This window comes from Pseudopodoces humilis, chromosome 2 (assembly GCF_049639895.1).
Source record: "Pseudopodoces humilis isolate 2021_Gansu_Grassland_sample_001 chromosome 2, ASM4963989v1, whole genome shotgun sequence".
NCBI classification, from domain to species: Eukaryota; Metazoa; Chordata; class Aves; order Passeriformes; family Paridae; genus Pseudopodoces; species Pseudopodoces humilis.
In genome coordinates, this window is record NC_142201.1 from 67609974 (window position 1) to 67672886 (window position 62913).

Here is a 62913-nt window from a genome sequence, read left to right on the forward strand (position 1 = left end):
CTACCTGCTGTCACGGCAGCCTGCCTCAGCAGCGCATCCTTGCTGGACCCTGACAAAACACCAGCGGAGCTCATGAACAGAGCTGGAAATAGTGAAGTGCAGCACGAAGGAAAGGGCAATGCTGCAATTTTTAAAATGCTGCCTTCGTTCTGCAGAGCCAAGAGAATGAGCTGACAGAGCCCTGCCTCAAAAACCCCTCCTTCTCCACATTTCACAGCCTTCTTCCTTTCACTTACTGTCTTTGTATTCCAGTGGTACAAACTCAGCTCAAAACAGAGATGGAAGACAGAAGGTGCAGCCCTTCCAGGTCCCCTGGCACAGCCTCCTCCTCCTCACCCTCTGTGTCCCATTGTCATGGTTCAACCCCAGCAGGCAACTCAGCCCCACGCAGCCACTTGTTCACAGCCCCACCAGTGAGATGGGAGAGAGAATCAGAAGGATAAAAGTGAGAAAAGGGTTAGGAAAATCCACACATGCAAGCAAATATAAACAATAAATGTATTCACTGCTTCCCACAGAGAAGCAGGTGTTCAGCCATTTCCAGGAAAGCCAGGCTCCATCACACATAATGGTTACTGTGGAAGACACCATCACTCCAAATGTTCTCTCCTTTCTCCTTCTTCCTCCAGCTTTATATGCTGAGCACAATGCCATATGGTATGGGGTAATCCTTGGATTTGTTGGGGTCACTTGTCCTCGCTCTGTCCCCCCTCAACTCTTGTGCACCCCCAGTCCACTCACTGGTGGGGTGATGTGAGAGGCAGAAAGGCCTAGATGGGTGCCCCCAGCATGTCCTGGTGCATGATGTTCTTTTTGTCCACAGCTGCAGGACTTTGCACTTCTTGCTGAACTTTATGAGGTACCTGTCAAGCCCATTTCTCCAAACTGTCAAGGTTCCCCCTGGATAGTAGCATCACCCTCTGCTCTGTCTGCCACTCCTGCTGTCTGCAAACTTGCTGACAGTAAATTCTGGCCCATCATCCAGATCATTAATGGAATGCTGTGCCATACTGGTCCCTGGGGTACACTGTTAGTTACAGGCATCCAACTACATTGTGCCACTCACTGATCACCACACTCTGGACATAAAGGTTTGGCCACTTTTTTCAATCCACCTCACATCAACACTTCTCTGCAAGGATCTCATGGGAGACAGTGTCAAAGGCCTCACTGAAGTCCAGGCAGAAAGTACCCACTGACTTCATCTCTTCTACCAGGCCAGTCGCTTCACCATGGGAGTCTACCAAATTCCCAAACATGACTTCGCCTTGTTTGAGCCATACCTACCAACTGCTGGCAATTTCACTGTCTTCTATGTGCCTGAAGATGGTTTCCAGGATTAGCTCATCCATCACCTTCCCAGGGACTGAGGTGAAGCTGAAAAGCCTGTAGTTCCCCCAGTAATCTTGGAAGATTGGGGGTTATGTTGCTTTATTCCCATCCTTGGGCACTTCCCCTCATTGCCGTGACTGATCAAAGCTGATGGAGATTGCAATGGATCTGCCATCTCTCCCAGCACCTGTGGGTATATCCCACCAGGGCCAATGGATTTACGTACATGCAGGATCCTTAAGTATTCCCAGACTTGGCCCTCATCCATCTAGGGTATATCTTCCTTGCTGATTTGGTTTTTTTAACTCCTGTTTGCTGCCATTCTCCCCTTATTACCTTTTAGGTGGCTGCAATTTGATTAATAATTCATTATATAGACTGTTGAGAGCTGAGGTGAGGCTGCCTGGGCAGCAGATTCACAGGTCCTTCTCTCCACTCTGCTTTGAGAAGTCTCTTTCACCTTGTCTCATTTCTGTCAGTGTTGCTGCTTTCCATTAGGTCTTGCAAATAATTATCAGAGGTCTTCGAGTCAAAAGTCACCATGAGGTGAATTTTGTCTTCTGTTCTTCAAGCCTCTGGTCACACCTCCTCCTTTTGGTACTGTAATTATCAGAAGGAAAGATGCTGGATCCCCCTGACCACCTTAATAACAGGGCAATGCTAATTTTTGCCTTCTTCATCCTTGGCACAGCTGTCAGAGCTTCCTCTTGCCAGCTGAGCTGTCTCGGAGAGCACCTTTCAGGCTCCCATCTGCAACCGTCCCACCAACAGGCAGAACTTCAACCACTACATTTATCTTCTTTCCCAATCCCTCAGGAAGACAAACAGAAAAGGCCACAGGGAAAACAAAACAACAAACAAAAAGGAAAGCGAAGGAAGGGCCGTTTATCAGATTAAAGAAGCAGTCAGGTCCCAAGGCTGGTGATTAAACACCCCAGCCCACGCAGCCCCCAGAAGGAGCGAGGAGCGGCGGGGGCACAAAGGAGGGAACGCCCACCCCCGCCGCCGCGGGAACCAGCCGCGGCTCGGCGAGGCAGCCTTGCAGCGCGTCTCTGTGGCGCAATCGGTTAGCGCGTTCGGCTGTTAACCGAAAGGTTGGTGGTTCGAGCCCACCCAGGGACGGAGCGCGACTCTTTTTTGTGCTGCGCCATCTGTTTTTTCCTTCCCTCCTGCAAGAGGCGGTGGCTCTAACCGGGCCGCGCCGCCATTGTAGCGGTGGGAACTACCCGAGACCCGCTTTTGCCTCCGGGACCTCGCTCCTCCTGCCCCGGCGAGAGGCGTTTGACCCGTCGCGTGCGCTCACAGCGGGGCTCCGGGCCCTCCGTTAGGTTGCTCAAGGGGGAGCGCAGGAAGAGCGGACTCCAACGGGAGTTTCCGTAGTGTAGTGGTTATCACGTTCGCCTAACACGCGAAAGGTCCCCGGTTCGAAACCGGGCGGAAACACCATGTTTTTCTTCCCTTCCCGTGTCACGGCGGACGTGTTTCCTGCCTCCTTCTTTAGAACGCGGCAGTGGCGGCGTGGGGCACATCCCCCGCCCGGGAGTGGGAGGGGGCGAGCGGCCTCCTGGGCTGCAGCGGGGCCGGGAGGAAGAAACAGGGACAACAGGGCTGGGGCCTGTGCTGAAGCTCGGTTTCATTCGCATGCACGAACCCCGCGGCAAACGCATGTTTCCCTGGAAAAGATCGTCTAGAGGAGGGGAAACGAGCCTCAGCTGAAACGGTCTGGACATCATCAGAAAACTTGGGACAAAAACTACAACCACATGCCGTGGGCATTACAGAAGCCGCTTTGGATACTATCCTATGTAAAAAGAGTAATACAGACCCAGGTCGGGGAAGAGGCATCTCCTGAGGGTTTCTTCAGCCTCTTCCTCGAAAACATACGCAGGAGACACCCGGTCCTTATTTCCTTATACTCCTTTCCCAGCATTTCCTCTCTTTTGCGAGCCCTGTGGCTCCACCGTGTTCTCCTGGGCTGTGCAGCTTCAGCATCTCCCTCGCAAACAACCACACCGTGTTTGTGCGCAGCAGTGTAAAACTAAAAATGCCTTAAAATCCATCAGCCGTGTTATTCCACTAACCTCTTCTCTCTTGCTCTGTCTGCATGCCGTCTTAGATCCATACTTAGACTGGAAGTTCTTCCACTCCGAGACCGAATCCTGGCGGACTTCAAAGCACAGCATACACTTCTGAGCACAAGCTGCTTGAAAGGTAATGTGCTTTGCTCTGAGCACCAAGGGGCTCACATCAAGAGCAGCTGTTTAGCTTTGCAAAATGAGCAAAGACACAATGGCCCTCGCTGATATATTGTCAGGAAGGGAATAAATTGTTTAAAGCAAAAAACAGTGATGGAAGAATAAATGGCAATAGCCAGCCATGAAAAACATCAAGATCAAAATCAGATTTGTAATCGGCACCACAACTGATTTCTTGAACAGTGCTCTAGCAGGTATACAGTTTGAAATCCATCAGGCAGCTCCTTTGCAGATGTGTTAGTTTATTGTAGGCAGGATGCGAGAAGGTAGCCCTTTTTCACCCTTTACTGTGTTACAAGAAGAATTTCTATCATCAAGTAGTAAGATCTGAATCACAGCAGACATCTCTGCCGAGCCGATTCCAAACTCTGAGTGCCACAATTATGCCTTTCCCAAATCAGAAGACACAGACTAACAAGACTCTGCAGAGGGATCTGGACAGGCTGGATTGAAGGGCTGGGGCCAGTTTTGTGGGGTTCAACAAGGCTGGGTGCCAGGTCCTGCCCTTGCGTCACAGGAGCTGCAGTGCTATAGATGGAGGGCAGTGCCTGGGAGGCTGTTCAGAGGAAAAGGACCTGGGGGTGCTGGTGACAGCAGCTGAACATGAGCCAGGCTGTGCCCAGGTGGCCAAGAAGGCCAATGCCATCCTGAGCTGGATCAGGAGTGGTGTGGCCAGCAGGAGCAGGGCAGGGATTGTCCCCCTGTACTTGGCACTGCTGAGGCCACACCTCCAGTTCTGTGTCCAGTTCTGGACTACAAGGACATTGAGGGGCTGCAGAGTGTCCAGAGAAGGGCAACAGAGCTGGGGAAGGGTCTGGAGTGCAGGGCCTGGGAGGAGCAGCTGAGGGTGTTTAGCCAGGAGAAAAGGAGTCTCAGGGGGACCTTACTGCTCTCCACAGCCACTTGTAAAGAGAGTGTAGCCAGGTGGGGGCAGGCCTTTTCTCCTAGGTAACAGGAGACAGGATGAGAGGAAATGGTTTCAAGTTGTGCCATGGGAGGTTAGATTGGATGTTAGGAAAAAAATCTCCTCTCTGAAAGGATGGTTAGGAATTTGAAGAGACTGCCCAGGGAAGTGGTGAAGAAACCATCCCTGGAAGTATTCAAAAAATGTAGATGTGGCATTTGGGGACATGGTTTAGTGGTGAAGATGGCAGTGCTCAAAGTCATTAGACTTTGGGAAATTTACCCTAGAACACTGATAAAACCTCCACAATACAGTGGCCAGCTTCTGATCACTACCTGTACTTGCTATCTGCCCACCTCGTGTATTTCCAGTTGAAAGAAAACTACTACAACACTTTACATTGTCGTCATGGCAAATTAAGGGCTGCATTTAAAAACTAGTCTTAATATAAAACATCCAGTAACATTTCAAATTCCAACCAGTTTTTTTGGTCATGGGGTTTTCATTCAACCTCAGCTGAATTCTCACTTACACAGGATTGGAGGCAGTAAAACATTTATGGAAACAAATCTGCACTGCATCATCTTTAGTTTTCTGTTTCAGAAAAAAAAGGCAGCCAGGAACATGCTGCACGAACAGATTTATTTTCACACCTACTTTAATCTCAAGTGTTATTTGTTTGTTCTTGGAGCTTCTATATATACCTGTACCCACACTGAATCCCACGCAGCTGCAGACCAAACATGTCTAACTTCAGTTTGTGGAGGGGGTGCCAGTGGTGAGCAGAGGTCCTTGCTTCTGTCTAGGTGTATCTGCACAGCAGGAATGCCCCCACACCCTCCATCCTCTGCCGTAAACCTCATTATAAACCTCTCCACCAGGACCTTCTCATCTTCTAGCAGGGTTTCTTCCTCCTGTTGCTCTGGGCATTCTGCACCACCAACCCTGGGCTCGCTGCTTTACTCACCCCTTGGTCTGTGTTGTGTCCCAAGCCAGTGGTGAAGGAGCTCCCATGTCACAGCTGCAGGTCATTGCAGCCCCTTCACAGATAAATCAAACTCTCATTTTGGTCAGCTTTTTTTTTTATTTTTTTAATTAGGGAATTAGGGAATTCACAAAAGGGTAAACATTTCACAAGCAGTACACCAGCCCTTAACATTCAGAATTAATTTGTTTTCTATTGTAACATTACCAATTACAGTATTTAAAACAAGGAAGCTCAAGTTCTTCACAATAACTTAAATTTCAAAAATTAAAACATTCACTGCCTGAAGTACCAGTTTGATAACAATGTACCAAACTGCAGCAGAAATAAGTTATTACAGCGAGTTCAGGGCCACTGATAGTTTTTCAAACACTTTTTAAACCTAGTTCAAACAATCCAAAAACATTAGAATCTGTAGCCATGCCATGTAATAGTATTATTTTCAACTGCACCTACTGGAAAAGTAAGACTGAACATTTAATGTTTTGAACTTGGGTTCTAAAACAACGAAAAAAATGCAGAACACCTCTAAAAATGCCTGATCTAAAGATTTGCTGATAAAATCCTTCTTATTTTCAAGAAGAAAAATGTACATCTAATCTATCTATCTAATACCCTCAGCTTTGTGTCTATGCATTTAAAAAAGACTCCAAATCAGCAACATGAAAGCTATACAAATCCAGAAACACCAAGGTGTGAATCCTCTGCTTACTCACTGCTGTCTTGCCACATTTTTCCATTACTTGCTTCCTACTGACCTTGCCTCTCCTTGGCATCTCACATACAGTCGGGGGTGCAGTGCCTGAGTCATGAAAAACTCCAAGTGACAACAGTAATAGGCATTAACTTACACTCAAATTAATTCTGAGAAACCTTTCTTTTATTACATGTTTTTTGCAGCTATGAAAAACTAATGGGTACATCTGATAGTCTTAGTGATGCAAACTCTGGACCAAATCTTACTAATTCTACTTAAAAAAATAACCTGGCTCAGAAGATATTCTACCAAGTTATATTCACAGTTACCCAGGATGAAAGCTCAGTAGGTGCTGTAACTTTAAATAGGGAAATTTCTACCATGTATCCATCTTTTCTTGGATCCAAGGGGTGTATACATCAGCATGAGCTTGTAGAACTGTAATAGTGTAAGGAGTTGAATGCCAGCCTAGCAGAATGCCAGCCTCAAGTTTATGTTACAAATGATCTTCATATCAGAGGATGCAAAATTCCTTAATTACAGAAGGTACTTTAAATTTCTTTTTTAAATATTGGACAAAGTAACTTCAGGAATTGAGTGGTCCTGTAAAAATCACTACTACAGAAGTAGTATTTCTTACACCATTACATCATCAAGACTACAGAACTTCATTATTTTTCCAACTCACTAGAGTATGGAAGTTTTTTATATTAAAAGCAGCAAAAATTAAGACTTATAGGAGCTTTTAATTAAAAATCACCATCATATCTGACAGCTAAGATAACTGCTTCTTAGAAAAATAAAATTCATCAAACCCTGATTTGCTTGTTACAATAAATATAAAGAAAAAAATACCTCAAATGTAAATCGTTCAAGTACAGCCAGTGTGCAATTATAGTTATAAAATATAATTTAGTAGTGCTTTGTTTCAAAACATACATAATACTGAAAAAATACTTAAACCCAAGAAACTCAGTATTTACCAAGTTTCAAACAGAGTTTCATCAAAATGAGGTAAATCTATGTCACCTGCCATGGAGCTTGGTGCTGAAATTGAGAACAGGTCTTCAAGAATATCTTCTCTCATAGGACTTTCAAAAGAAAGTTTTTTCACACAGTGTTTGTTTATTGCATCAAGCTCCGAATTAGTGTCCTTTACAGGACTGTAGTAATTGTGGTCCTCACTTGTCACTGCTGCCTGTGGCACACTGGTGTCCTCATTGGATGTGGTTGTTGCCACGCTGCTGTGCACCATTTCCATGTACATACACTCGTCTTCGCTCTTTGGAGCCTCCAAGGAAGCGACAGTCAAAGAAGGGGACAGTAATTCTGCCAGTATTTCATCGGTGTTATCATGGCCAGTGCACCCTGGCACAGTGTTTGCATTAAATTCGGATCCATTCCCTGTGACATCAATCTGATATGGCAGCTCCCTTAAAAAGCTCTGCAATAATTCACTCTCATTTTGAGGTTCAGTCTGCGATGGGGCGCTTGCGTCTCCACTCACAGGTTTTTCCCGTTTCATCTGTTCCACTGCTAATTTATCCAGTGAAGCCAACTTCTTCTTTTTAGCATTAAGTTTTTTTAATAATTTTAGGCGAAGTTTTTTTGTTTTGTCACTGTCTGGCTCTTCTGCCTTACGAGAATTATAGCCAGGTGAAGGGAACTGAGTCACTTTAGCTGAGGTACCCAACGTACTTTCTGACTTATTCCAAGTTGGACCTACAACAGTGGTAGGATTTGCTGTTGGAAGACAAGTGCTTTGAGAAAATCCTTTGAAATTTGATAAAGGATGAGTATTATTACTCTGAGGAGCCAGTAACTTTGGGGTCTCCGTTGTTTTCTTTGTATCTCTGCTTTGAAATCCACCAAAGTTACTTGCGCCCTTAACTGGCAGCCGAACTTTACTTATTTTTTGCACTGAGGGAGTTTTGCAACTTCTCTCATTCTTGAGAGCTGAGGCACTTGAAGGCATAAAAGAAGTATTCTTGATTAATAATTTCTTTACCCAGCTTCCTACAAATCCTCCTTTTTGGTCTTTGTGTGAGGGCTGGACTGAACTACTGGCACCAGAAGAACTGCCAACTTGAGAATTAACTACTGTTTTGCTTGTACCTTTCAAGTCAGGTGATTTTTGTATAGTATTTTCCATTGCTAACAACTTCTTGTTTAGCAGTAGTTCTGAATTTAATCCATGTTCTCTGTTAGCTAAATTAGACCTGTCATTTAATTGAGAAGGTGAGGAGTCAGATGAATCAGGGTCGTGTTTTATGGGCACAGGAGGAGTAATATTTACTGGGTTCAACTCACCTAGAGGTAAACAAATACTGGAATTTTCATATAACATGGATTTATTGCTCATAGTTAGACTAGTTCCAGCAAACTCTCCTGTATATGGAGTGCTAAGTGAAAAAGCTGGTTCCTGCTGTTGTGTGCCCCATCCATCAAGAAGGTTATTTCCCACCATCCGTCCGTTAGGCAGTGATTTATCTTCAGAAGCAGCTAGATCTTCTTCAAGCATCAGTTTTACAAGATCACCATCTGCCAGATTTTCTAAACCATGATGAATAATACTTTTGTCCTCAGCTACTTGCTGCTGTTTCTTCTCTGGAGTCCTCACAGAATCCTCTTTGTGGTGTTCTGCAGGTGCTTTGCCGACAGTGTTATCAAAACCACAATGCAATACTCCGGAATTTGAATGTACGTTATTAAGAGGAAAATCTTCACTATTTTTACTTTGGAACTGTGAATTCACTTCTGGCACAGGGGATGCTTTCTTTTCCCAGATAACAATATGAATCTCTGAAGGAGGAACTTCAAATCTTTGACGTCTCTTGCAATATGGACCCTTTAAATCATCACATTCAAGCCAAGTGCCTGAAAAATAACAACCAGTGCAGAGACTCAGACTTTTAAAATTGAAGTCACTATCCTCACACTTGTCAAGTATTTTTATTAACCCATTCCCCTGACAAGTAGAAAATAGAGTTGTTTTTTTTTTTCTTCAGAGAAAACTGGGAGACTTTCACTGTAAAAAGATCAAATACAAGAAGAACTTGCAGCAATATTATAACAGGTCAGAGCAGGTCAACCATAAAACAAAGCTAGCTCAGGGTTTTTTTTTTTTGGCTGAAACATCTTGTCTGAAAATATCCTCACAAGTCTGAGGTAAGAACCACCTCTCAAATTAAGTTTCTCTGTAGACCTTTTCATTGCCTGGGTAGGAAGCACAGGGGCTAAAAAGAAATTGCTCATTTTAATACTCTTGTCTCTTCATCTGCAAACTGTTTTTAGATCATGAAATAATATTTTATAGCTTCAAGAATTTTAACACAGATATATACGACATATAGGAGGTTCTCAACTAGACATTTCCCAGCTGCTTCCTCTTCCCATTTCTTTTTTATCTCTGCCAGTAAGACTTAGACAATTTTCATACTGTCACAACATTTCATAAGACTGCAGCCCACGCTCTCTACAGAGGCATGATTATCAAAATATCACCTTTTCACCTTTTCTGATTATGGATCTTCCACCACTGGTACAACCATCTTACCATTAGTAATGTTTCTAACATGGATTTGTGCCGCCCACCCCTGAGGTGCCATAAAGTTCAGATATAAAAAATAACTTAATTAATTGCTCATAGTACAATAGGTTACCTTGCTTCCAGCCAAGAATGGATGAATCACTGGTTTAAAAATAAACAATACTACTTGCTCCACAGTCATGGTCAGACTGCATTTTTTAACTTTTATGAAGTTACGAAGGGAAAAAAGCTCTATAGCCAAATTACCTTTTTCCAGTAAATGCACTGTAAGACAACACTGTGCAGTTAAACCAACCAAAAACCTTCACTCTGAGAAACAAGTCCCCCCAGTTATTTGCAACATTTTAATATGAAGTTTAGAACGCAGACAAAAGAAATCTTAGTTATTATATATCAACGGTTGAGACTACTGCAGTAACCCATAAAACATTTCATGTAGACTCATGAAATATTATGGTAGGTAAGAACCATAAACTCTATCTTATCTCTTTCTTTTAAAAGGAAAGGCTGAGGGAGCTGGGCCTGTTCAGCCATGAGGAGAGATGACTGAGTGGGGATCTCATCAGTGTCTGTGAGTATCTGGAGGGAGGTGTCAGAGGACAGACCCAGGCTCTGCTCAGCAGTGCTGAGCAATAGGGCAGAAGGCAACAGGCAGGAAGTGAAGCATGGGAACCTTCACCTGAACATGAGGAAGAACTTCTTTACTGGGCAGTGACCGCACACTGGAACAGAACGCCCAGAGAGGCTGTGGAGTCTCCCTCACCGGACACATTCAAGAACTGTCTGGACACAATCCTGTGCCATTTGTCTGGGATGGCCCTGCTTGAGCAGAGAAGTTGGATGACCCCCTATGGTACCTTCCAACCTGACCCACTCATGATTCTTACCATCAGGATTCAAAGACCAGCTTATGAAGTGCTTCTTATCTGTTTGGTACTGAACAACAGATGTTATTTGGTAGGTGTCCTCCTCAAACTGGAATGAATATTTCTCCAGGTTATTATGTGGCAAGCCTTCCATAAAATGTAATGTTAATATTGAGGGTAGTCTGACAAAGAAACAATAAAGAACCAGTTTACTACAATAAAACAGTGGCAAAAGTTCCTAATGAAAAAGTAGAACATCTCTAAGAGTACATGGTTCTGCCCTTACTATTCTACTTCCTCACAGTCTCTTCAGATTGCACAGTAAGCACAAAGGGAAAAGAATATCCCAACTGGATATTCAATTTAATTATAGATTAGGGGAAAAAAAAACAACACCAAATAAGAAATTTGGGGAGTGGGGAAAAGTTGAAAACAAACACCCCTGTGCCATAAACACATTAGTCAGGGACATTGTTACCAAGTCATAAAAGTAAACAAATGACCAAACAACTTTTATCCACAGCAGAGACTGTGAAAAGGCTGACACTGGCTATCAGTTGTCTGTATTTACTACTTGATAGTTAAGAATTTATGACCTAGCTCAAACACATGTGCTGGTCAGCATGTTAAATACTGCTCTGATTCATGTTTAGTAAACACTATTTTCTATTTCAGCTTTTAAGAATGATCTAATGTGGAGGCCCAGGGGCCTGCAATCTCAAATCTTTACAAGTGAGTACTGATCAGAGTTTAGGGTACAGAATCTCTGCAAACCCACAGTAACAGTCTGGTTTCAAAAGTCATATATTCAATAAATGAAGTCTCAGATCTTTATGTATGTTACTTTCAAGTTCACATATTCAAACTTACTTTTCCAAGATCATCTGTTGTCTTTGAGATGTATTACCACAGTTATTACATGGTCCAATATGAACAGCGTTAAGTGGATGCCAGTCAGGGATTACATTTGTAAATGTTGTTAGTGTTTTCTTCAATCTGGACACACACACATTAAAAGAGTAAGCTGAGTTGGTGATCAGAAAACAATAAATATACATACTTCACCAGGAAACAAGTTATAAAAACATTATGGCAAACCCAAATTCTATTCATGTTCATGAGATCTGTGTGGAATTCACTGTGACAGCATCACATCCAAGTCAGCCCTGAATTCAGTTCTGCCAAAAAGCATTAGTCACAATTTTTTTTCAGCAGCTCTGTGGCCCTCAGTTTCACATTATTTGCTTTTTCTTCCTTTTAATGTTATCTCTGTTTCCTTTCCAACATAAGACAGAACTTGTACCAGCATCTGCATAATTTACTAGCTAATACAGAATCTCAAGAAGAGAAGAAAGCAGCAACAAATTACCTGAGAATCTATGTCTTAACATTAAAAACAAGGTCTTGTTTTTAAAAACTAGTACATTCATAGCAGAGATTACACTGTATGTATGAAAATACAATGTATGGGATATTAAAGTGAAGCAACAGTTTATTCACTCACTAGCCACAGAAAGGACTTCCTCTGTATTCAACGAAAACTACAGTTTTCAACTTTATAAAAGCCCAGAATGTAACAAAGGATCTTGAAGACATCCTATTTACCAGGTCTACATATTAACTTTCCAGAATAACAGATCAAATTAATCTCATTTCATTGGGGATCTAGAATTTTATTATACAAACCTAAGGTAGTGGAGAAAAACAGATGTTTTTCAAATAAAATAAGCTGTCTTCCAAAGGTGTCTCTCTTTTCCTGCTGATTCTAAAAGGAGCCTATATTATGAGCTTGTACTTGCGGCTACACAGAGCTAAATCAATTCTCAAGAAGTTCCTCCCCTGTAATACTATTTTAAAATACATAAATTGTGTTATAGAATCCCTGATTCTTTGTAACCCAAGTGAATATTCCAAGTATTTCTCAATAGCAGAAGTGTACTAAGCATATATTTAGAATCACAACAATTTGTATACTCTCAGCAAAATATCAGAGTGAGCAGGTCCAGAGACTCACATGGTTACATATTGTTTCTTTCTTAACTAATTGATGACATGGTTGCTTAAGACATGGAATAGCAGCAAACTATTTGCAAATGAAAAAGCAGATCATGTAAAATTTCAACAACAAGCTTAAACCTGGAAATCTGAATAAAACTGACTATTATATACAGATTTTAAAAGGTAAGGTAGAACAGCTATATAAAAATCTTACCGGTCCTGGTGTTTGTGGCCACAACGTACACATTCAGACTTCCATGAAAACGAATTCAAGAACAGTTTCTCAGCTTGTTGATCTACTTGTAAGAGTAACTGAAGTGCAGACACTGGATTCTCCATATTACCTTCAAAGATGGGACAGGAAAAAAAAGATACTAAATATCTAAAATCACCTTTCAGTACCTCAAAAAGGATGAAGACAATTTTATTACTATGAGTTAAATTTCAGTTATTTGTTCAAGGCTCTATTTGTAATTCTTACAGCAAAGGGATTGATTGATGTTTTTAGGTTGTTATCAGCAACAATTTAATGACTAACAGCATCATAACAAAGATTATCTACTCTCTAAAAAGTCAAAATGGGCAAAGGACAAAACAGCTGATCATAGTGTGAAGCATGTGCAAGTCACCAGTAGAAACAAATGTATTTCCAAACTTTCTTGTATGCATACATTCACACATACTTTTATGTATGACATAAAAGGCTATACATTCAGGGTTACCTGGAAGTAATTACTGAGATGCTGCACTAATTACTTACCCAATTCACACCTCAGCTGAGGCTGAACTTCTGTAAACATGACAGTTCTGATTTCATTGAGCTGAGATTCTGCTTTTGAGAGAACATCTAAAGAAAAAAATACATTATGTCTTCATGCAGTCACATGTGTAACAGTGTAACAGGCCCCACACCTTTTCACACACACAGGTAGCCCTAGCATGCACTCCTCCTCTGCAAACCAATGCCCTTCATATTGACCCATACCTGCCTAAGACTTGCTGGTAGAACAGCCAATTCTTGGTATTAACAGATTTGAAAATTAGAGAAGAATTTACAGAAGTTACTTACCTGTAGTCTGCTGACTAAAACCTACTTGCTCTGACTTAAATTATGACTAAGAGCCTGGGCCAACAGCTTTGTAGTAACAATTTTTAAGGATAGTGTGACAATATGAATTACAATTACACACATTACAAATCCTGAAGATTCAGGGATTAAAAGAAAACTTTGAAACTTAAGCATTAAGACCAAAAGCACAAAAATTTGTCTATATGCTTTCTAATATACAATTCAAATAGTAAAACATTTAAATGTATTGTTTCAGATTAAATACCAATTTCCCAAGTAAGCCTTTAAAATAGTATAAATAATTTTAAAATAACTTTTTACTTTATATGTGTTAGTATTTTAATTTTGTATGTTGTTTAAACACAAATACATTCTTTAAGCACAAGAACATAACTTCTACTACACAATCATGATCATAACCTGCAGAAATGAAAGGAAATATTTAGATTAGCTGTTGAAACTGCTTATTACATATTAACTGTGTATAGAAAAAAAGAAACAAAGTTTCTTGCAGCTATATTGCTCTAGATTGTTTATGAAAACAGCTGTATGCAAAAGATATTGTAAAATTACGCAGAGGAGCAGAATGAATTCTACACCTATTCTCCACAAAAATACTCTTCATCCAATCCTCTCTCCACTGTTACCCAAATAAACTAAGTTGTTTTGCAGCAATTGAAATTAAAAGGCCCAAGTTCTTTCAAACAGCACTGTATTCCAACACTTAACATTCCCATTTAAGGGTTACTGCACACCAGAGCTCCTTTGCAAACACAGCCCAACAAAGAAAAACATCTCAGACAGGTTCTAGGATGGCAGAGGGCTTCCCAGTAACAGCTGAACACCTAAACTCAAGCAGCCTGCCTTTCTGGCAAGCACAGGACATGAACGGGTTCAGAATATTTTGGGGTTTTCTCCCCGCTTTGTAACATGGATGAAACCACTTTTTGATATACATTACTTTTCCTAGGAAAGAACCTTATTCAAATTACCTAGGGCTGTTCTGTGACTATGGTTTTATATAATCAAACTCACATAGCCCAACAGAATGTCCAGAAGAGGTACTGGCTAACCGGAGAGCTTCACTCCTTCTGTAACAGATCATATCTTAGAATTTTAGACTTATGACATCAATGGTCCAGTTCAAGAGAAATAAAAACCCCATGGACTTAGTTTAGGAGTCTTAAACACAATCTCCACAGAACAGAAAATTACTAAAGGCCACACCAGTAGGATACAATGACACATCCTCCTCAGTTAGAGTCCTCCAATATGTTAAGTTGAGCTGACCTTAACTCCTGTTAAGGGTTACTGGTCTGGACTAACCCTTTCCAGACCACAAGATCCAGGTTAATGTGTTTGACTACTTTTGACTGAAGCAGGTTAAGAAACACTGTCAACTACAGCAGCCTGCAGACCTCAGGAGATGCATTCCTTCAATGAACGCAGCTGGAGTCAGAAAGAACTTATGTTCCCAGCTTTACTATTTTCAGCCTGACAAGACAGCTGCCCACTTACACAATGATATAAACCACAACAGAAATTGTTTTGAAGATCAAGATTAAAATAGCATCCTAGTATCATGTTAACCAATAGAGGAAAAGGAAACAAAGTAAGGGTGAATTACATAAATAATTCATAATATCTTTATTTTGGATATGACAAAAAAAAAATTAAGAGATGCTTGGTGTTTGGTGCCTTCAAAGAGTGCATGCTTGCCCCAACAAAAACAATTTCAGATGTTACCAGGATTTTGCTAGATAAAGCACACCAATCTGCAAATTCATGGTAACAGTTGTATTTTTTCTGATCTTGAAATAGAACACAGGCATATATAAGTGTGCTGTCTTAAATTCCACATATTTGTAGCAAATCAGTCTATGAGAAAACAGAAGCTAAATTTACTCACCTTTTACTTTACTCCTTTTACAGGTATTCAGAAGAATAGATGCTTGATTATACTTTGATAAGAGTTTCTGGAGTAAACATTTTCCATCTTTATATTCTTCTGCTACAGCAGATTTTAATGTTTCTAAGTGTACCAGTGCTGACAAAATACAATCTAACCAACAAAGATTACGTATGTTTCTCCACTGAAGACATAAATCTCTGTTATTAGTGGAACATTTATCCTCTTTGAGTGAAATTTCAGATGCTGTTGATAAAAGTTCAGAATTTGGCAAGAGTTGTGTTTTGGGACTATAAGTCTTTGGTGGACTTTCTTGGTAGTTGTTGGTCTTGGTGGTTTTTTCAAAATCCACCTTCGGCATGCAGGACCCCACATGGTTGCCAGGGTTTTGCTGGTCATTTTGTAATACATCATGCAGGCTTGGCTTGGGAATACACAAATTATTCTGGTAGCCTTTCACAACGGAGTCTGCATTAATGGTGTGTCCAACATTGAGTACATTGTTAGTTCTTGCTTTTTTTGGATCTGATTCAACAGCAGAAAAGTCACTGCTATCACCCAATTTCCTTTTCTTGTGAGTAGTTGGAACTTGATGATTTTTTGAACCAGTAGAAGTAATTATGCTGTTTAATGTTTTATAACCAAGTGGGTAGATACACTAAAGGAAAGAAAGAAGGTTACAGTGAAACCTGAAAAGCAATTTCAGGTGAACAAGAGCTAAAGAAAGTACAAAACATACTTTTAAAATGGAATTGAATCACAGAATCATAAAATGGCTTGCTTTGGAAAGGACATTATAGACCATCCAGTTCCAAACCCCCTGCCATGGGCAGGGACACCTTCTACTGGACCAAGTTGCTTAGACCCACATCCAACCCAGTCATAGGGACTTCTGTAAAGTGATATTTTAATTAAATCAATGCATATATTCAACATAGGTATGACAGGAAGGGTGTGTTATCCCACCACTGTCTTATAAGCAACTGTGAAATAAATACATCAGTACTGATACTTCATAACTACTTTTCCAGTAAATTCTTCCAACCTCCACAACCAACCTAGTTTTGACAAGGGGAATCTTCTTGTCTTATTCTGCTAAATCCATTCCTTTAGGATACAGATTTGACATTATTATCTCATGTCTGAGAGACTATTGATGCCCAAACTGGCAGGGTATCTTTCAGGCTAGCTCAATGACCAAATGGCAACTAGAATATAGACAAATCCCTATTACCAACCTTAAGAACTATACTGCAATTAATTAAAAGCAGGAAGGAATGGGAAAAACAACTCTGAGATCCATATCTCATTTAGTTTCTACTGATTTATGGGCACCAGTCTGTTTGGGATTCCTATACCCTCCCCACATACATGGAGCAGTGAAGGGAGAGGTAGCAAAATCACAATTCAAATATTAAGCAGCACAGATAAGGTTAAAATTAAAAAGAGGAAAGAAAAGAAAGAAAAACATTGTAATTACAATTATAAACCTATTTGCATTACCTCAAAGAAAGGAAAACAGGAGACCCAGATCTGCTGGAGTTATGCATTAGTTACATGGATCATCAAATACTCACCTTCTACTCTGACTTGTACAAGAATTTATTTAATATCACTTGTGATCCCTTGTTACATGAGAAGAACTCTCCTTTATTTAATTTTAATTTACTCTTTTTAATCCTTTAGGGTAGCCACCTGTGCCTTAACACTGAATATACACAGGTTACTTCTGTTTTTCCCTATTTGTAAGCAAATATCCTGCAGCATATAGAAGCAGAGGGGTCCTATTTCAACAGTCTGCTTACCCCCAGTAAAATCATGGACTTAGAGAGGTGTAACTGCTGAAGGTAAAGGCCTCTGCAGGCCCAAATAAAACCCTTTATTAGTGTAATACCTGAGGATTTTCACAAAGGAAAATGGACTCTTGAAAATTAAGGCGGTAAGTCCGTAAACCTTGGATCTGACCCTTCTCTTTGCAGACTGGACAACATTCATGTGCAGTTGTTTCCAAAGGATAACAGTTCTAAAAATAATAACAAATCAAGAAAGATATAGCAGCATAAATTAATGTATTTCATGCATTATCCCAAGGTAAGACATACTTAGCAAGATACAAAATCATTGTTCAACTTCTAGATATAATACAATATAAAAAAACTACATTGGTTTCTTTATTATTATTTTTAATATATTTGTATGGTAGAATGATTTAAATAAAATTATATTTTTATTTAAATATTCAAATAAGGTGTCTTTAACAACACAATTATGCACATTTTATTTTACTTAAACTAAACCACAGGACCCTTATTGCCAGGGAACACAAGCTCAGATCTTTGAAAGATAAATCAATTTTCATAGGAATGCAAACAGTTGTAAAAATAGTGCCAGTAAAAAAACATAGGCACATATTTACTTAGAATAATCTTTCGCCATTGTTATAGATTTCCGTGGAAAATAATTTTGAGATTTTTTTTTTTTTTTTGTAAAATTAAGACCAATTAAAAATCTCTCAAAACAGAGAAAAATATGAACTTTGCACATATGTAAAACAAGTTTCAACTGACTTTTCCCAAATACCCCACCATGTGGAGTGTCGATTTCCCTATACCAGTCCCTTCTCCAATCACTTGCAAACCATTTGTAGTCTTCTGGGTATCCATCATTCTGAGCCACTGGCTAATTTATGTCACTTGTAACAATGTCATGACCACTAAGGATTTTTCAAAGACGCCTGAAAAATAAGAAGTGAATAAAACAATTAAAGAAAAATTAGAGTGAAGTTTGTGAAAAAAAAAAAAAATACCAACAATGCAGCATGCGTGACTTCTGGAAATTAATTTAGAAGAGTATTTCCTAAACTGAAAATATTTTTTTTTGTTATAGTGTGGACTGTGAACTCAAAACTTTAAATTAAGAACTATAGGGACCCAATGCTGCTCCTGTTGACTTGAGTCTAACTAGAATAAATATATATCTCTTCAAGATGCATGAGAAAGTTGTTGAATTGCAAAGTCATCAATGTAGTATCTTTCCTTCAGCCATAACTGTTCCCTTTTCATTACTTCAGTGAAAAACACTATCTCCCACACCATGATGTCCTTTAAACCCTTTTATACAGTACAGCAACAACTTCTTCCAAAAAAAAAAAAATTCTCCAGGCATCCTTGAGACTAGTGTAAACATTAGTTCAACCTAAACCTACTTAGAGTATTTGGCAAGGAGAGACCCTACAGAACTGCATGGAATGCTAACAACCAACAGAGCATGAATTAAAAAAGCACAACAGAAAAACACAACCACTCACATTTCAAGTCAGACCCTCACAGCAACTTAAGAGTGGGTCAAAATGAGATAGCATCCTATTGATCCTTTCAGTGTGTCCAGCAGCTCTTTTCAGAATTATCAGCATGTAGAGACAGTAGTCCCTGACTGATGAAACTAATGGTTGTAGCAGAAGGCAAGAATATAAAAGTATCAATCCATGTGCCTTAGAGCACATTTAGCTTTCAAAGTAATGTTCTAGGGTGCACAAGAAACAACACGGTCCAGGGCGCATGCAAGGTGAAAATTAATGGGTTAGCTCAAGGTGTACATGCTTGTTGGAGTATAAAGGAAAGACAAGCATCCTGACTTTCACACAACAGCAACACCACTATCACACTGCAACTAAACTCTGTTATCATGTATTTAGTCTAGCCAGGAAGTTGACTTGTTTTATAAAATTACAAGCAGTACAGATAACAGCCTTTCACATAGGATATATTATACTAAAATATATTATTTTTCAAGGGACTTCAGTCAATTCCTTGGCATGAAGCAGTATCAGCTCTCCAGAATAAATAAAAACCAGATCATATGACAGAAATGCCTGAGAAATTTCTCACCACAAAAATTCAACACACACTCATAATCGTAACACTAAGGCCCTGCAAGTTATTCCATTTTAAGCATGCCCCTTGGTTTTGTAAAACATATTTATTCAGTTGTATTCCATTTCTGTTACTTCTGCTGTTCTTTGTAAAGTTTAAATACTGAGATGTGTAAGATGTTCTGAGATGTACAATACCTCCCCCAGCTATAATCACCCAGCCAACAGTACCACAATACTGAAATACTTTTATTTCTATTACAAATACAATAACACTTTTTAAAAATTAATTATCCTTTTAGTTCAAAGACAAATACAAGGAGCAAATAAAATGGGTCTGCCAGTACTAGATATGCAGAGTGGTACCAAGAGGCCTGCCTGTACTCTTCAAAGTCTCTAACATTACAGGAAAGTATTGGTGAAATTTGCACAATGTACAAACACTGGGCATCAGATCAACACTGCCAAGGAAAACAGCCAAGTAAAAGACTGCTGTATCAAGTACTGCAACAACTCATTGTAGCCACATGCAATAACTGCATTACAGATGGAAAAGTTCACAGGAACGCACATTCAACCTTACTAGGTCATGTTCCAAACAATTAATCCTTCTTTACATCTGAATATTGAAAAAAATGATGCAAAATATGGTATGAATGTGACTTAATTATCATTATGCTGTGGCTACACTTCCTTCAGTAGATGAGTTGATCTAACAGCTTGCTGCTGCAGAACAGGAGCATCACTTTTCTCTTTTATTTCCTTTCCCCCCACTTTCCCTGACAGCTCATGTCCTCATCAGACTTTTCATTAACTAAATGAACTCACAAAACAGCAGAAAACTCAGTAAAGCATGAGTTTTTCTGCTATTCCAGGGAATTAAATTGGTCTGTGAAAACTCCAATGACCTAGGGAGGGCAGAAAATAAGGAAAAGATGAAGGATTAGAGACATATGGGTTTGAAATAGAACAGCCTAAGGAACTGGCTGGATGGCCACATCCAAACAGCTGCAGCTCAATGTACCAAGCACAAACCAGTGACAAATGGTGTCCCTCAAGGGCCCATACTGAGGCCAATACTGTTTATTGTCTTCATGCAAAGAGACACAGACTGTGGGATCTGGATTCTGCCCCTCCAGTCTGCTCTGGTGAAACTCCACCTGAAGTGCTGGGAACTAAGTAATGATGTGGACCTGCTGGAGTGAGTTCAGAGCACCTCTCCTACAAGGAAAGGCTGTGAGAGCTAGGATTGCTCAGCCTGGAGAAAAGCAGGCTCTGGGGACACCTTACTGCAGCCTTTCAATACTTAAAAAAGGCTTACGAGGAGGAGATAGAGACCTTTTACTGGGATCTGGAATGATGGTAAAATGTGCAGTGGTTTTAAATTTAAAGAGGGCAGATTTAGATTGGATTAAAGGAAGAAATTCTCTACAATCAGGATGGTGAGACACTGGGAGAGGTTGCTCAAGGAAGCTGTGGATGTCTCATCATTGGAAATGTTCAAGGTCAGGTGGGACACTTCTTAGAAGAAGCTGGTCTAGGGGAAGGCATCCCTGCCCAGAGCAGGGGGGATTGGAACTAAATGATCTTTAAAGGTTCCTCCCAGCCCAAACCATCACATCAAACAATTCTATGGATAAAGGGACCTGTCCCTTTTTCATAACAACTGTACCTTGTGAAACAGTACCTTATGAATTAGAATCAGTTGCAAACTGCAAAAAGCAGGCAACAACAGTGATTACACTACAGTGAAGAGTATACCTCCTTTTTTAAAGGCTAAACAGACATCTAAAAATAGCCTTTTTTTTAAAAATCACCTTACAAGTCTTGTTTTCTTCATCAAGGGGATATTGAAAAGATTAAAAGAAACAAATGTGAAGGAAAAAAAAAGTGGTTTTAGTTATCTTTCCATTCTTTACACAATAAGAAATCAGAGTATTAAGGTTTTTCTTTATCTGAAGTCATAACTACTTGGGATAGCCATAACTATTCAAATCCCAATCCTTCCCTCAAAAATTGACAGCTTTGGCCACAAAATGTATTTCGTTACATGCAACAGTAACATCATTCCCGTGAGAAAGCTACTCTCTCTCCAGCACAGCCCCTAAGTACTGGGCAGACCCACAAGGCTCCACGATGTGGGAGCAAACATGAATTCCTTTCCTGAAAACAGCCTAACATGGACTAAGCAAATAATGATAAAGCTAATGACACTGCAAAACAAACCAGCGTGCAACATCATTACTCCACTGTTCTAAGTGTTTCTTCTACAGGCAGACTCCTCTGAGACCTCCACATATTAAATGCTTTTATGAGTGCATGACAAGGGATGGGGACTACACTTTGCTGGCAAATCATTCAGTTCTGGAACAAAAGGAATGCAGGAATGCGAGTGCAGGAAAAACACCGCCTAAACTAGTGCAGCTTATGACAGCAGCAGCTAAGAGGCAAGATTTCAGGAAGGCAGGCGATCTGTGTCCCAAGGCAGTGGAAATGAGAGGCACGGGCTGGGGGGGGTGGATGCCATCTAACCAGCCGTCAGGGCAGGCCCGGCCTAGCGCGGGGCTGCTGCCCGCCCTCCCTCATTCCCACACCGAAACGTGCTCGGCTTTTTCAGATAAACCTATGGGTAAACTGCCTCCTGTGTTCTTATTCCACAGCCAGAGTGATCCACACGCTACGGAAAGACTGCAGAAGGAAAAAAGCGTTCAGAGTTAATCGCTGAATACTAGGAAGCCGCGTCAGGGGCGGACACACACGCGGTACCTGCCGGAGCGCATCTCTGAGCGAGTGAGGCGCCGAAGGCCCGCACCCTTCCCCGCGCTGCTACTGACATGAAATACTCAGTCGGCATTTTGGGACCCGCGACACGCCCTCCCCCCGCTCTCCACCTCCAAGGGACCGGGACAGGCCGAGCCCGCCGCTCCCGGCGCCAGCCGGGCCCCGGCCCGCTGCGCTCGGCGGGCTCGCTCTCCCCCGCGGCCTCGCTCTCACCTGCCGCCGCCCCCGCTCCCGGCTCCCGGCGCTGCCCCAGACCCCGCCGCGCCTTGCCGCCGCCGCCCCCCGCCCGGCCGCTGCCGCTGCGCAGCATCCGGCGCGCACCTGCTTCCACGCGGGCCCGGCCCGCCCGCTCCCGGCAGCCAGCGGAGGCGGAGCCAGTGCCGGGCGGGCCCTGGGCTGCGCCGAGCGGGGCCAGCAGCGCCCGAGGTATTTCCCGCTCCCTCCCTCTCTCCTCCGCGCCCTTCTGCCCTCACTCACGCGGCGCGGTGGGAGGGGACGGCGGCGGGGGCCGGTCCTGCGGCAGCTCCCGGGGCCGCCCGGGCAGGGAGGGGGCCGCACCTGCTCCCCCCGCAGCTGAGGGCCGGGAGGCGGCGGCCCCGCAGCGCTCGCCCCGGTGCCGGGAGGGGCCGCGCCGCCGCTCGGCGCGGTGCCCGGGGCAGGGAGGTGATGATTAACCTGCGGGCCATTGAATACCTGCCTAAAGTCGCGCCCAGGGTGGGGTTTAACCTTGTGCGAGGCTCGGTGCCTCCCGTGTGACTCTCTGCCCGAGAGCCTGCAGCGACCAGTTCTACTGCTGCCGCCGAAGCGCTGCGGGGATGCGCAGCTCCCTGTTGAAAATCTCTGCTCTAAATCTCAACCTAGAGCTCGCCTCGCAGTCGTTTTTGGCGGTTTTAGGCTCAAGAGGTCGAAATGATGGTGGGGTCTCGGCGAGCGTCTCTGCACCAGCAGCCTCGGGCTGCAGTTGCTCGAGTATTTGTGGCTGGCACTTGAATCCATGCTGGCCGCTTTTCCTCGAGCTGAGCTGCAAGGAGCCCGGCAGCTGCGGCATTTAGGTCAGTGCTCCACTTCTCTTGCGTCAGGAAAGCTGTCAGTGCGGCCCCAGCCTCCTGCTCCTCGGGGCTGCAGGACAGAGTGAGTCAGGAGATTGTTCCAGTGGGAGCACAGAAAATACTTTCCCTCCTACTGCCTGCCTCTGCTTTCCTGACACGCTGCTCCTGGCTGCGCTTTTAAAAACATACATACATACAGCTTAGCGCTGTATGATTAGCGTTGTGAAATGATGTGCTACTATAACGGGGCCGTCGTAACATCCGTAATCTAATTTTTTTCCTGTTGTTATTCCTTTAAGTTGTGCAGCAATGTTGTGAAGGTTGAATTAATGTTTGAGAGTATTTTATTCTATTGGAGGAAGTTTTATACCTGACTGGGGAAATACTAGAATGAAATTTGCAAAGAAATATGTCACGTGTACTTATTTTTAGATTGATGTTGAGATTTGCTTCATTAGTGCTTTGATTGTGGAGAATGGTTTTTTCTGTGTACGTTCATCAGGAGTGTAAAGCACTTTTGGATATGTTGAGTAGGAGGAGGAACTCGGTTGCTCTACAGTCACTGAGATGGGTGTTCCTACATATATGCAGTGCATTTTATATGTATTTAATCTCTTTTCCAGTGGCTCTGTTTAACTGCTAAAACTGGTCAAATAATGTAATCTACTGAATGATATCGTGTAGTAGTTTCCTTAGGTAGTTGTACTTATGCAGTGATTTTTCTCCTGGCATTTGGGACTCTCAAAACCACAATACTGAATTACGGTTAAAATGCAGTGGATGTATGAAAATCAATATAAGTTCTGTTCAGTAGTATGAAAGGTAATGTAAGTTCTGTTTATTAATTTCAATAACAAATTTTTAGCTTCTCATTGTAGTGTAAGTTTCACCTTTTTCCAGGGGTGACTAGAGTCTGCTGTTTTGTTTTGGACTTCCACAAACTTTTGTCTCAAGTGTTGACAGCTTAAGAGATAATGTGGTTAAAAGGTGTTTACTTGTGTGTGTTTGTGCTCTGGAAGGATTAAATAGATGTTTTTCCTGCTTGTTAGCATAGGCTGATTTTGAAAAAGTTCTAGTACTAGATCCCAGCTCTTTGGTAAGTTAGAATGCATGACTCAATATTGTTAAGATTTTTTTTTGCTACCTAATGCCTCCATTCTCTGTTTTGTCTCCTCCCTCCCACCCCCAACATTTTTTGGTAAACTATCTTATATTTGGGGACAGACATTTTAGCAGGGACTAGGAAGAAATACTTTACAATGAGGTTGGAGAAAAACTGTGAGGTTGCCAGAGAGGTAGTAGATGCCTCATCCATGGAAACATTCAAGGTCATTTTGGTTAGGGCTCTGAGCAACCTGGTCTTGTAGATTACCGTGCTCATTGCTTGAGGGTGGACTAGATGAGCTTTAAACGTCCTTTCCGACCCAAAGTATTCTATGACTTCAGGTGTTTTTTATGTACTCCTAAGCACCACACGGGATTTACTGGTGTCCTTTCTTTTTTCCTCCTGGACATTCAAGTTGATTAAAGGAAAGCTTATGCCCAAGACAGAATCCAGAACCTGAGTTTTTCCATATGCTTGAGGAATAGAGTTTTTGTGTTGTCAAAGGAAAGAAACTGATGTTTTTCATCTCATTTTACCATAGAACTTCAGTTGTCCTGAATTAAACATTCCTACAGTAATAATTACTACATGATGCCAGTTCCACAGTCACTAGGACTTGATCTGAGTGTTCCAGATGTGGACTGGTAATGACTTCGGGATCTGGTTAGCCTTCTGTTTGCTCAAACTGAGTTTTGTCTTGTATGTCTTGTAGCTTTGGTTTTGATTTAACTAACAGTGCATGAGCCCATGGCTTATTTATTGTTTCATCAATTTCTATCTATTTTTGAAACTTCTTTTTAATATAGAAAGAATTAGGAGGGTTTTAAGATATATTTTTGAAGCTCCTTTGGTTCAGGCAAGTGCGTGAACAGCCATGTCTGATTTAACTTCCTGAATTAGGGAATCATCCTCTTGTTGCACTCTGTTCAAGTATGATTTGCCAACTCTGTGATTACATAGACACAGCGAAGACTCAGAGTCTTCCTCCCAAACCCCAAGATGAAGTCTTGAAATGCTGTTTAAGACTCGATATATGTATATATATGGTGCTTTCAAAGAGTAGCAAATCTGTACAAGAAACCATTATCTGGAACACAGTTAAGAATGTCAGGGAAACAACATTCAGGGCATATATTTAGAAAATTGCACTCAGGCTGAGAGCAGATGCTATTCATGTGTGTCCTCTAAAAATATTTTCACATGCAAATTACACACCCGCTGGCTGCTCAGTTCTAACCATGTTGTTGCTGCATGATGGTCCCTGAGAATGGAGTGGGAGGTACCAGCTGAAAACTTTTGCTCTGAAGGTTTTGTTTCTTGGCTTTCACTTTTTCTTGACTTTCCTTCTTTTTCTAAAACCTAACATAAGGACACTTCTAAAATGACACTTTGCGAGTTTAAATTTTAATGTAAGAAAAATAAAGCAACTAATTATATATATAACTTTTTCTCTGTTTAATGCTTAAATATATTAATTATGTTCTGTTTTTCAAGTACAGACCACAAGAAAGCCATTGTCTCACTTAGATATTTTTTTTGTATATGAAGTCAAGGTAACTGTGATTGTAAACTTTCTTGCATTCCTCAACTGTTTTTAAGCCCACAGATCAGTAACATTGCCGATTATTGATATGTATACATAGTATCATTTGGCTATTGCATTGCAGTATTTTAAGGGAGGGAGATCTCTTCTAAGACAGATTCTAAAATCAGTAGCTAAAAAAGAGGCCAGTTTTTTTTGTCAACTACTACCTGTTTAAACCCTTTATTTTTCTGGAGTAAAAACATCTTATATTTTTATGACACATTTTCAGAAGTAGAGAAAAAAAAAATGCTGCATTTTTCCCTGTTATGTTGCCTGTAGCCTTTACCGAACAGGAGAAATCTATATATTGCTCTGAGGTAGACCTGCTTTTTCTTCTTGGATCTTATAAGAGAGTGCCTCTTAGTCATCCTTAACAGGAGTACATTTTTTGATGCATAGAAAGAGAGAAACTGAAAACTTCTGACCTGATGCAGTGCTCTCAGAAATCACTGAAAATATTTCCATTTAGGAATTGCAGCTGGCCTTCAAAGTACTTTCTTAATTTTCATACTATTCTTGAAGTTATTTTACCTCCATTTCCTACAGCCCTTAGGTATCTGACCCTGTTCTAGTAGGGAACAATAGCCAAGAGTTAGAGACTTAGTATCTCTTGTGTTTCCAGAAAGGAATTATTTTCAGGAATATTTCTAGTGGGGAAAAGATCAGTGATGAAATCTTGCTTCTGAAAACCATGGAAAGCAGGGTGGTATCTGATATGATCATGGTGGTTATGTTGTGCATTTGTGTCCTTAGGAATCTTCCAATAGTTAGGTTATGTTTCTGTGATGTGGTGTTGCATTGCTACTCTTGTGAAAGTTAACAAAAACAGAAAGCACAGCTTAATGTTGATGGAAGGATTTGGATGGGACTCAGCTGAGGTAATATAACAAGAGTCAAACAAAATTCATGTCTCTGTAGTAGCAAAGATATTGCCTAGCTTGATATTAAGGACTTGGAAAACTGAGGTGAAAGTTTGGAGTTGCATTGGTTAAAAGACTTACAAAGTAAGAAGGATTACAGCTAGCCAAGTGTTTTGAAATTAAATGAACAAATGAATTAATACTTGCCCAGATGTGATATGCTGGTTTCTGGTTTCACACATTAATTGCTCTTTTAAGGCAGGTTATATATTACTTTCCTTTTTGTTTGGCCTTTATACTGGTTTTCTCTTCCTCTGTATGAAAGTCTGGAATCTCTAAGGTGGTTTTAGGTTTAACTGATTGACTTATAGCAGAATTCCAAGATGCATATCAGAAAGGTTTCATTCATTTTGGGAACAGGGATTTTCAGCAACAGCTGCTAAAGACAGTGTTGTACAGGAAGTTAGGAGAACTGGGATGGTGTAAAAGGTGCTATCACTCTTTTGTATGTGTTTATAAAAGGGAAATGAATGCCAAATTATATCTATGCAAGTAAACAATAATTGATATTATGACACTTCTAAAAAGAATCTTAGTTATTTTGTTCTGTTTTCAAAGTAACTTTAAAGGTTGTTTTGTTCTCTTGAAACAGTAAGTGGTAATCAAACATACTAGTTAAAGTTGAACCCTTGTGAATCTTGGAAAAAAATTCTAAATATCTTGCCTGCAGAACCTGGTTCCTATGTTAGCAGAGAAAAGAATATTAAGTAACACACTGTCCAAGAAATTGGCTGGTTCTTTTTACACTCCATAATGTGCTTCAAAATATTTTTCATGTATTCTGGTACTTTCAGGAGGAAGGAGTCTTTTCAAATAGACTGATTCTAAGTTTGTAAGATGTCAGTTGGTACCGACAAAGGAAAAAAGAGCAATGATCTATTTTGTGAAGTTTAAAAGTGACAGATTATCTTTCTGTTCTTACTTACCTATTTAAACTTTCACTGATGTAGCATTACCTGTCCATTAGAGACTTTCCCCTCTGGTATTTGAAGCCCTTGAGCTACATTTTATCACCATTATCTTGTGGTTCTTTTCTTATTTAGTCTTGGAGGTTTTTTGCTTTCTGCAATCCCATTTGGTTAAACGTTCTGTGTAAGGATGCTGGTATTGTTACAGCCACTTTATGCTATGCGTGAACAGAGGCTCCAGCTTCTGGCATCTCTTGAGGAAGTGCTGTGTAAATGCAAAGAAAGACTGATGCTTCTTCCGAAGAATTTAAAATGCCTGTCCCATCTCCTGTTTCTGGAATTGCAGCATATTGCATACTTGCCTGATTTTTCACAGAGTTGCATGAGTCTAGAGTTTTTTGAAGTTGGTAAGACTAATTCTATGTGAGCTTAAAGCCCTTGCAAAATCTTTCCTGCTTCTGAATTAGCCTGTGGTGGTTTTGTTTGTTTCTTTTTTAATGTCTGAAAAATTTATTTGTATATGAAGTCATTCTTTATGTGGGGCTAATGAAAGAAAATTATTTGTCTTTATTAAAGTGTAGTACACAGATATTTTTATATGACATTTTTTATTTGCTTGTGGTGCTGAATCACCACGTCATGATTTTTGTTATCATGCTAGTTACTGTAAGAATGCATGTGGTTCTTCACCCTCAAGAAGGAGACATTTTGGGCCTGGACATCATTACCCTTTTCTAAATAAATTATTTTTTACATCTTCAAACTGTTTTTAGAGCATTTTTTCTGTAATTCTTGGACCCTGTGTTGGCAGGGGATGTGGGGAGTGGATGAGTGGGATCATGGTGGTAACAAAAAATGGTTACCTTTTTTCCCTCTAGCCTAAAACATCAGTAGTTCAACTTCTATCTGAAACAAAATATTGCTGAGTTCTGGTTTGCTGATGTATATTTAGCACCCCTCTAATTCTCAAGTGTTGCAGCCCCTTGGCCTGTTAAGTGCATCTAATTGTGTGTCCTCTTCCCTGTCAATCTCCCAACCTTTCTTTGTATTTTAAAATTAATGTTCCATATGCTCCAAAGCTGTGGTAGTGTTCAGTACTTGTTCTGTATAAAGCATCATTTCTACCATTGCCTTTAGAGCAGAAGAGAATGGCTGTAATTGTCCTTTTCAGCCTGATAGTGCTTTTTCTTATATCAGAAATGTTATTAACTAGCCACAATGGTAATTTTTATATAACTTGTGGTGTGCTAATGCAGAAGTTTTGAGGTGTGCTGATGTCATTCTCTGTACACAATATGGTATAATTGACACAACACTTTCTTTCTCTTTTTTGTTTCGGTTGCTTTTTCCCTGGTTGAAGTTTTCAGTAAAGTAATTTTGCACCTTGGCCAAAACTCAAAAGCAATCATCTGCTTCTAACGTGGCAGCAGCACGGTGCAAGGTGTGGGCATACCTGTGTTGGCAACATACCACAGAGCATCTCCTTGCAATTTGCTCTCTCTTCCCTCAGACAGGGTGCCAGGACAGGACTTGTTGCTTGGTAGTCAGGTATTGACTTTCCTTTCTCAACTACGATACCAAACACTACACTCCTATAAAGGGTGGCAAACATGGAAATGCAGTTAGTTTTGTTGCAAACAACTATTCTGAAGTAATTTTTTTCTTTCTAAAACACAAAAGCAATATAGCTTATTGTTAAAAGAGAACTTAAATATTTAATAGAATCAATTATCTTAATTAATCAGAAAAAATGTTGAAGTTTCTTAACACAAGTATAAAATAAAGATATCTAAGGTAGAAATTTGCTGGTGAAGATACTCCATCAGTTTGAGAATCTGACTGACCTCTTATTTTTGGCTTTGGAATTGCTGGCTTGATTGTCGTCTCTTGCTGCTTCCTACCTGCATCTTTGAACCACGTCCCTTTCATTCATTCCCTTTCATTGAGGTTGATGTAGGTGCACCATCCTGGCACCTAACTTCTGCTGCTTAAACACTGCTGGGAAATTTAACTCTTTTTATGGATATGCAAGAGAAAATTGTTGGAGTATCCTGTAGCTCAAGTGAATGAGGTCAAACAGGGACAGGCCCTCTATGCAACCTAGCAAACAGCAGTGGCTACTAATGAATGTTTGGAGAAGACGTGTAAATAATGTCTGGAGCTGTGGAATTTTAAAGGTTTTCAGTGTATTTAAAAATACCCCAGAACCCAGTGTTTTAAAATGCCTTTTGAATGAAGACCAAGGTTAACAAGGCTGCTAAAGTAAATTTAGTTTTTCCTATAAATTCTGCTATTTATTTCTTGTTGCTGTTGTTACCACTTAAACAGTGCCTATATTATTTACAGTAGTGTCCACAGTATTAATATTTGAAGTTACTTAAAATAGCAGGTATTAAATTTTCAAATGAAATAATTATTTAGAAGATGAGCTTCATTTAGTTTGTTTGTCAGAGTTCACATAGTGTCATACAGCATAGATAAACTGTCACTGTATTTCATGCTTCAGAACAGAGGGTATTACTGAACTGATATAAAGCAAATTTATTTTGTAATTCATCTTGTGTCATTGGGTAACCATGGTTTTATAAAGCATTTCAACTTTTTTTATTATTACTTGTGGATTGTTTCAGTGAGGGTTTCTTAATTTATTTTTTAAATGAGCAATGCTGTACCATATTTCATGCATGAAATAAAGGTGCAAACTTACACACAAATCAAAAATGGAAGTCTTTATCTGGGCAAAACTGGAGTAACAAAACAAAATGGCAGCACTAAAGCAGAGGTTCCCATCTTACTCTGCTGAAGTTTGGTCACTGACATTGATATCTAAAGGACTGTTGGTGCCAGCGGTCTTCATTTCTCTTTATAGGTATTTTTTATGTTTATAGGTATTACAGGTATCCCTCAGAGCAGGACCTCTATGGTACATTCATCAACCTGTGAACCACCTGAAACCAGGACCCAGCCCTCTGCTTCTACCTTGCTTAGGGGTTCATCACCCCCTGCTTCACTCCATCCTTTTGTCATCTATGAAAATCTGCCCCTGTAGAGCAGGTTCCCTTGGAAGACTGCTCTCATAACAGTACCTGATTAGAAGACATTTAAAGTGAAATGCAAGTGTGGTACTGGTTCTGAGTGCAGCTGGAAGTGCTATAATGTTGCATGCTTAGGAATAATGTGTGGCGAGTGACTGGTCCCACAAACCCTTCTGCAGATAAGTAATCCTATCAAAGGCAGTTGAGTGCATTTGATTAAGGATTACATGCGATTAGTGGTCTGCAAGGTTAAGAGTACAACTTGTATCATTGATGAGTATTCACATATTAATGCTGCTTTGAGCAGAGATTGAACTAGATGACCTCTGAGGCCTGTTCCAACTAGAATGATTTTTTGATTATCACACTTGTATTATGCAAATAGATACTTCCTTTATAAAAAAACCCATTAGTTGGGTAAGTTAAACTCTAGTAAATTACTGTTGTTGTTTTACCTAAATGCATCATGTTGTAGCATGGAGTTGTAAATTTGACCCAAGATTAAGATTTTAAACAGTAAGAGGAATACACCCATGCCTTTTTTGTGTATTGCTTCAAATTCTTTGTATACGCTTTTATGTCAGATTGAGTTTCTTGTATAGGAATTCTTTCCTAGCATATAGTTGATGTGTTCTAGAATTTCTCCAATAGAGAAATTCTAGTAGAGTGCCCAAAAATTTGATACTTCATGTGCAATTTAGGCATGTGAATGAATTTAAATTTACTCTGCCTAATTCAGGTACCACTAGCACTGAGTCTATGGTAACAAGGGCATCAGTGTGGGTTAGCAGATTGAGAAAGGCTTGAGGCCCTAAAAACTTTCCAAAGCAAGGACTCAGAATGTGAGAGCACATTCTTATATTAAAAAAACAACAAACCCAAACCCATTACCACCCCAACAAACTCCCCCACTGTTAGGATATACTGTGTAGAATCTGAATATATGTAGGTGTTGAGACACAGCTGGTTGAGTTTAATAAACAGTAATCCTTCTCATGTGCAGGGAATCATGGATTTTCTTCCGGTATCTGGATAAGCTTTTTACCCATTGACACTTCTATAATTGTTCTCATTTAGTATTGTTTATTACTTAGTTTTAAGGAAGAAGTTGGTGATAAGAGAGGAAATCTCTAAACTGCTGCCTGTTAAAGGCCAATCACCTTCACTTGCATGAAATCACAAAAGTTTTTGTGTAGCATTTTAAGCTGCCAATATTTGAATTAATCTCAGTAATGGGCTATAGGTGTTGTCATGGCTTATTGGTGGCAGTGTATTTCAGGAAAACCCTTGGTTGTATGCTTTTATTTGAAAATATAAGGAGTATGGTAACATCACCAGTAATGTGTTAAGGACCTGGCAGGTCTCTTTGGCTTTTAGGGAGTATAGAAAACAATTAAAAGGAATAAGAGGTGCTAGGAAGGAGTGGACTTATCTCTTTATGCTGCTTTTCAAGCATAGGATGTTGTCCACAACAAGGATGTTGTGGGCATTTTATTATTTTCAAATAATGTTGATTGGATGTTATCTGATTATGGGATTAGAAAAGCAAAAGACTGAATGCTAGAATGAAGTGCTAAAGGCTTCTAAGTCAGAAGGACTTGATGTTATTCATTCAGTTAGTGGTTCTAAAGGATGAAGTGGCTGATCTGCTAAGAGGAATGCATCTTGTTAGGATGGGATGCTTTGCCAGAAGACCGGAAGCTGTCAAGTGCTCTACATGCTGTACTGTTAAACAGAACACAAAGAGCAGAGCTGGAATTTGCAGATCATCCTGTTTAGTTCATCCTACCTTAAAGTTGCAGTTTATGGCCTTTGGCAGGAAATTGTACTGCAGGCAGTTTTGTTAGGCTCTAGAAGTCGTCATTTTTTTATGCCATTGTTGGGAGGATGACCAGTGATTCAGAGGTGGAACGGAAAGTTAAAGCAGTCCAGTAGTATACTATGCTGCTTTCAGTGGCAGAGCTGTGATTTACCTTGTAATTTACACTCAGGTGGCAACAGCAGTTTCTTAAGTGCTGACATTTTTAGCTGCAATTATCTGTGTGGTCTTATTCCCTCACTTTCCCTCCTGTTATATTAGCACAGTGATTTGTACCATCATGCAGTGACTTGAATCAGAAAATTGATCCTGACTTTGAGAGGAGTCTGTGGCAAGCAGCAATTTCTAACCCAAGCTTGTTCCTCACTCTGGTCTCATCCTGGTGGGTGGCTCCACCAGGAGACAGGATCATGACCCAAGGATCAGAACAAGCAGCGGGAGCATCCTCTCTGGACTGGCATTTTACCAGAATAGATGCTCATCAGATTATGCCTCTAGAATCTGTGACTCATCTTGCCCTCAAGTAAGCATCCCAAGTAAAATACTGCATACATCCAGTAAAATCAGAGAAAGTTGTGAGAATCTTGAAGGCAGTCTTCTAAAGCTGTCTGTATTAGCATGATGGTGCTAGATGACATTTGGTGTTTTTAGCTACAAAATAATTCATGCTGGAAGGAGTAACTTGAACTAGTTGAAGATAATTCTATATTACAAGCAAATGTTCTGCAAAAATACATGTATCATTCTAGATACTCAGGTGAAAGCTTCTTTGAAGAGAAGAAATATATGATGTATAAGAAACATCCTAAAATGCATTGAAATGGTGCTCCACAGTAGCCTTAAATGGAAGTTCTTTATCTGGGCATCTCCGCTTAGATGAACTGTCCATCAGGTTTAATGAATTCATTTATGCTTTATCAATCACTGCACATACATATCCTATATGTGTTTTAAATGCTATTGTTAAGCAACAAGTTCTTGAAAACTAAGTAAAGTATTTTCAGTAACTTTACACAAAATAAAGTTGCTGTATTTCTTGATTTCAGTTCAATTACTTCGGATGATCTGTAAATTTTCAATAATGGCAATACATTCATTCTGCCATTTGGAGGAGCCTGTGCCACAGAATAATGATCTGAAGAAAGCTCACTTATTTGCAAGGAAGAGTCTTCATTTGGGAATTAGTATTGATGCAGCTCAAGGGTGCTTTTTCAAGTCCAGGTAGGTTTTTTTTTTTAATTATACTTACTTGGGTTTGGTATGCTGGCATTTCATTTACATTTGCATATATGCTGTGTCCTGTCAGAGCCTTTGTGTTGGTCATTTGACACATGAAGTATGTTGAAATTAAAAGGCACATATAGGAACAGACATACTTAAGAGATGAGTGGCAGGAAAGAGTCTGGAAAATAATTCTAGCACCATTTATTATCTCTGGAGGATCTGTCAGTGGAGGTTATGATCTTAATGATGCAACTCCCTTTTGCTGTGTGCTTTTTTCAAACTTTTCATATGTGTTTATTATATAAATTCGATATTTTGCTAAGCCTGAGTTGTTGTTTTCGATCAAAATGTTAGTTATTAAGCCTCAAGTCATCCAGAGGCAGTAAAAAGCAAGTCACAGTTAGGTTTTCACAACTTGGAAAATTTTCTACTTAAAAAAATCAGCTTTGGAATTTTTTAAAATTTATTTTAATTTTATTTTTTCTAAAATGTGTCCTTAAATCTTGGCATTGTAACACCTGACCAGGATTTAATTTTAGTCTAGTGGTTTCTGAACATAGTGTTTATTTTTTTTCAAGACATCCAATTATTTTTATAACTTAATCATGACTTCACAGCACAAGTTGGTTTCTAGTCATATTCTGTATGGAAACTGTATGCAATATACATTCAATAAGAACTATTAGAAGTAAATTAATAAAGTAGTTATGAATATTTAAACAGGCACTTGAATTTCTTGTGTTCTCATAGCAAACTGGAGGGATTCTCAAACTGGCAGTGTGTTTGGTGTTCCAACCAGCAGCCAAATAAATGATAATTTGGGAAAAAAACTCAACAGCCAAATTCTTCTTATCAGATAGAGTACTGTTTGTCAGCCTTTTCAGTTGTACACAAATCAAGACTCTCTTAATAATATCTGCCTACTTTGTAAGACAAAATATTAGTTAAATTACTGGATTGCTTGCATCTTTTAGATGCATCTCTAAAACCTGATCTGAGAATCCTTAAGAATATCATTTGTCTTGCTAAAAATCCCACAGAATTAAATGAATTTCAAATTTCTCAAATGTATTACCGTGGTATCTTCTGGGTCTGGAAACAGAGGCTCCTGTTCTGCGTGTTTTCATGCACACGTTTGACTTCCTGTCAGTGCCTTCCTGGTAGAGTGCTGATGCAGAGAACTACAGTGTTGTAGAAAGAGCATTACTTTTTATAAATGTAAGCCTTTAGTTTAGTTCCCTCATCCTTGTAGGAAACATGAAGATATTGTTTTAAATAAATGCTTTGCAAATGTAATGGGTACTTAGAAGTCAGAAACTAGTTAAGAGAAGCTTTTGAACTGTTAATGTATTCCAGACAGGAATGGCAGTAGTGAAAAAGAGGCTGTTGCCTCAGTGTACTTCTGAAAATTGAAATGCATGTCAATAAAATCATCACAAACCAGAATTAATTCTGGAGATAGCGCTTATATTTTCTGGTCCTATTTTGCATATGAATGCTATGAATAGTGTTCACCAGATACAATTTTATTTATTTTTTTTTAATGATACAGAATTATAAAAACTGAGGGCCTTGGTGTATCCAGATTTATTTTTAATGTAGTTGAAGACCAATATTTATTCTTAAGCTTATTAGGTCCTGTTGCTGAGAATCTATTCTGGCTGCACATGAAGTCAAACTTCAATAGAACACAGTTCCATTGAACCCAAACCAGGACAAGAGTAAAACAGAAACCAAGTTCAGTATTATTCATAATAATGCTTATGGTGTCTATAATATGGGTATTGAGAGCAGCAAGTGTATTTTTTTTTTTCAGACTCTTTCAGCAGAACTGTTATTTTCCTAACACAACCTCTGGTACAAGGATAAATTGGGTTTTTGTCAAAGAACAGAGTCCCGTATCTGAAGAGTAAGAATGTAAGGTATTTGAGATTATATCATTTCAGCAAGCAGTTAACAGCAATTTCAGTTACTTGCTACTTTGCAGACAAGTATACAAAAATACATGATTTATCATGCATCAAGAAGTCTCAAACATTTTATATCAGTTCCTTTTTGCTGGTCAGAGTTTTTTTTCCCCGTTTTTATCTCATGGGTGGAATTTCTGAAAGCATTCAGCTCTGCTTTCTAAATGTGTTTTCTGTGAAATCAATGAGCTGACCTGAGTGGGAATGAAGGTTGGTTTATCTTTGGTGAAGCAAAGTTAAGCTGTCAATAACTGATGTTGAAATCTCATCCTTCAAATGCTAGGTCCTTGACATTCAGTGGGATGAGAATCTCAGAACTGACTACTGGGGACTCCCAGGCTACAGATCAGGTAAATAGCTTCTTTGGAGGAGGAAATTAAAGGTGTCTTCTTTTTAAAATTATGATAATTAAGTAGCGAAGTGTGCAACTTAAACTATAAATATTTCCCACTTAACATTTAATTTAAAATAGACATGTCTATATTTGTGAGAGGATTTGTTAGTTGCAGTTTGAGTCTTATATAATTATCTAATATTTCAGCAGTACTGTTTCTAAAGAGGACTTCTATATTGACACAGAACATGAATGTCTAGCTCTAATCCCATTTTCCAACATGAACCTGTGTGTAGTTGGTCCAGCTACTGTGATTTCCATTCTGCAAAGACATAGATGTCTTTTGGTATTGAATGTATAATTTAGAACTAACAGCTTCCATATTAGAGTAGGTGATAAGGGGCTCTGTTCAGATCATGGGATCACAACAGTTTGTGTTGTGACAGCTCAGTATAATTTGTAACAGAGAGACTTAAAGTCACCCAGAACTGGTGCTGCTGTACTTTATTTCTGGTCTTGGAAAGTACAGTGGTGTAGCAGGTGCTGCTGCCTCAGTACTGGAGACAGGACAGTTGGAGAGGAACGGTGTGCAATGGCAGCAGGAGCTGTTACGGCTATCTCCGATAGCTTGTCCTAGTTCTTCATCCAGAGTCCTTTTTTGCTCTGCTTTTTGGGAATGATGGGGAGGAAAAAATCAAATATAGTTAAGTAATTGTTAGAAAAAAGCAGTAAGTTTTCCTTGTTAAAAAACAAAAAGTTTTTCTTCTGTCATAGTGTTCAAAGAGAAAACATTACAGATTTGGGTGTTTGTTTTTAAGACTTGTCCAATTTCAAATACAGACTTAATTCCTTGCCACCTTCAAAATCAGAAAGAAAATATGAAAGGATCAGTATTTTGAGATCAAGAATAAAAATTGAGAGTATTTTAAGATAAAAGATTACAACAAATCAAAGAAATAGATGTATTACATTTTAATATATTTAACTTCAATGGACTGTTAACATCAATGAGATATATTTAGGGTTTTCTATGTTCAGTTCTATAGGCAATATAGAATGTGAGAGAAACAGCTGCATCTTAAATAGATCATCTGCTTTAAGAAAGTAGGAAACTATTCCTGCCAAGCAACTGGTTAAAACAACCTATTAAAATACAAGTGGTTTTATAGTAGCTTCCTAATTCATTTAAGTAGAAAGAGTATCACATTCTTGTAATAAGTTGTGTGTTCCTAAGTGGTGAAGAATACAGGGTTTGGGGATTTTTTTCCCCCCTATAGAAATGAGTAATCCCTGTAATTCTTGCCACAGGATATACTAAGGATTTGGGGGAAAATCCTGTACAGTTACTAAAGGTTCTTTATAATAAAAAAAAAAAAAAAAGTGTAGTACACAGCACATTCAATCTTAGAGAAGGGACGTATTTTAAGAGACAGTTCATACCACTGTAGGTGGCACTGTAAAGCACCATTAGCACTTTAAAATAGAAGTGTCTGAGCAATACCTAAGCTGTGCATGTACCTCTCTGTGGGTAACCCATTCATATATTAGTTTTATGGAATATCTTTGCTCCACTATTCTTTGGAACACAGCTTCCTGCCCTCTCAGAAAGACATATCTTCTTGGGACTTGTGTTCCAAGAATATCTAAGAGAGGGCTCGTGTGGAAGTTTGTATGTAGCTTACCTTAGGGCTTAACAACAATAGCAGGACTGGATACCACCCAACATGCTACACTGGTTTTGGGTCCCAACATCATGACATTCTTTTGAGAGCAGGCCCAAGAATTTGTTATCCTGGTCATGAACATCCAGCTTAAATGCTATCCTCTTGGATCCAACTCTTTTATTGTCATATTGATTGTATTTTTGAAGGAGGAGAGTCTGTTGCTTTGTCTGCAATACAGCTATGGGAGTTTAAGGGTCTTCCAAGAGAGGATATTTCATTCCTGACATGCTCACTAAGAAGAGGTGATGAAGCCTATATAGTGCTTTGAAGATTAACTTCATAATCATGCTGTGAAATGGTAAATGTGTATGTTTTGGAATAACATCAAAAAGTGCAGTGAAGTTGATTTTTAAGGAGTAGATTTAAGTATTGCATCCTTCAAGATGATTTCTGTAAGTTAAAAGTATTTTAGATTATTTTTTACAGAATTTCAGAGTATTGAGAAATTATAATTTCTGTATATAATAGACTACATTTGATGGCAGGTCCTAAAGCACCCTGTTAACTATTTGCAATGAGATATTTTTTCTAAATAGAAATATCATGTTTGTTTAAGAAGATATTCTGTATTAGTATGCCCTTTCCATTAAGTTATTCATGCTACACAAGAATTGTAGTGTTGAGTTTTATTTTCAATTTTCTTCTTCTGAGATTCATCAACTAGCAAACAAAAACCTCTGACTTTTAAGCACCTCACTTTTCAACACAGACCGATCCCTGAGTTGAGAACATTTATGTTATTAAAAGTAAGTATTTTACTATTTTTTTAATAATTAATATACCTACCAGTACATGTGCTAGGTTATGGTCACTGCAGTTCTTATTCTTAGCAAGGCACATACAGTTCACCTTTGATAAGTAAGTTACAATTGTAGGTACTTTATCCAAAGATTCCTGAGAGCAGAGGTCTTATTTTAGGGAGAGACAGAGATAGGGAGACAAAAACAATGCATTTCTCTTGAGTCTGTTTTTGAAGCTGTTGTAAAGAAGTCACCAGTAAAGACAAAAATGCATTCTTATTGCATTTGCATCTGGTTGTTCTGGTGTCTCAACTCAGTTGTCTGGGAGTTACCATTCATGTGTCCCAGGGACAACACAGTGATTAAAACTTTTTTTTTTAATTTGTTTTCTCCTTTAAAGAACACTTGGATAAATAACTAAACTTTGCTCCTTTAGAAGCAGGAAAGTTTGGGGTTGTTTCTCTATTTTTTTAACAGCACAGCTGGAAATGGCAGATGCTGTTACAAGCAACAAGGTTAAGTACAGGTAGTATGGAAATACTATTGTGCAGCTGAACTAAAGGAATTTTTCTGGGTAACTGCTTGCTTGTTATTGTCATCACCCGCAAGCTGTGGGTAATTTCCAAAGCTGTAGTCTGGCAAAGGAGTAATAATTGCTTTTGTGTGTATTTTTCATGCCAAGACACACACTTTACTTTTACCAGTGTTTTTACAAAGATTTAAAATTGCCACAACATTGTTGCTAAAAAAAACCCGGTTCATTTTAAAAGAAAAGGAGATACGAAGAAAATAGTGACACCTGAGTGGCAGAGAGAAAACTTTTGTCAGATGAACTCTTGACAGAATCTGGCAGAAATTCAAAGTCTAGTTTGTCTCTAGTAATTCCATTAGCATTTCAAAGATTGGGGATGTTCTGGGAATGACACAGGAAGAATTATTTTTTTAAGTTAAGAACTAGTCTAAAGGGTTTCCTGAGCTAGGAATATTGTTGCTATCTTGCAATAGGTAGATGGACTATATCTGAGACACTTAGTTTTCTATCAGACATTTCTCTACTTTATCTGTACTGGCGTAATTAAAGTATCAGCCACCTTTCCCCAGTGTGAATAGAGCTGTATCAGTGTAAAACTGTATCTATTGGTAGCTTATTTCTGCATAGAAGGAAACAACCTAGGAGCGCTGGCCCAATTCCAGAAATTGTTTTTAATTATATTGCAGTTGCTATGCCTGTATGAACTATTCCTATTGGAGATCTTGCACCAGATGAAAGTGACTTCGATCTAGTTTATTTGCCCTTATCCATACAACCCCATAAAAAATTACACCACTTCAGTTTCACAGGTTTGTTTTGCCTTTGTAGGCAGACTTGCTCTTTACTCTGACTTATCTTCATTTATGCTAAAGGATCTAAACAATGAGTGTTTTGACAATGCAGATGCATATTCTGTTCTGATATAAGCCTAATCTATTCAGTTAACATTGGAACAAGTACAGTTTACTGTGAGGGTTGGAATATTTCCATCTGGCTGTGTGCACCAGAGCCTATAGAGCAGCTGGCCCCATCCTGAATCCTAACAACTCTGTTATTCAGCATGGAGTACAATGTTTTACGTACTCTTATCAACTTTCAGCTACTGTTTTATAGATCAGTGTCTTGCCTCACTTTTATGCTATCCAGTATGTGTTACTTAAGAAAGAATTAGGAAGGCTGAAGTCAGAATATCAGAACTTGGATCACTTGCAAATAGGGCTGATCTGAATGTGCTTGTTCTATACAGAACACATTGTTGAGCAGATTCAGATCATCTCTCTTTTAAAGCTACAACTGAGGGAGAGATCTTTGATCCCATCTTAAAATGTGGGGAGGGGATTGTGATGGGGAAAAGAACAGAAAATAAGTATAAAATATGTCTAAGTATACTGCTCTAAGCCTGGGAGCAGTAAAGAAGGAACCATGCCAGAGACTAACCCACAGGAACAGAAAGAGCCAAAAGCCCAGGGACCTTTGACCATTCAGAGAACATTGACTAACTTTAATTAGCTGATCTCTGTCCTGTGCTTACTGTTTCTCCCACTTCTTGCTGTCCATTCTACCTCTTCACTTCTGCTTCATTCCTGTATACTACATATGCTTCCTCCCAGCCAATGTGCCCTCCTTACCCTTTACCTCCCTCTATGTTGTTTGCAAGCAAAAGCCACCTGCAAAGTAGAACTGCTGTTACATTAACTGCAGTCCTGCTGTTTGTGCTGTGTGTGGACTTTTCCCCTGTGCTGTCTTACCTGTTTAGACTTGGGGTTTTTTATGTGGTTGAGGACCTTTTACTGTTCTGTGTATTTGCTTTACCCAGCATAAATGGAACTTTGGTTTTCATAAGTCCTTAGAAGACCTTAAGTATAGTTTAGAATGATGTTCCTTTATCCTGTTCTTTTATAAAAATCATTCACAGGCAAATTACCACCCTTAATGAGATGAAATATATGAGATTCCATGGGATAAAAAGGAATTTTGCTCTTGTGTTTTTTTCTATAGGTGAACTAGTGACTTATAAGTATAATGTTACAGCTGTGGTTATATTAGTGTCCAGCATAATAGGATGAACGTTTCAGAATGAATTTTCTATTTGCTGTGTTTGCATTGCACTTGCAGTGGTTTGCAAATTGCTGGTTTGTTTTCCATGTCTTACAGCTATATAATTTGCTTTCTAGAAACCATTTTGGTAGGTGTGAGTTGCTTGTCAGAAATCCGTTCCGAAGCTTGAGTGCAAAGGAAGCAGGGAACTAATGATGAATAAGAATGGATATCTTGAGGATAACAATGGATATGGCATTCTTCAAAAGCTGTGGCATCCTGGTAAGAATTTGCATGTAATTTATTAAACACTACGTGATAGTTCTCAGTAAAATGTGTTTGTGTCTCTCTCTGAGGATTTGTCTGATGAAATTTTCTTCTAAAATGTGAAAAGTAGGAGGGTTGCTCTATACCATGAAGTATTTTAAATTCTGAAGCATTTTACAACAACTTTACTTAGCATTCACTTCTTGCATATAAAAATAGTAAAAGCATCTTTTTAGAAAAGTAAGTTATTTTAGAGAGGGAGTTAGTGGCCATTTATGGCTCACTGTTTGTGAGCCTGTTTCTCTGAATATTCAGAACTGAATATATTTGAACTGTCATTTAAAAAAAAAGTCTTTTTTTCACTGACTATAATCTCTCATGGCATACTTCACCACTACACATGAGAATATTCTAACATGCATTGCATCCAGCTTTGCAGGAGATACAAAACATATAATTACTGACAAACTAATCATAGCTGGAAACTTTTAAACTTCGTATTCATTAAAAAACCATGGTAGCATGCTAAGTTACTGTACTAATACTTAGTTGAAACTTTCACACCATTTAAATAATGTACACAATTAGAAAGTGCAAGTAAAAACACCAATGAAAGTTTTACTGTAACTGCAGTATAGTAGAAGTGATTCCTTCAGATTCAGGATTTGAAATAACTTAGGCCAACAATTTCCTAAGCAAAAATTCTTGTTTTCACCAAAGCCAATTATATTCTTATCTGTGTATATACTGACATCTTGAAATTAACAAAGACTTTGTGCCTCTTTTTCTTCCTACTCTCTGAATCCCACTGGTAGTTTATATTGAAATGGAACTGTTCTGGTGGCAGCTGGCAATTCTTAAAGCTTCTTGGTAGAAGTATTTTGAGGTGCTGGATGTGCATATGCTCTGTAGTAAAGAGCAGCACAGACACTGCACATTCTTCTGATGAACCGGTTTCATAGCTGAGATAGCTGTTCCAGAGTGTGCTACTTCCAGTGAAATTAGGGTTTAGTCACACTCGGGACCTCTTAACTTTGTCATGCCCTGCAGAAAGCAGCGGAGGCTCAGGAGCTGATTCACAAGCAGATTAGGTGTTAATCGGATAGACTGTGTTGGTCAGAGGGGTGGTGGTTAATGTCTGAGTGGTAACAGCGGGCCTGTCAGAGGCCTTAGTCCTGCTGAGAGGCAAGGGTAAGGAGCTCAGACACATCCTTGTGCTAACACAGATACTTCCCATGGACACACAGTGAGAGCAGGAAAACAGGGCTGTATTCTTGTGCGGGTGAGCACCAGCCAAGCTGACAGAACCCAGCTGCTCTGGACTCCTTTGCATGATACAGATGTAGACCATAACAGGTCTGCATCTAGGGCAGCATTAACTGAAACAGAGCATCCTCACTAAGATACTGGGGGAGAAAGGACAGAGAATGCCTGGTAGGTGAGCTCTTGAGAGATCTGTGGCCACACTCCAAAGGTCTGATATAAGTGCATAAGTTAGACTTAAAAAGATTAATGTAAGCAGTCTCCTTATTTGAAATTAGATTGGCTAGGAAGGTGACTAAGAGTGACTATTTAATATCCCTTTCTGTAACACTCAGTTTTTCATTTTTACTTTCGAGGTGAGAGGGAGATAAAATCTGGCCTTCAAAGTACTAGGTATTCATTCCAGTGCCAAAATACGAAACACAAATCAGCAACTTCAATTTAGGGGCATACTAGGTTCCCTTAACTGCACTTGGACAAATATGCATGTTAGATATATGAATGTAAACTTAGATACCTGCTTTGATGTACTTACGTTTTTTTTGGCTGCTGTGATTCTGTGGGCTAATGTAGTAAGAAGCTAATGGAGAGGAAGCTAGACTGCTTACAACTTTTTTTATCTTTTTTTTTTAGTTTTTGGTTGTTTTTTTTCTTGCAAGGCTAATCTTTCACTCAGGCTCATTGCACATCAAGTGTTTGGTTAATTATTTTATCTCATTTATATTTTAAACCAACTTTCTTTTTGGGGGAGTGGTGATAAGTTCTTAGTTTTAAATTCCCTCAGATTCTGACAGAAGGTATCAGTGAAGAAAAACCTAGTTTGTAATTTCCATGTTGTAGAGGTATCTTATCTGTAGTTGCAGTAGTTATAAACATCATGTCTAGAGTGTCTTTTTTTGTTGATCTTTTCTAAGATGACTGTGCTGACTGGTATGGTTTCAAATAAAAACAGTTAAGTTATTGACTTGTAAAAGAGTTGACTGTCATTTACTGCTTAGTTCCTCTTTTGCTGAATCATTTCTGTGATATTAGTTTTATTTGTGACACTTTAGTAGGTGCAGACCTGAGGGGGAAAATGTTATAGTTCTTTCACAATTCATTGGTTTGTGGATATTTCTGTTATGTTGTTGCCACACTGAATGACTCATATGTTAAATGAACTTGCCATCCTCAAGGCATGACCTTGCTATTGCAGCCCACAGTGAAACTTAATGCCATTGCACATAAGAATGTGGAAGATGCTCATATCCGTTTGAATCCTTGGGAAGTTTTGTGCACTTCGGATGCGTGTGCTAGCAATTACTCAACGTATGTTCTTTCAAAAAGCTGTGGCTTACCATGTCTGACTACTCTTTTTCACACTGTTGATTTGCTGAGTTTGTAAGCTACGTCTGTCTTGGGAGCCCAAGTTGGGACTGAGAAATAGTAATTTTTAGTTTGTTTGTTTTTTTCTTTTAACAAGGTGGTACAGTTTCATTGTATTAATTTCTGGACTATTTGATGAGAGGCTACGGAAGTATCTCATTTGCACTGTCACCTGTGCATTTTTTAAAGCATTTCGGCAGATTCTGAAATTGTTTTATTTTGGAAGTTGATAGCACAAACCTAATGCTCTCCACATTGTGAAAGCACTAATTAGTGTTATATTGAACCAGTTGGACCCGATTACCTTAGGTCTCCTTGAATTTTGGTTTTCTTACCCATTTGATTTTTCGTTGTTTAATAAGAATGTGAAAGAGGAAACAGATTTACCTATTGATGAAATCACACAAATTTTCACTTACATTACAGAAGCTTCACGTAAGAATGCTGTGAGGAGCAGGTCCTTTAGTATCTGTAGTAGGGAGATGAGCACTCACAGCAGTGAGAGGAAAGGCTTTGAAAAGAATATGAAACAAAACTTTTTTTGATATTGAGTCTTTAGGACATTTGGGCTTTTTTCATGTGCCATATAGTGGTGTTAACTCTAAGCCTGCACTGATTCACACAGTGAAAGTATGTGCATGGCTCCAGAATTTTTGTTCTGTGGTTTAGTTTTGTGGTTTTGATAGGAGTAAGACCGATTGCTGTGACAGGATAGATAAAACATATCGCAAGTCAGGTATTTTGGCTTTTAAATAATGGTCCTGTTCTGTCATGCATAGTATGTAGTAGAGGAGTTTATGCCAAAGCGAACAGATACATTTATGGGAAGACCACTCTTTAATATACATTTTTCAGTCAGCATTACTCATGGCTGTAAATTGGGTGCAGCTTTTTCTGTCTGTGTCCCTGCCTGTTTTCGTGAGGAGGCTGTCACTGCTCACCTAACTCTACTTTCACTGATGGGGAGCTTGTCTCTCCTGTCCCTTGTCAGCTTTGGCAGCAAGACTAGGCAAATTAATGAAAACTGTGTGCCACTGTTAACAAAATTGATCACAATTCCACAGGAAACACTGGAAGGCAATAAAAGCAACTGTTTCAATCCTGTTTGCAGTTCTAGCACCCTCAGACCAAGTCATCTCAGGTCACTTAAGGATGTCTTGCTAAAATGGTATTAAAACATATAAAGTTACAACAATTCTACTGTTTAATCTTCAAGTGTAAAAGCTGCCTCGCTGGACTCTTACAGTCTCTTCCTAGTCTTTGGCTTGTCAAGAGCCTTCCTTTGTTTGCCAGGAGAGATCCTGGAATCGTGCTCGTGTCTGCTGCAGCATGTACGGTTTTAGTCCTGCTCTCTCACTTTCCCACCTGTTCCAGGGTGTTTTTTCTGTTCGTGTACTGTGTGATGAAGATGAGCAGCTCTCAAGTAAAGCTCAGGGGCTGAGTTTTGACGAACAAATCAGGGTTTCTTACAAGTATAGAAGGAGCATCGATATCAGGAGCTGCTGGTACCTCTTCCTTTTCCCGTGGTATCCTTCGGTGCTTTTCTCTCGAGGGAGGCGGGGTAAGGTGGTTTCACCCGTGGCAGCGCTCAGCTCTGCCAGGACCGTGTTGCACACGAGCACGTCCAAGTGGCCTCAGGGTGTTCCCCGCCAGAAATTTCTCCATTGGGATGGTCCGGGCATCCCCTCCATGCCTTCAGCCCGCCGGGGCGGGAGGCGAGAGGCTCCAGCCCGGGCTCGGCGGCATTAGGACCCGGCGGTCTGTGCCTCCCTCTGTCCCCGCTGCCTGCCCGGGGAGCGGCAGCCGCCCGCAGCCGGCCGGGGCCGGGCCGGGGCTGGAGGGACCTTTGCCCGCCGGCCCAGCCGCTGCCCGGGGCGGGCGGCGCGCCCGATGCTCGCTGGCTTCATGTCAGCTCGCTTTTGTTCATTGATAGCAGAAACTCGGCTCTTCGTTCAATGGTTGTGCAGGGCATTGCGGAACGTGTTCGCGTTCAAAAACGCGCTTTGGCTAAAGTTAAAATACGTCGAATTTAATGCCTACGTGATATTCGCGCTACAAGACTTTTACAGCAGCTACTATGTATCCTGCTGAACTCTTTGTAGTATAATATTTGAAACAAGACCGTAAAAATAAGAGTCCTAACCATTAAATTAGAATTAGATTGGAGCAGAAGTTGATATATTACCTGACACTTGGCTTCTGTAGTGCCTGTCACAAGGTAATGGCTCTCTTAAACTGTGCATTAATCATCAACAACAAGTTCAGAAATGTCTGTTTCAGTCCAGAAACTCTTACTACCAAATAAATAGCTTTGGTACTGTTGGAATGAGCAAAGAAGTGTCCTTAACAAGAAATTCCTTTACATGTAAATGAAGTAAGTTAACCCCTTTTCTCCCATGAGTTTAATTTGCTGCTCCTCCCCATCTTCTACTTAAAAGGAAAAAACCATGGGGCAACTTTGCAGGTAAATGTCCAATGAGGTATATTTCAAGTTATGTACATGGAAAACATACTATCAAGCATATAATAGCTTTAGAAAAGCAAAATGTCCCTTTTATTTTAGGAAGTGACAGTATTTTTTAATGGAATGTGTCATTAAAATGATCAGAAACTGTATGACTGAAAGGTAAATCTGCCAAGTGACAGTGCTTGCACTCACATACACAACCCATGAGAACAGCAAATCGGAGTAAGTTACCCAAGGAGAATAATTTTTATGTTCTTAGTGTCCCGGTGGTGAATGGTCTGCTGCTTTCAGAACACAGATGATGTTGCCTTTTGGGTTCAGAATTTTTATACTGCCTTTCTGCAACCTGTTGCACTGCTTTTATTCCAGATAGCTTTCCTCTCATTGCTGACAGTAAGGTCTTGTCAGACCCATGGCTGCCCATGGACTGAAATTCCTTTCTCTACCAGAACCAGAGCAGTTCATGTAGCTCTTTAAATCTGTTTCTTGTGTTGTGGTACAAGCTATATCATCTCTATCCAAGGAAGAGTTCCTGGGCAACCTTTCTGGTTCTTTGTGCTCTCTATATAACTGATGTACGAGTCTTCACTTTTACTGTCTGTTGTACTGTGTGATGCTTCAGCCTTTTACTTCTGCCCTGTTTACCTGACCCAGCCCTTGACTAAGCCCAACCTTGCACTGACAGTGCTGGCAGCCTCCCTGCTCCCCCACCTCCAGACAATATAATATTCTCTTTACCTTCCCAGACATGATGGAAAAAAGTCAACCAAAATATATGAAGCCACGTCCTTATTCTCACTTTCATTTTTTCCATGTCTGTGCTAATAAAATTAAGACTGTGCTCTTTGATAAAAAATTATAATGTTATATATATTTTATATAGGTTATAATGTCATATATGTTCTTGTAATTGCTAGTACAACAGGGCAGTGTGGGTCTTAGTATGTGCAGTGACAATGTGCATTTCAAACTAAGCTAGGATGATCTAATCAAGATAACCAAGCTGTATAGTTGTGGTGTGCTAAGGATTCAGTGCTTAAGCTAATTCTAGCTCCCTTGTCTGTGGGTGAATGGTAAGTAGTCAGTTTTTAGGTGTTTGTTAGCAAGATTTTGTGATGAGAATCCTTGTTAAAGTAATCCTTTTAAAAAGTGCTGAAGGAAACTGTTCAATACCTTTGTCTTTGAAAAACAGATAAGCTTCCAATAAACTGGCTGTGATTAGAAATGAGGGAAATATATATTTTAAATAGAACCTGCAGAGATGGAATAAACAAGTTCATAGTCATGCTGGTTTTAATTTTTCATGTATTTGCCTTTACTGCTCACATAAAAGCTTAATGTGTCCAAACTTCAGTTGTTTCAGAACCTTCTAAAGACAACTACTGTTGTTAATGAGCTGTTAATAGTATTTAATGCAAACTGTATGAAAAGTTACTGGGAGATGGTGAATAAAATTTCAATCATGAAATCAAGTTGCTATTCCTTTTTTGTAATTTATATTTTTACATAGGGATTGTCATATTTGCTTAAACTATAATACAGTTTCCCCTTTGACTAGTAAATACCTCCTAATGCTTCAGTTGATGTAAACTACAAGTTGCTTCCTGATTTCTCTATGTAGTAACTGGTTTAATTCATACTGTCATTGATAGGGACATTGTATTTAGATTAATAACTGAATTTCCATGATAATCAATACAAATGGATTATATATTATGTGAAAAAACATTTCTTCTGCTCAGTTTTGAATTTTCCACACTTTCAGTGTTTCTTTGTATTTCTTCTTGTGTTGTAAGATAGCAAGCATACAAATGTCTGATCTGACCTCTCTAGTGCAATTGCTTTACATGTCCGTGCATAATAGTCTCAATTTGAACCCCGTCCATATCGTTAGTATCCTTTTGGAGAAAGAGTGACCTATACCTCATATAGGTTTGTTTTTTTTCTGGTAAGGTCACAGCACTGATTTTTATAATCCTCTTACACCAGTTTTCTTCTAATTGTCTTGCATTGTTTAAGCTACCTGTTTCATTATTTTCATTTTGATTGTAGTGGTGTGTTGAACAGATTTTTCACTAAACTGCTGAAATGGGCTTTGGTTCTTTCCTGAGGCCAAAGCAGCTGGTGTGTTTTCCCATTAGGGGATAACTGATCTAATGTTTGACTTCCATTAAACAGATGCAATCCTACAACCCCCTGGCACCTGACACTGGTATGTAGTGATAGGACAAGGGTTAATGGCTTCAAACTGAAAGGAGATAGTCAGATTAGATGTTAGGAAGTAATTCTTTACTGTGGGTGTGGTGAGGTACTGGAACAAATTTCCCAGAGAAGCTGTGGATGCCCCATCCCTGGAGGTGTTCAAGGCCAGGCTGGACGGGGTCTTTGAGCACCTGTGAAAAGTGTTCTTACCCATAGTAGGGGGGGTTGGAACTAGACGATCTTTAAGGTGCCCTCTAACTCAAACCATTTTATGATTCTTTGACTTGTCTAATTTATATTGATAATTAAAAGAACTCCTGAAATGGGGTGAGGACTTCATAGCTGATGGCCCTTGTCTTTTGTTTTTCATGGAAGTTATCTTGGCTGGACCTTTAAACATAAGTTGGTGCTTGTGAGCAAGTGAATGTAAGACTGTGAGTAAATTAAATCTGTGGGAGACTAAATGTAAGTGACTAACATCAATTTATCTGGAGATTTAGTAGGTAACTGTTACCCTCCCTTTGCCTAACACATTGAGTTTTATTGCACTAAGTTCCTTATAGTTTTGTCTTTAATTTGAAACCTCATAAAACACAGACTGTTGGGTTTTTTTAATGGGTTTATTTTAATATGTGTCTGTTATCTATCTATCATCATTTAAAGTTGATTTATTGTTTCTGGGGTCCACTTAGTAATTTTGGTTAGATTATTAATTTTCCTTGATTCTGAGTAACTGAAATAACTGCAGATTTTATGCCATGATACTTGCCCCAGTTTCTGAATTATTAATGACTGTACTATAATACAGGACCAAATACATCCTTTTCAGCATTTTGTGGTTAACTCTTTGCAATTAATGACATTTATTATAGTGAAATCAAATAATTTAATTCAATGTTTTCCCTGGTTAGATTTTGATCAGATTTTGATTTATGACTGACCGTGTCCTCAATTTTTTGTTTGCTTCAGGAGGCGTTTTTCTCTTACTCTGGGCTTTGAAAGAACTTATTTTCTGTTATCTGGAGCAGGAACTAGATCATCATCAGTAGCAGTTGGTCTGGTCTATTTTCTTTTTTACATGGTGCCTGGTATGTCTTTTGATTATTGTTTATGCAGCCCATTCCAATGTCTAATCACACTTTATGTGAATAAATTCTTCTTGATATCCTGACTCTTCCTAATATTCCTGTTCTCCCTTTTCTGCTCTTTTAGCTATGTTGATTTCTCTTGAGGATTTGCCCATGATTCACAGTGGGGAGAAAAAAGCTGGTGCCAGCCATGAACACATTCCAGGTCTTTATTATAGGATTGAGGAATTTAGTAAATACCAGAGCTGAAGTCAGTGCACAGAGCTCTGCATCACCCACCAGGCATATGTGTGTAATGCTATGATAATTGCATGACCAGGATCTGTTTAATAAAATACTGTATAGCATTGTGAGGCTGTTTTTCTATAACTGTAAAATAACTAGTTCCTATGATGCTTTGCATTATGCAGACGTGTGCTGGAAAGAATATCTGCAATTTTAAATCTTACCAGTGTAAATATAATACAGTTGAAAGTAGAAAATATACACAGAGGAAAAGGGAAATGCTAATAGTCAGGGGGATCATTAATGCTTCAGGGATCCAACTCATGTAACTAAATCAAAAGACTGATTTCCTTAGGCCATTTCCACAGCATATGTAGAGTCTCCTTCACAGGACATTTTGCAGTGTTTCAGGAGTTCCTTCAAGCACATCTCTCTCAAGGAGCCTCTCTCTGTTTACTGTAGGATAGGATCTGCCTCCTACATCCCACTCTTGCTTACTGTAGACATTTGAAAACAGGTGATGTGTATATAACTACTTATCACACGTTTTGCTCATCGGGGCTGTAGGGGCATGTTAGTAAGCTGAATTTCAGAGGAAGCTTTGAACAACAGTAATGCAGTATGTTTTCAGATATTTAAGGGAGTTTCCATAAAGTGTAAGGTGTAAGACAGAAAAAGGCACAAGAGGTTTGTTTGAAAATACACCATGTGGGTGTGAGAGGAGCTGGAAACTGGACTCTTGACACTGAATGGCAAGTGGGAGATAGGAAGGGAAGAGATACAAGAAGCATCCCTGAATTTTATTTTTTTATCAGTGAAAAACTGAGGGGTTTTTAAGTGTCTTAGCCAAACACAACATAATAACCAAATTAGACAGTATGATCTAATGGTCTTTTCAGCTTTGTGTTTTATGAAGATTGGCCCGGTTTCAAACATGAGCAAACCACAGCTGTCTTCCTGACAAAGATTAAGGAGCAATAGGTGTGGTGGTGATAAACAAGGATGGACCTTAGAAGTGAAGACAAGTGGTAAATGCTGCAGAAGTAGCCAAGGAGAGCTGTGGAGATAGTGATGTGTTCTCCGAGCGATTGACTAGGAAAGGGTCTTTGCAGCAGTTCTCTGAGTGAATGTGTGTGATATTAGGCTGTGTTTGTCAAAAGCAGAGAGAAAAAATGTTGCTGAATCAAAAAACAGAGAGCAAAATCTTGCTGAATCAAAACATCATGATGATGATGATTAACCTGATTGAATACTTTAGCTGATTGGGAGGATTAAGAAAAATACCGTCTTGGAAATGTTGCATTGAAAGTATCTGCAAATTATGAATATGAATCTTGGGATTTGGAGTATCTTTGGGATGTAAGGTGATGCTAGAGTTACATGTCTGAGCAATAGGCAGGATGATGGTGTAGCTGTGTGGCTTTGTGTGTGTCACCAACAGTTAAGTCATTCATAGGAAAAACTGTAAAGATCTGTCCTCAAATATTTATTATTTTAATATTTATTTAATTAATATTATTTAATTAATATTGTTTTAATATTTAATAATATTTATTATTTGACATTCTGCACTCCTACAGCTGCTTCCCACATAATACTTCTTAGAATATTTCCCCACCTGCCACAAAGGACTGGACATTAATTGTTGAGATAGATTTGTAATGTCACAGTAGGGTGCCTAGCATGAAAAGATGGATTTTGTATTTGCTGGGAAGGCACTGATCTTTTCATTTGGTTTATAGTAATGGAGAACACAGATACAGTAATTTCCTTACAATTAAATTATGGAGTCAAGTCTTCTCATAACAATACTCCGTAGTATTTCAGTAGTAATTAATTTATTCTGTTCCTTATTCTGATTCTGCCTGATGCTATAAGAATTCCCCCCAGGAGGAGGAAGCTTTCAGTTTGCTTGAGAATTTTATGGCCAGGTCCCATACCAGCCACAGTTATCTTTTCCTTCCCCGTTCAGCATGTACCAGAGCTCACAGGTTGAGAAAGGACAGAGGAAATACATCTGCTCTTGGCTGACCTTCCAGTGGTGTGTAGTTGTATGGACTTGCTAGCAAACAGGTGTGAATTAGAATTTTTTCTAGGCTTTTCTGACTTAGACCAGAGATGAGGCAGCTTTAGTATCAAGGAGGCATAACCTGAAGAAAACATCCAAACAGTTGCTTTGTTGTTGTTGTTTTTCAATAAATTTCTACCAGGTGTGGAAATCTAAACTGTTAATGTATGTTTGCAAGAGCAAAAAAAAGGTTGTCTTAGGTGTCAAGTAGTTAGATGTCCAGATTAAAAAGATAAAGCTTCAGAAAAAGAAATTAAGACCTGCCTTTCTTCGGAAATGTAACTCTGACAAGGAATTTGATATTAATAGCCCATCAATAGTTTCAGGTTGTTCAAAGAAAGAGCAGTGATAGCCAGGTAAGGGGCAGTAAATTACTCTCTGCTTACTAAAAATTTGTGAAATCATAAATTCATTGAGCAAACATACCCCACAGGCACAGTGGGCTCTGGGACCGGAACCTCTGCCTGAGCAAGGCTGGGCCCTGCTGGCTGCATCTTTCCCCCAAGTCTCTGTGTGCCTGCAGAGTGACCCCAGGTTTGAGGCTGTAACTCTCTGGAGATAAAATAACCAAAATCTGGCACTATAGCTGAAGCCCAGTGTTGTAGATTCTTTACCATGTGACAGTTTCAGATATACATGTGGGATTGAACTGGGAATTCAGTATTAAAATGGGAGTAAAGATTTTGGTATCTGTCATGAGCTAACACCAGTTCTAAAAAGACAAACACATTTCTTTCGCTCACAGATTTTTGAGATCTCATATGCCTTGCATATCTGTGTTTCCTTATATATAAGTGGTCTAAGTCTGTCATCTTGGCAAAAAAGGCTTCTTCATGTCCATGTGCCTGGAAAACTGTATATATTATTATTTTTTCCTATGTAGAAATAATAGCAGTTTGAGTCCTTATCTCTCCATGAGTGCTATAGGCAAATGAATGTCTCAGTGAATTTAAGATGTTCATGTCCTTGTATATCTTGAGTTAATTTTTAAACTTGCTAATTTTTTTATGTAAAGGATCTTGCTGCATCTCAAGCCATCCTGTAGGAGATACAAAAGTAATCAGAGACTGTTGATTGTCTTGAACATTTTTTTGGGTAGAAGTTGTATTTATATTGATTTGTCTGGCCACATGCTGATCTCTGAAAGTATAACTCTGCTCTAGTAATAGGAAGAATGGTGTCATGCTCCTGGACAATTCATTCTATCCTTGGTCTGGCTGTCTCAAAGAGGTCATGGTACTGAAGGTACAAGGTGCAGTGGTGCAGACATTTACAGGCATGGTGAATTGGCCACTATGGCCTCCCAAGCTGAGAGAGATAGCCCTAGGTAGGGAGGAAGCATGGGCCCCTTCCTGGGGTGGATGAGAAGTGCTGCTGTGGAAGTTTGGATGACACAGCTCTCCACTGTGTAGCCATGTGCTTGTGCCACCATAAATCTGATATCTGTAGTGTCTTCACTGCTGCTGTCACACACTCCTGTTGTGTTAAATTTCCTGTTGTGTCTGTATTTCAATGGGAAAACCTCATTATGAGCTAGGCATTTTTTTTGCTACAGTCTCTTTTCTCATTAGCAGTTGTATGATACTAGGTGTGTGCTGCCATGGAGTTTCACTGAAACCTTAGGGAGACACACTACTGGAACTTCTCACAACCTTCAGATAGGCTTAACAATGACACTTCTCGTAGAAATGTTATTTACTTTCTGTCAGTTTTATAGTGTTTTAAAATATGGGAAGATTGTCTTATTTTAGTTTTGGCCATTGTGTTACTAAGAGGCTGAAAATCTACATGAAGAGCTGATGAAGATAAATACGTTGCCTTTATTGATTTTAGACCACTCTCTTTTATTAAAAATAATAAAACAAATTACATATAACAACAAAAAAGCAGCAGCACACAGGAGGTGAGCAAACACACTGCAGGTACTTGTGTTTGCCTGAAGGGGAATGCACTGTGATCAATTAATGCTCTATAAATCTCTTGGTGTAAGAGATCACTGTTGCCTTTGCTGTAGCTGCAGCATTTTAGGGTAAAAATAGAGATCTTGTCATGGTCTAGCCACTCAGATTTTTTTTCTGTGATTAGTTTGGTGTCTCTTTAATTAGAGGAGTGTGCTGTGTTACCTGATTTCATTCTTTTTCTTTTTACATATTTAGGTCCTAGTCTCCTGCAACTGGATTTGTTCAAATGGATCTTGATAGCCTGGGGGCCTGACAAAGTTCATGGGACTCTGGTGACTGCAAGTTCTCACTCTGAAGATCTGATTGTAGGCCTGAACCAAAATTTCTGTTTTGTTCTCCTGTCTATTTGCTTCTTAAATTATGAAAGTTATCCTTTAAAATGGTCTTATCTTTGAGTCTTATGCACATCCACTTTAGTAGTGTTCAGACACTGTGTGCTTGGGACGTTTTCAGACATTGTTAAAATATTTCTGTTCTGTTGTGTGCCTAAACCTCATGATTGCTCTGATTATTGTGTTAGTTTTTTACATGTAGTGGTTTTCTACCTAAAATGGAGGAGATCATCACCTGGGTTTTCAATCATTGTGGTATTTCTCTTAACTCAGATTTTTAAGTCACGGTAACTGTTGAAACTGTTCAGGTTATTTTTAAGGATGTAGGTAGATTTATTTTTTGCTGGACACAAAGTATAATTTATTTTGCAAACTTGGCAGCCTAGTATTACTGAAAGCTTTCAGTATGATGATACTCTGATGTAATAAAATAAGTAGGAAAAGACATTACCTTTTACTAGCTCTACTGTTACTTTTCTATTCCTGTGGCTGTGGTTACAGAACACACAACTGAGAGTGAAGATTATTTTTATTTATATGAGCCACTGAATACCTTGCTGTTCCCTGTCCTATTCCATGTTGCAGCTTTGCTGAATACTAAAGTTATAGCCCTGATAGAAGCTGTATAAAGGACTTTTGAAAAATCACAAATAGAGTGTGAGAGGAAAAATAGATGTATTCTATGTTAGTATTTATATTGTAATACTTTCAAAGCAAGTATATAGCAGTATACAATATTTAAGAGATTAAAAGATCCAAAACTTTCTTTGTATATAGAGAATCAATTTTTTTTTATTTTTGTAGGCTTATTATAATGATAGTAAGGAGCTTCACAGTATTTGATGAATTTTTGCATATTCCCAGAACAGAAGAGCACCATTGTCCTGTTAGACCAAGGAGAAAACTGAGCCACTTGTTTAGTCAGTAGTAAAGTCAATGATATTAAATGGATTCTCCTGCCTTTTAACCTTGTGCCACTGGCTCCATTTTTCCCTTAAGACCCAAACCTTCCATTATCATCATCTGCTTTGCATTTCTACGTGAAAGGCCCAAGGTGTTTCTGTTTGGACTCTCAGAAAATGAGGAAGAAGAGGTTGGTTGGCCATCTGCCAAGGTGTGAGGTCTGACTTGCTCCTTGCTCACGGGGGCTGCTGGTGTAGCAGAGGCAGAAGTGAGTGTTCTATGTGGCATTCAACTGCCTTAACCACATGCCCATCGCTCTCTTCCTGTAGTTGTCTTGTTCTCAGCATAACTCCTAAAGACAACACGTATACCAACCAATAAATAATCTAATTTGATGCACAGCCCTGATTCACTTCCTGAGCTGTGTCCTGCACACACGGAGCAGTCCTGTGGAAAAACGCAGCACAGTGCACGAGGCCAAAGAGTAAGGCTGTTAAGTGTTTAAACTTTGCAATGAAGCAGTGTTCTTTTAATGTCACTTATTATAGCTATAGCTCAAATTGTTTTTAACAAAGAACAAGAGAAAAATGAAAGCTTTCAGAACTGATTGTAACTGATTCCGTCTAGCTTGTGAATGTGACTATCCAGCCCAGTGAAACACAACATCAGCTGATGGAAGGAGGCTGGCCACCTCCAGGGAGGAAGGGAAGCAAAAAGGATGGGTGCTTAACACCATGGGTGTATCCAGTTTCCTTCCAAGGCTCAGGGACTATTTGTAGAGTGTTGACCCCAGCTCTTTAGCTTTTGTTTTCTCTTCAGCATTCCCACCCCCAAAAGTTAGCTCCTCCAGAGCTTCCCAGCGCAATAGATGTTGGGGGTGTTGCTGTAGTCTGCTAATAATTTAAATGAGGAAACAGAAATCAAAAGTGGGCTTTTCTCCTATGTTTTCCTATTGAAAAATAAGAGGAGATGCTCCCAATTCTCTCCACAATGAATTTCAGGGGCTTTTCTTCTGATCCTTGATCTCACAAATAGATGGCAAAAACTTTAATAATAGAAAATGCTGCTCTTGGCTTACCCCTTTAATCTTCTTCCCAGTCAAATTGTAGTGACCTGCTGTGTTTGTAAGCTACCAAGGATGGTGTGTAGTCTCCAGTGCCAGGGCAATTGTGTTGGGAACACAAGCTCATCTTGTTATTTTTTGTTAGAATTTGGTAGCATATTAAGTTTTTTTCAGGGAAACCTTGCCAGACCATGGTCTGAGTTTCCGTTTCTGTTAATGTCTGCTTTATCTATGCGTGGTACTTGAGATCTGGTCACCAAGCCTAGTGATTTGCTATGAGGAAAACAAAACAATCTCCTACTTTGCTTTTGCATATTTTTCTCTGGGATATGCAGTCTTGTCTCACAAGTAATGCAGCAAGTTCCTGTAAAAAGAACAGGTAGGAATACTGTTAGGTAAAATTTGGTCAACCCATTCACTGAAATTTATAAAAATGAAAATATTTGCAAAAGTATTCACTGGCATTTTGTTGCAAAATAAAAATTAAAACCCTGATTTTAGTACTGATTTATTTTTTTTTTTTAAATAAGGATCAGTCTTCAACATTTCATAGCTGTGGAGAAATGGTGGGAATGGGACAAAACAGTCTTGATACGAAGAATCACCTTAAGCCGTAATAACACTTTGTATCAGGAAACCATGGCCTGAAATTGCTGCCTATCATATCAGATAATATTATCACTGATTTATTATGTTACTTCATCTTACTTGTTTTTTGTAATCTTCTGGCAGGGATCACAGTTTTTTCTGTGCTTTGGGTGTCTTCTTTTGGTTTGGGGCTGTGGTTTTTTACCAGCACCTAACAGATCAGAGTCCTGATTCATGATTTGGCTTCCAGGTACTAAGATAATGCAAGTAGTAATCATGCCTGCTGCTAAAAATTTTCTACCTTATTTCATTTGCATTTGTTTGCCTTCAGCTTCCAGTCATTGATTCTTGTTATGCCTTCTCTGATGGATTAAAGAGCTCTTTAGGACTTGCTATTTTCTCCCCAGGAAGGTGCTTTTAACCTGTAATCAAGTTACTTTTCAGTATTTTTTTTGTTGTTGTTTGTTTGATTTAAGAAAAAGCTAAACAGACTGAGCTTTTTAGGGTTCTCATTATTTATAGTTTTCTCCCTAAATAATGGGGTCTTAGGGTTCTCAATTTTTCATATTCCTGGATGATTTCTGTGGCTCTTTTCTATCCATAAAACTGTGTGTTACTAGTCACATACACAGAAATAAAATTACTTCTCTAGTTCCTCTTGTGTTAGTATGGTTTGAAATTGATGTTATTGCAAGGTCATATTAAAAAAACCCTAATATGACTTCTACACATCTGGGTGTTGTAGGTATTAGAGGACAGAAAAGGATGGATGATTTAAAAAAACTGTAATATTTTTAAGTGATCCACAAATCAGCAAGAGTGGGTGTGCAGGAGGGATGCCAAAAGTATTTTGTTTAGGTTCTTAAGGAACTAGAAGTGAAAATAAACATAATAATTTTAATTGTAAAACAAAATAAAACATCAAAATTTAAGTGTTGTGTTTAGTATAGTAATATATACTTGCAGAAATTTTATAGGATCGAATGAAAAATGTTTGTTATTAACAAACACTGTTGTGGGTCACTGGAAATAGAGGCTGTAAATGGACGTGAATATACATATCCCTTACATCTGTTTAATCCCATAAGTAGTCACTTGCTTATATTTGGAAACCCAAGAACAGTTATGTGATGTGTTATACTGAAATAGAAGAAATAACATCGTATTAAGAATTCCTTTTGTTTTACAAGTTGTCAGCATTAAGTCATATAAAAGATCAAGCAATCAAAATCCAGAGCTTCAAAGAGGCTCTTGAAAATTTTACTGCTTCAGTATTTCTTTCCAAAGGGATGGCTATTTATTTTGATTTGCATCCATACTTTAGGACAAGGTTAAATTAAGTTTATAGGAAGGAGACTAATCAGATGCCTGTCTGGTCAAAACACCTCTGTCTAGTGTTGTGTCTGACAAAACTTTGATGTCACAACCTTGACTTCCTGTCCAAACTGACTTTTGATTTTGAAAAGAACGTGGCTTTCCATTTGACAGCATTCCCTCTGTGAAATTCAGGGCATTTTCCACAAGGATCTTCATTTGTTTCAGCAAGATGAAAGTTCATGGTAATATGGTAGATGGGGGAAAAATGGATTTAAAGTAATGCAAAAGACTTAGAATCTTCTGAAATTCATGAAAAAGAAGTAAAGGTGAACGAGAACTGAATAGAAAGCCAAATGGCCTCTAGTTAAGAACGTACTAAGCTAAATAGATTTAGACTACAAGTTTGTGTGTGTTAACTAAAAAGTTATTACTAAGATTTTGGTAACGCAATTTCTTGGGGTAGAAATTGTCCCCCTGCAATGATGAGCTCACAGAGCCCTTTTCAAAACAACCATCTGCTGTTGGAAAAGGCAAGAGAAGTGGGCATTCCCTTGGATGCTTTTTGGTATCACAGGCTTAGTGCAAAGTATGTTGTATCTTACATCCTAGGTTGCCTCAATTTCTTCTCCTGAGTCTCAGATATCTTGGAATAGAACCGTTAAATAAAAGGAGATAATGTAATTGGAAAGAAGATAGTAGAAGAAAAGGACGATTATGACAGAAGCTGGAGACAATTCCAAGAGAATGTTAGCATGACTTCTTTTCTCTGAACAGCCAACTAAGAGGTGATCCTCCTTTCTGAACAAGTAATAAATTGCTATGGCTGCATGTGACCAATGCAGTACTCAGTGCAGTGCAGGACATATTGGAAAACCATATTGAAAGCAGGGGGATGGGGGGGGTGTGGCTAGAAAATTATTAAATAATGCTACTGATGATTATTTAGTGAGCAGGTACAGCTGCCAGAATGCATTTATCTTTGCACTAGTGGAGCAAGTGGAGGAGTGTGGACAAAAGAAGAGAAGAAAAAAGGGGGCAGAAAGGAGAGAGATGGAGAAAGGATAAGAGTTCTCTGAGGCTGCTTCTGCTCTTCCAGGATGTGTTCTTTGCCATCCCTAGTGAGTGGTATATGCTGATAACTTGTAGTACTTTTAATCTTCCTTTAGCACCATATCTCCATGGGAAGGTAGCAGGTTTATGAAGCTCTGAGTATGTGGACAGCTCCTCGAATGAATGAGAAACACTCCATTGCATTGTAAGGGATGAGAAAGACACTACTCAATGACACCCATGTAAACTTGGCTGTATTTAGCAAAAGGGTAAGGCTGTCCTGTCAAACTATGCAAGTTCCCCTTTTGAAGCTGTGAGCAAATGGTTGTTTCCTCCAGCAGTTCCTGTAACTGCTTGTATGCAGTCTACATTCACAGTATGTCCTGGGTAGTTACTAGATAGAGTGATGTGTGCTGCATCCTGTTTCTTTGGATATCAGCATCCCATAAATTCACATTAATTTTTTGGTTTGTGGAAATAAGAGTGTACTAGGATTTCTAATATCAGGAACTGTGTTGGCGTTAAGGTGTCATCTTCATATCCTGAAGCAGAGTACAGGTCAGGTGATGTTTATATGTAGTGTATTTTCAGAAAACATGTAGATAAGGAAGTAGTAGCTCTGTCCCAGGACTGTACCTAGCTCTAGGAATCTTTCCAGTTTGACATGGAGCATCGAGGTCTGTCTAAAGGAGTCCTGCCTGTGAGAGAGCATGTCCTGTTGAATCTTCTGGGCTGGATAAAATAGGAAGGAAGGGCAGCTCAGGTATTTTTTTGTTCACCACCTTAGGCCTGGCTGTATTCTGCCTGTTCAGGTGTAGAAGTCTAACAGTGGTGTCAGCATCAGAAGCTTCCCTGCCTCTAGACAGGAGTGAGGGAGACAGAGTACTGACACCTTTAGAGCAGTGTCTGTGAAGATGGACAGCAGCATTTTGGGTTTATTAGAAGCAGCTGATAACTCTTACCTCAGTGGTAGGCTTGAGTGTACAATACATAAATGATCTGGAGATTTTGGAGGGGACTGAATATTTGATGCCATGTTTCCAGAAAGTTGAAGAGATAAGTGGATGTTGCACTGCATGTTGTGTTCTCAGCAAAGCAAGTATCTCAGCAGGTCAGCGATTTCAGAAATAGTGCAGTCCTGAAAGAACATTTTTTGAACTCCTTTTTGCTGTTGAAGCTGAACACAGTTCCATCTGTCTGAAACTGCACACTGAGAGCTTCAAAGAGGCACTTAAAGAAGTTACGTACTTATGCATAAGGAATAAGATGCTGAAGGAATCATATTTCATAAGAGTAAATCTATTAATCTTACCATAAAATGGTTACTTTCTGTACACATATTCACTTTAAAAAATGTTCATGGTATACTGATCATCAGAGGAAAAGTCCATACTGATGTATCTTCACCAACTTTCTGAGATGAACATTGTGGGTATATGTTTTTGCTATGAGAATCTACTTACTTAATACTTTTCCATACATCTGCTAATATCTGCTAATTCTACAAATTTTCATTTTACCCAATTTGTGGATAAAAGCTCTATGTAACTACTGACCCTGATTTAGGAATGTATCAGCTCTAGAAACGATGGAATTGTCTTCAGGGCTCACATGTCAACAAAAATCAGCTGGTTCGCACGTGAAGCTTGGCGAGGAAAATGCTGCAGCGGCACTGGCGCCGTCCCTGCTCCCTGCCTGCCTCTCCCAGACCCGCTGCCTTTATTCAGCCGAGGTTTCCTTGCCTGTCTGCCACTGCTCCACAGTTAGCCCTTACACACCTGGGTCAGCCAGCCACTTATCCGTGGGGAGTGGACAAAAAGCCACTTGAAACCCTGCTCACTGATAGAGGAGGGACAGCAGCCTCCCCAGATTACTTGATGAAATGTGAGCAAGTCCAGAGAGAAAGGTAAAGCAAATCAGTGGTACTGTTTGCAGACATACTGATTCTCATTCCTTTGAACCAAAACTTTCTCCTCCAGAAGTGATTTTATGGAAATATTTAAAGTGTATCTCCTGAAGAGTTCAAATAAGACACCAAAGCAAAAGATTGGCTGCAAATCTGCATCTAATAAGCAACTGAGAATTGTGTTCATCTGGGCTGTGCATAGACTGGCACTGCAGCCTCAGGAAAAGGGCAGTTATGGCCCTTTTTTTTCAATTGTGCTGTGAAAACCCTGCCTTCTGTAGGGATGGGAGTGTTCAAAAGCAACAGTGACAATCTACATTACCAGCAGCTCCATCAGAAGTACATGTGCCCAGGTGCCCTGTCTCCACAGATGTTTTGCTCTCGTTTTGAGCTGAAAATGTAACTTTTTTGTTGAGAAAGGCTTTCAGATCTTGTTAAAAATAGCCTAATAGTAGCTTTGGATTTGAGTGACAAGCTAGTTGTTACTATGCAGTTTTCATAGTAATAATCTAGTACTTTTGACCCAAAGAAACAGTGATATCATTCCTTGAGAGGGAGGACAAAGTGACAAAATCTGGAAGCCCTGTGACGACACTGAATCTCTTTGTTGTCAAGGCAAGCTGTGAAATCATCTGCTTTCCTGCCATATCCCACTGAGGAGTAAGCAGTGTCTTTCACAGAACACACATTTTGCAGGAAAAGATGGGGCACGGAAGAAGCACGTTCCTGTCCCATGGGAGGTGTGCTGCTCCATACCCTGTGACTTCTGGAATTGATGCAAGTGTGTTTTCCCACCTCTGTCAGCAAGCACATCACTAAAGTGAGCAGAAGCTTTCTAAGGTTCTTTATATACTGTGGCTTCATCAAAAATTCTGCTGGAGTACTGTCACCAATGTGTTTCACAGTTATTTGGGAATGGGGGAGAATGAGATCTCTGAATCCCTCAGTCAGGCTCCACTGCCAACCAGGTAGTCTGTACTTGTTGGAATTCTCCATCCTTGTTTGTGTTTGCTATTAGTCTTTGGTTGTGAGCTAAGCAGGGGATGATAGGAAGTGAGAGGTAAACTTTAATAAAACTTTTTTTGTCATTCAGTTGGAACTTCTCTGTTTCTGCGCAGCAATACATTGTTAAGAACGGTTTTGTCTTTGGAGAGGTCTTCCTCTGCTACCTCCAAAAAAAACCTGGAGAACAAAAGGATGCTTTAAAAAAAAGGTTGATAATGTAGAGCTGATGTTTCCATTAAAGTTCAGCTTGCCATGTGTGGAAAAGGAGTTGATCCAAAAGGCTCCTTACAAAGATTTCTACTGGTTTCCAAGTGAGTCTCTACAATGGGTACCCAAAAAACTGAAGTATTTGAAAACACATATCTAATAGAAATCCTAGTTTTACTCTTGCTTTGCAATATGACAGCCAATCTGTGTGTCTTTTCCCAATATATATCCTAGTTTGCAAAACACCAAAATTACTAAACAGGGGTTTTGAAACTTCCTCTGCAGCTACATATTTTTTTTCCTGGAGCAGTTGTACTGGGCTATTGTAACCCGAATGTTCTGTAGGCAAAGCTTATGTGCAAGAAGTCAAAGGTGTTTTGTGTTATTCAAGTGATCTCAGTGACTGCACCTGTCTAGTGGAGTGTAATTTAAAACAGATT

The 62913-nt window shown here is 39.4% G+C and overlaps 1 protein-coding gene, 1 long non-coding RNA gene and 2 other non-coding genes across 7 annotated transcripts; 3 read left to right on the plus strand and 1 right to left on the minus strand.

The window, feature by feature from the left end:
• Positions 1 to 2380: 2380 nt before the first annotated feature.
• TRNAN-GUU (transfer RNA asparagine (anticodon GUU)) lies at positions 2381 to 2454 on the plus strand. The gene has a single exon. It is a non-coding gene; the product is annotated as a tRNA-Asn (tRNA).
• Positions 2455 to 2702: 248 nt separating this feature from the next.
• TRNAV-AAC (transfer RNA valine (anticodon AAC)) lies at positions 2703 to 2775 on the plus strand. The gene has a single exon. It is a non-coding gene; the product is annotated as a tRNA-Val (tRNA).
• A 2790-nt stretch (positions 2776 to 5565) lies between these two features.
• On the minus strand, positions 5566 to 22268 carry USPL1 (ubiquitin specific peptidase like 1). 2 transcript variants are annotated; one of them, XM_005516299.3, is made up of 8 exons: positions 18133 to 22268; positions 17460 to 17588; positions 15566 to 16223; positions 13348 to 13434; positions 12802 to 12931; positions 11460 to 11585; positions 10611 to 10771; positions 5566 to 9050 (listed from the first exon to the last, which is right to left on the minus strand). In XM_005516299.3, exons 1-8 carry the CDS (start codon positions 18229 to 18231, stop codon positions 7153 to 7155), a joined length of 3288 nt encoding a protein of 1095 aa, XP_005516356.2. In that variant the 5' UTR covers positions 18232 to 22268; the 3' UTR covers positions 5566 to 7152. The 2 variants fall into 2 exon arrangements, with proteins under 2 accessions (XP_005516356.2, XP_014106941.2); XM_014251466.2 differs by having other exon boundaries at positions 18204 to 22266.
• A 332-nt stretch (positions 22269 to 22600) lies between these two features.
• LOC148184871 (uncharacterized) lies at positions 22601 to 57642 on the plus strand. Of its 3 annotated transcripts, none has more exons than XR_015771879.1 (6): positions 22601 to 22643; positions 33685 to 33859; positions 36113 to 36179; positions 38539 to 38633; positions 41334 to 41478; positions 54298 to 57642. It is a non-coding gene; the product is annotated as an uncharacterized LOC148184871 (long non-coding RNA). The 3 variants fall into 3 exon arrangements; XR_015771877.1 differs by lacking the exon at positions 22601 to 22643 and adding an exon at positions 22898 to 23269; XR_015771878.1 differs by lacking the exons at positions 22601 to 22643; positions 38539 to 38633 and adding an exon at positions 22898 to 23269.
• The last annotated feature ends 5271 nt before the right edge of the window (positions 57643 to 62913 follow it).

What these genes read in the sequence shown, in the direction of transcription:
- USPL1 (XM_005516299.3), bottom strand. Translation starts at nt 18,231, where the DNA reads ATGATGGATACCCAGAAGACTACAAATGGTTTGCAAGTGATTGGAGAA. An exon ending in TGGTGGGGTATTTGGGAAAA is followed by an intron (nt 17,589 to 18,132) that starts GTCAGTTGAAAC and finishes TATTATTTTTAG; the next exon opens with AACTGTTATCCTTTGGAAAC. An exon ending in CAACAGATGATCTTGGAAAA is followed by an intron (nt 10,772 to 11,459) that starts GTAAGTTTGAAT and finishes TTTCTTTGTCAG; the next exon opens with ACTACCCTCAATATTAACAT.